General features: G+C 36.0%; 6 protein-coding genes across 19 annotated transcripts; 5 read left to right on the forward strand and 1 right to left on the reverse strand.

Annotated features, from left to right (window-relative positions):
- The first annotated feature begins 9,122 nt into the window (after window positions 1-9,122).
- On the forward strand, window positions 9,123-16,977 carry LOC142643622 (uncharacterized). 6 transcript variants are annotated; one of them, XM_075818325.1, is made up of 10 exons: window positions 9,123-9,234; window positions 9,401-9,498; window positions 10,647-10,675; window positions 10,848-11,097; window positions 13,375-13,446; window positions 13,574-13,638; window positions 13,765-13,915; window positions 14,742-14,822; window positions 14,917-15,006; window positions 16,488-16,977. In XM_075818325.1, exons 4-10 carry the CDS (start codon window positions 10,849-10,851, stop codon window positions 16,566-16,568), a joined length of 789 nt encoding a protein of 262 aa, XP_075674440.1. In that variant the 5' UTR covers window positions 9,123-9,234; window positions 9,401-9,498; window positions 10,647-10,675; window position 10,848; the 3' UTR covers window positions 16,569-16,977. The 6 variants fall into 6 exon arrangements, with proteins under 6 accessions (XP_075674440.1, XP_075674449.1, XP_075674461.1 ...); XM_075818334.1 differs by having other exon boundaries at window positions 9,133-9,234; window positions 9,428-9,498; XM_075818346.1 differs by lacking the exon at window positions 9,123-9,234 and adding an exon at window positions 10,155-10,254 and having other exon boundaries at window positions 9,293-9,498.
- A 1,900-nt stretch (window positions 16,978-18,877) lies between these two features.
- LOC142628098 (uncharacterized) lies at window positions 18,878-19,507 on the forward strand. The gene is made up of 2 exons (XM_075802077.1): window positions 18,878-18,955; window positions 19,055-19,507. The coding sequence occupies exons 1-2, from the start codon at window positions 18,878-18,880 to the stop codon at window positions 19,505-19,507; spliced, it is 531 nt and encodes a 176-aa protein (XP_075658192.1).
- A 6,174-nt stretch (window positions 19,508-25,681) lies between these two features.
- LOC142628109 (uncharacterized) lies at window positions 25,682-26,155 on the forward strand. Its single transcript, XM_075802104.1, has one exon. It carries the CDS (start codon window positions 25,682-25,684, stop codon window positions 26,153-26,155), a length of 474 nt encoding a protein of 157 aa, XP_075658219.1.
- A 99-nt stretch (window positions 26,156-26,254) lies between these two features.
- Window positions 26,255-26,750, forward strand: LOC142628116 (uncharacterized). Its single transcript, XM_075802116.1, has 2 exons — window positions 26,255-26,482; window positions 26,580-26,750. The coding sequence occupies exons 1-2, from the start codon at window positions 26,255-26,257 to the stop codon at window positions 26,748-26,750; spliced, it is 399 nt and encodes a 132-aa protein (XP_075658231.1).
- Window positions 26,751-37,504: 10,754 nt separating this feature from the next.
- LOC142640197 (eukaryotic translation initiation factor 5-like) lies at window positions 37,505-41,922 on the reverse strand. 2 transcript variants are annotated; one of them, XM_075814289.1, is made up of 3 exons: window positions 41,736-41,852; window positions 41,079-41,137; window positions 37,505-39,500 (listed from the first exon to the last, which is right to left on the reverse strand). In XM_075814289.1, the coding sequence occupies exon 3, from the start codon at window positions 39,124-39,126 to the stop codon at window positions 37,801-37,803; it is 1,326 nt and encodes a 441-aa protein (XP_075670404.1). In that variant the 5' UTR covers window positions 39,127-39,500; window positions 41,079-41,137; window positions 41,736-41,852; the 3' UTR covers window positions 37,505-37,800. The 2 variants fall into 2 exon arrangements, with proteins under 2 accessions (XP_075670404.1, XP_075670400.1); XM_075814285.1 differs by lacking the exon at window positions 41,079-41,137 and having other exon boundaries at window positions 41,736-41,922.
- Window positions 41,923-46,078: 4,156 nt separating this feature from the next.
- LOC142611293 (uncharacterized) lies at window positions 46,079-52,899 on the forward strand. Of its 8 annotated transcripts, none has more exons than XR_012840006.1 (8): window positions 46,079-46,226; window positions 48,057-48,177; window positions 48,324-48,386; window positions 48,491-48,538; window positions 48,639-48,692; window positions 52,151-52,220; window positions 52,320-52,426; window positions 52,657-52,899. XR_012840006.1 is itself a non-coding variant. In XM_075783401.1 (7 exons), exons 2-7 carry the CDS (start codon window positions 48,085-48,087, stop codon window positions 52,361-52,363), a joined length of 372 nt encoding a protein of 123 aa, XP_075639516.1. In that variant the 5' UTR covers window positions 46,079-46,226; window positions 48,057-48,084; the 3' UTR covers window positions 52,364-52,629. The 8 variants fall into 8 exon arrangements, 6 of the variants coding, with proteins under 6 accessions (XP_075639516.1, XP_075639539.1, XP_075639532.1 ...); XR_012840009.1 differs by having other exon boundaries at window positions 52,151-52,208; XM_075783401.1 differs by lacking the exon at window positions 52,657-52,899 and having other exon boundaries at window positions 52,320-52,629.
- Window positions 52,900-71,375: the final 18,476 nt, after the last annotated feature.

A 71,375-nucleotide genomic window follows, 5' to 3' on the forward strand; every position in this document is an offset into this window, starting at 1 on the left:
GCTAAGGATTTAGAATGAAAGGAAAATAGAAAACAAAGAAAAAAAAACCAAGGGTAGACTATATTAGAGAGGGTTAGAGCACAAAAAATCCCAATAAATATCAATCTATATGATGCATGTAATGAATGCACATATGATGCATGCTCTAATGCATTGCTCTAATGCATTGAAATTTGTTCAATTTTACTTTAGAAACCATCAATTGACTTAAACGTAGAGTTTTAGTCCAAAAACCTTAAATTTGAAAAACCCAATTTCAAAAAATTGAACCAAATTGATCAATAACCACTATAGTAGTTAAAAAACATCATATAATGAGTTAATCTATCATTTACACAAGTCAATTTCACAAATTTAAGCCCAATTGAACAAAATCCTCAATTTCACAAAGTTTCAAGCCCTAGAATTTCAAATTTTTCTTGAAACACAATTGATCAAATTAATGCATGAGAATCATGTTTATATCATCTAAGAACAAAAACCCATTGATTAAAAATGATTAAAAACAAATGATATAAACAAAAATCCCTAAAATGCTTGGTTTGAAATTTTCAAAAAAAAAGCATGAAAATGCATCATTCATGTGATTTAATTGAAAAAGAAAGGGTAAAAGAGACTTACTAGTGCTTGAGGACAAAAACCTTGGAGAAATTTGTGGAAGAAAACGACAAAAAATGCCTAGATTGGATCGGTCGAAGAAAAGGAGTGAGAAAACTTTTGAAAAAGGTTTGAAAAGTATGAAGAAAACGTTTGAAAGATCTTTTTAAAATACTCACTGTTCAAATTTCAATTGATCGAAATTGAGCTTTGATCGATCGAAAAATAGATTCGATCGATCGAGCATCAATCGAGCACCAATCAAGCCAGGTAGATACAAACCAAATTTTTTATCGCAATTTCGATCGGTCAAGCAATTGCTTTAATCGATCAAAAATTTGGAATTTTGAAAATTTTTAAAAACTAAGAAAGTTTTATCTAGAAAACACTCAAACCACTTTTTTTCATGAATGAAATGCATGAGTATGAGTTAGTTTTTCAAAAACACTTGAATTCAACCCAAATCTTCCTAAAACAAGATTTTCACACTTTTGTCCCCAAAACACAAAAAAATTAAACATATTTTGCATCAAAATCAAAGAGCATATAATCTTGGATGGCCAAAACAAATTCACACAGAATCATGTACTAAGTTTAGCAAATAATAACTTGTGTAGTGTGTGCAACTAGTCATAGCTTGAGATACATGTGAGGTGATATGTAAATAGTAATTAATCACAATTTCCACAATGTTCATCATATAAGTTTGAAAGAGACTATCACCTAAAGAGTTACATCATATAACTCTCATATCTCCTAGAAAACAAGCTTGCAATCATGTAAGTTTCTTTTTATTTTGCCTCATAATGTACATACCAATTTTATTTCATTTTTAAATTGATATTTAAGCCAGATAATGTACACATCAATTTTATTATTAATCCGAGGTTACACCTTATTTCTTTTTGTACATGTACTACACTTTCTCGAGTACAAAATCTTAAAATATGCACTAAGGTGTTCATGATTGGCTAGTAAACAGTGGTGAGATGGTTATTTATGCCTTTTTCATTAAGTTTTAGTCCTAACAATCAAAAGCATGTGACTTCAAAATCAAGATCATGTGATCAAAAACTATAAACAACTCCTACACAACATGCACTACATAGCTAAAACTAGAAAAGTGCAGTAAAATAAGCTCATCCAAGCTAAACAAGGTACACAAGCAAGTTCTGTACGGATAATAGGCCAACCTTGATTACAAATCCAAAATATATGATACAAAATACATTTTTCTTTCCCTTTTTTTTAAACAAAAACAAAAGCAACCTATCATGAAATGCATGAATGTAATGCAATGCAATCCAAAAAAAAAAAAAAAAAAAATAAAAGAAAAATGGTCAAAAAAAGTATTGAGATGAAGCACAAGGATCATGTTAGAAAAACTCAATTAGATTGAGCATTTTGCATCCACAACTTCTTTGATGCAACTTTGGATCTAGAGTTATTATTCACATTAGAATGATGAGCAACTCCAAAATTGGTATAAAGGTTTAAAGCCTTTACCAATTCACCAATAAGTACCATAGAATCTTGTGCTTGAGGCACAAGTACTTTTGGCTTATTTGCTCTCTTTGCAACTTGCAATTTGAAACAGTTTGGGCGAGTATGCCCAGCCTTTCTACAAAAATGACAAACCCACAAAGGTCTATCATGCTTCTTATCCTTAGGGAGGTTAGGATTCTTAGACTTAAACTCTTTAAGATCAACCCTAATCTTCCTAGGAGGTGAAGTAACTTCTACTGGTTTGACAATCTTACTCTTGGGAGGCTTAGAAGAAGGAACAAAGTTTATGGAATGGGTTTCAAACACCAAGATGCTATCTACAAAACCTAGACCAGTTTTGTCTAAGGGAGACTTTTGAATACTCAACATGTGATCAAGTTTAGAACTAGCAAACCTATTTGTTTGTTCTCTAGCAACAGATAATTCTAGTTCCAAGTTCTTAATCTTATCAAGCAATAACATGTTTTCAATTTTCACCTTATCAATCAAAGTATTAGCATCAAGAAATTTCAACAATAAATCTTTCTTATCAAGTTCAAGGGAGGTAATTTTCTTTAAACCTAAGTCAACATTCATTGCATCCTTTATAGCAACCTTGCATAGCTTATTGAAAACTTCTTGCAAATCAGCACATTTAGAGAGTTCCCCATCAGAAGTGTTCTCTTCAACCATCATCAATAAGGTTAAGGTTACAACCATAGCTTTACCCTTCGAGCCTTTTTCCTTCCACACCTTGGAAGAATCTTACCTTTGTGCGAACCCTTGAACCGGCGGCGAGGGGGAAGAATTGCAACCGTTCAAGTTCGAAAGGAATATAAGGGCTTTGAGAAGATCTCCAAGAGGAGCAAGAGAGGATGGAAACTGATTCTAGTTTCTTGATGAGATCATACTGTTGGTCTATTGAGTGGCTAGCCACTTATAGCAATTTGGTTAAGTATGTCCAGTTGCTCCACAGTGATGGCAAAGATGCTGCTTCTTCTGTTTACACTTTTGGATATTACCCTTCTTAGCCCTAAGGTTTTTAGTGTTTTTCTTAACAAGCTTAGGGGGTGTTCCTAAGATAGATTTACCATTGTTTATGTTCTCACTAGTTAAAACAGTTTTCACATCATTATTCACAGATTCTATATTATTAGTAGGAGAAACAAAAACAGTAGTACTAGAGGAAGCAATATTAGGAGAAGAGAAATCATATCCTAAACCGGTTCGATCAGAAGTAGATTTATGAAGGCTGAGCATCTCATTAAGCTTTGCACTTGAGGTCCTCTCCAGCTGAGCTCTAACTTGGAACAGCTCTGCCTCAAGCTTCTTGGTCTTCTCAGCTAAGAAATTATTCTCAAATCTTAGTGCTCCAATAGTCTGATTAGCTTCATCAAACTTTGTGGAGATTTCTTCTCATTCAAGCTCCACATCACTGAGCTTCTTAGTGACCAACCAATACAACTTCTCACGCTTTTCCTAGACCTTGTATAATTTTGCATAGGCTGTATGGATGTCGTCTTACTCATCCATCTTTTTAAACTTAGACTCCACCAAGTCCTCTTCTTCATCCACATCTTCAACAATCCCCTCAGTAAGATTTTAGTGGCAGTGAAGGCATTCAAGATTCCATCATCCTCATTTTTCGAATCATCCTTAGGTTCAGTGTCGCTCAATGTAGCAGCGAGTGCCTTTCTTTTTCCAATGGTCTTGTTTCATGTGTCTAAAGCCTTGACACCCGAAACACTTGGGTCCTGAGGGAACAATGTATTGACCACCATCCCTAACATCTTTCTTCCCTTTGTCTTGGCTCTTAAACTGAGAAGAACTAGATTGCCTACGGTCCTTGTCGAAACCCTTTTCATTGGCATTCTTCGTGAACTTTTTGAATTGACTTGTGATGTAGGACTTCATTTTAGAATCTTCATCATCTGAAGACTCATCCGTGTCACTGCTTTTGGGCATCAGTGCCATGCTCTGGCCCTTACTTGATTTCCCAATCCTTGTCAAACCCAACTCATAGGTTTGCAGATTACCAACCAGCTCCGTCAAAGGAATTTTTTCAATGTCCTTTGATTCCTCAATTGTGGTGATCTTGGCATGAAATTTCTCGGGTAAAGATTTGAGCACCTTTTTAACAATCTTGGGTTTGGGAATGGTTTCCCCAAGATTAAAGGTTGAGTTCACTATGTCCTTAAGCTTAGCATAGAACTCATCAAACGACTCATCCTCCACCATCTTGATTTCTTCGAAGCTTGTAGTGAGCCCCTGAACCTTCGAATCATTGATAGCCTTGGTTCCCTCATAAGTTGTCTAGAGAATGGTCCATGCTTCCTTGGCAATTTCAGTAGAGGATATCTTCTTAAACTCCTCATTCATGATCGCGCTGAATAAAGCATTCAATGTCATGCTGTTGAAGTTAGCCGCCTTGATCTTAGCATCATCCCAATCAGCTGGCACTTCAATGGCTTGGTCCAACCTATCTCCACAGTTTGCCACACTTTCTCATCTAATAACTGCAAGAGAACCCTCATGCGTACTTTCCAATATGCATAGTTAGTGCCATCAAATAAAAGAGGTATAATAAGAGACTGTCAAATCCATGATAAACAAGGGTCAATGGATCTTACAGCAAAGATTAACCCTAATTAGAGTGTTCCTACTCTGATAACACTTGATAGACCAAGAATGTATTAACCCCTTGTGATAAATTAATTGATTAATTAGCTAAGTTAATTAATTAATCCAATTAACATGCAAAACGTATGGTAGCATAAAAAATCACCAACTAAGTAATATGCAACTAAAAATAAAGTTGACATGGTGATTTGTTTCTAAATTGGGAAAACCACCAAGGCAAAACCCCACTGGGTAAATTTAAGGTCACCACTCACGAGAATTCACTATTATCACAACAAGCGGTTACAAGTAAAGGAATCTTAATACCTTATACCAACCTACAGTTGAACCCTTACCCCAATACACAATTGGACTTGTTCTATAGTGACAATCTCTCCTTTTCAATGCAATGCTCCAAGTACGTGACTAACCAATAAATGCGTAGATCCCATTATGCGACTTACTCACCAACTTAAAAAAGATGTTGGCTGCAAATTTCTTCAGTTCATCAACACGATGAAGATCTCGAAACTCTTTGGTCACAAAACCCAACGGCGTACAAATGCAGTAGCTTCTTCAAGAGAAAGATGAACTATGGCAAATTCTGTCTCCGGTCACAATTTGCATGGACAAAACTTTGCTCTACACTTGCGCAACCTTTGACGGCCCTTAAAATAATCCTTATATATGTTTAGGGTTGTGAGAAAAGAAAGCCTAAACATGTAAACATAGATTGGAGTGAAATTAGATTTGAAAAAATGATTTTCATAAATCTCAATAGATAGGTTATCTATCGAGTAACTGTCGAGCATCGGGCTAAACAAGCCTTTTAAACCTCAATAGATGCTATCTATCAAGTTAGTTGTCAAGTTTTAAAATCCAACACTTCTTCACTTATTTCTTGAATAGATTTGCATGGCTTCAATACTTGAACGTGAACTCTTATTCCTTGAAGTATTAAACACATCCTAGATTTACCCTATTATAAGTAAAGTGCATTTTGTCAAAAGATTAGCAAATTCTAAATAACATATGTTCCTAACATCATTCACGTATGTCCTAATAGGTTACAAGAGAGTGACTATGTTCCATGACAATAGGGGTCAAGGATCAACTCTTAGATCAAAAGATCTAAACACTAGAGCTAACCCGCTCTAATACCACTTGTAAAGTTTTAGACCCCGTAACACAATATGTTTAACCTAATATTAAGCCAAGTTGATTAATAAGTTTGTTAATTAAAACTAAGTTAAACAATTATGTGTAAATAAATATAATACGGAAAGTAAAGAACACAAAGATTTGATGACTTAGGAAAACCTAACCGATAAAAAACTTAGGGAGGATTTGACCTAGCTATCCTCAAGGTAAAAACAGATCCATTAAGAAAGAATTGAAGTTTGTACAATAAGACTTAGACCACTAACATTCTATTGCTACCTTGTGTAGAAAACTTACTACCATGACCACGTGATAGCTCCGAATCCATGAACTACTTCTTTCCTTGATCTACTACAACCACAAGTTCTTCTACTTGTGACTTTGAGACTCCACTCAAAGATTTCAGATCTTCTTTAAGTTCTTTAAGTAGCAACTGAAGCGATCATCAAGCTCTTGACATGAATCTTGATCTTGATAACCCTATGTGTATGTGTGAAGGTAAGCACCTCTAGATCTCACAAAAGATTCAACACACAACACTCAAAAGACTTCTAAAACATAACTAGGGTTTTTCCTTATATATGTGAAGTAAAACATAAAACCCTATATGTCAAACAGGCTTGGGCTAAATTGGAAAATCTGCAGAAAAATAAATCTTCACGAGATTCAATCGATCAAGTCTAGTTTTCAATCGATCGAGCCTTGCAGATTTTGTCCAATAATTTTTACAATCACTCGATTCCAATTTTACAATTAAACACACTTTGAGCCAGCCTAAACCTAGACTCTATGTTTTGATCGTGGTTTGCCAACACATTACATATTGAAGTTCTAATACATTAGTCCCTAAGGTCTAAGAACCTAACACTACCTAATGTGGTTCTCTGCCTTTATTTTGTTTTGTGTTATACTATGAGATTTTTTTTTTTTTTTATCTTGTTAAATGCTTTGATATATTATTCAATTTTTTTCAAAAAATTGGTTTGATTTGATGGAATAAATTTAATTGTGATTTCAATTATATTTTTATTAATAAAATAGGTTTCATTAAAAAAATTGTACTAGTTGTAGGTCAAATTAACAAAAAGTAGAGTTTTATGGGGTGGGGTGGGGCTTCGCGTGACACTAAGGGGTGGGGATGAAGTGAGAAAGTTTTCCCTGTCATGCGGGGCGAGGCGAGGATGGGGTAAGACAAAACCATGCAAGGCAGGGACGAAGACCCCATCCTTCGACCCTGCCCTGCCCCATTGCCATCCCTAGGTATAACAAATAGCTTTGTGGTTGAGTTATGGGGTCTCAGAGATGGGTTAATATTATGCTGCAATTTAAATATCTCCTCTCTTATTGTAGAACTTGATGCAAAAGCTTTTGTGGATGTCTTTCACTACTTAAATTATGAGAATAATGTAGTCTCTCTTATATTGGAGGATTGCAAGTAGCTGGTGTCCCAATTTCGCCGAATTTAGTTTAGGCATTGCTATCACCAAGCTAACCGTTGTGCAGATATGCTTGGTAGGATGGGTACTGATCAGGACTTTGATTTTATCTCTTTTAACTGTCTGCTTGTGGACATTATGAGTGTTTTTTTGAGGAAGACCTCATTGGCATGCACTCTAAGAGGCTTTGCCTTGGACTTGATGTAGTTCTTTAGTTTGTATAAATGAATAGCCTGTTTACCAAAAAAAAGAAAAAGAAAATTATGCTGCCAAGATCTACACTTCTTGCAGTACAATAGTGAAATCATAAAAGCCTTGGTTTTAAGGTTTTTACTAATAGCTATGCAGTAATATTCCCAAATATTTGCTGCAATGGAAAGTCCTTCCAAAGCAAATATGAATGTGGGCATACATCTCATGCACTCAGATATAGTACATTGAGATTTCAAAACCCCACATCCATATCCATACCCCCCCCCCCCCGCCCCCCCAAAACAAAAACAAAAAAAAACCACAACCATTTCTGCTTTGCAAGACCCCACTCAAATGCTGACTGTGAAACAAAAACAAAAACAAAAACAAAAAAGGAGTAAAACCTAATACAGCCAATTAAGTCAAACAAAGAAGAAAGACGTAAAACCTTATATTGACATAAAAGATAAGATTAATTTTATCTTTTTCAAAAACTATAAAATTAAAAAATGGCTAATAAAAATAAGAATAATTATATTTTTTAAAAATAATTAAATTTAAAAGTGAAAATATTCAAGTTTTTAAATTTTATTGAAGATTGTAAAGTATTGTATTTGAGTTTTACTCGATAATAAAAAAGATGCTACGTCCACAACATTTTTACAATATTTCTACAACAAATCAAAGGTGGTTAGTTGATATTAGTTCAAATTTGAATATAATACTAAGATTACTGTTTTGTCTCAACAATAACAATCAATAACAACATGTTATTTAAGATTTGTTATAAAAATGTTATGAACATATCATTTCTCAAGGATGAGGCTTAGGTCTAGTGTATGTCGTGCATTGGACCTTTTTCTTTTTTTTTGAAAATGTGAACCTATTAAGACAGTGACATGTGTTAAAAAATAAACACATATTATAATCTCAACGTGTGCAATGCAACTAAAGATTGGTCCAAACCTCGCCCATTTCTCAATTACCAAATAATCATCCAAAAAGGCAAAACATACAACTCATTAGGGGTGTGCAGAAAACCCACCAACCCGCCAAACCCGACCCATCCCGCCGAGTTGGGTCGGTTTTTAGGGCTTGGTGGGTTGGGTTGGGTTATAAAAAAAAAATTTTGTAGCGGGTCGGGTTGGGTTTGGGTCATAAAATTACAAACCCGACCCGACCCGACCCACCCATATTTTAATATATATTTAAAATATATTATATATTTAATAAACTTTTTTAAAGTTAAAACCCAGCTGTAGAGCACTTCATCAATTCCTACAAACATATATAATATAAAACCATATTACTTTCTTTAATATATATTTAAATATTTTATATAATTAATAAAAAAAATATGGGTTCAATTTAATAATAATAATAAAAAAAAATGTCCAACTCATGAGTTTAACCCGACCCACGTGGGTTGGGTTGAACACATGTGATGGGTTGGGTTGGATCAAATTTTTTTGACCCACCATGATGAGTTGGGTCAAAAAATTCTCTCAACCTGACACATGCAAACCCCTCCAACTCATCATATAAAATCAAAGTATCGCGATATAATACGATAAATTGGGAGCGGGAAAAGTGGTAAAAGTGAGAGTAATCGTGGCGGTCGTGGTGGTAATGGTCTTGGCCTTTTGGCCGTTAATAGTGAACCTCTCTCTCTCTCTCTCTCTCTCTTTCTTTCTCTCTCACACACAGAGCCGTGCTAAGAGAAAGAGAAAGAGGGAAAAAAAAAGTAAAGTTGTGTTGTTGTTGTTAATCTTTAGAAGTGTTTGTTTTTTGTTTTGAGAAGTAGTAATACTAATATTATTATTATTATTATTATTATAAGTATTCGGGTTTACTTTGGTGGGTTGGTTTCATTGTTTGTGATTGTTGTTGTTGTTGATGTTATAAACTAGGACACTCTATCTCTTGCTTCGTTTCAGCAAATAGAAGAAGGGAAGCAAGGAAAAGATTGCTGCTTTCTTCTCTTGCAGAAGATCCTATTTCCATTCTTGTAAGCCTCTCTCTTTTTTCTCTTTCTCTTTCATGTAATCTCTCTCACATGGCTGTCATATACTTATTGTTGTTTAATGCTTCTTCTTTTGTTCATTCTAGATGACACCTTTTACAACTACTCCCTCTCTCTCTCTCTCTCTCTCTCTCTCTCTCTCTCTCTGCATTTTGAAATTCTTGGGGTTTTGTGTCTGATCTGGGTTTTGCTGCCACCTTGGTCCTCTCCTTTTTTTGGAATAGAGATATATACACACACACACACACACACACACACAAACACACTCTCTCTCTCTGGGTTGCTTTCAGTTTTTATGGTCTTTCTGGTTTTACACAATTTCATCGTGGTCCATAGTCTGTGTAACTTCTCAGAAGTTGCATTTCTAATTTGGGTGTGCTCTCACTTTCGTCTCTCTCTTTTTTTCTCAAATCTTTGTCTCTTACTCCAAAAAAAAAAAAAATTGTAGCTTTTTGCTTCCTGGATTTTTTTTTTTTTAATATTTTTTTTGGCTTTCAAGTGCTATCTACTAGAGCTTCCCATTTTAGATTAAAGGCACCTCCACTTCTTAAATCATTGTTTTCCCTCTGTTTTGTTGTTTTTAAACTTTAAATTCCTATTTTTCTTTTGTGCTTAATGGTCCATTATTTACTTTGATGCAGCTTTGGTAGTACTCTTTTGACTGGTGACCATGGCTCCTTTATTGGGTTTCTTCTAAGTTTTAATTACTCTTTCCGTACTATATGCGTTCTACTCACATGTGTTAGTATTTTCTGCCAGTGCTAGTTGGGTTCTAAATGTTCTGATATATGCTTGTATATTTTTTTCGTATTATTTGGTAATTCATTTTTTTGTCTATCTTTTGGTTGCTGAAAAATACAGGAAATATAAAGAAAATCTTTAGAATCCGTATGTTTCTAGTTGTTTCAGTTCTAAAACAGAGGAGAAATCATTTATTAAACCTGTTGCGTGCAAAATAATGGAAAATGTAGGATTTATGATTTTTTTTTTTCCTTATATTCTCCTACATTTCTTTCAGCACCTAGAGGAATATCATCCGGTTTACTAGTTTGCCTTTTTTGGGTATTTTTTTCCCCTCAGTTGAATCCTTTTTTTTTCTTTCCATTTGACAATAAGGGTTTTATTTATTGCAGATTCCTATCATGATTTGACTGCAATAGAGGTATTTTCATAATTGTTTCTCTGGTTTTTGTAATTATTTCTATAATGTTATGCAGTGCAATTGATGGAACTAAATTTCTTAGACTTTGGTGAAGGATAATGAGACTGAACCCATGGTTGATTGGGATTTTAACTTATATTTCTTTTTAATAATTTTTTTTGGTGATTTGAAGGATGGGGGATCACTTTGTATTATTGGTGGATCGGTTACTCACTGAATCTACTCTTGAAGCTGCTATTGAGAGAGAAAAACTGTTGCAGCAAGCCATGCCCTCAGCAAGCAAAGATTATTTGAGTTCTTCCCACAGGATTGATTTCAATACCAGTTTATCTCCAAGTAAATTGGTAGAGTGTAAGATTTGCCATGATGAGGATGAAGAGTCAAACATGGAGACACCCTGTTCTTGCTGTGGTAGCTTGAAGGTCAATTAGTAGCTTAATTTGGCAATTACTCCTTTAATTGGAAATTTGAGAATGGGCCATTGGGAATTATATTGGTTGCATTTATAAAGATCTTTATAATACCTCTGGTCATTTTTAAAAATTCCCAGATAATTAAAACCTAATTAGTCTTATTTGTACTTATGTTTGTGACTATCTTATTAGCTAGTTTTTTGCTTTTTAGCTTTTATGTTCAGTTTTTTAAAACTTCACTTTTATTACTTTTTCTCATTTTTTTCAAAGTAAAAGTATACTTTAGCTCACTTTCAGCAAAAAGCTAAATATGTTGTGCATGATGACAAAAATGCTTTTTTATATTGATGCGAACGACTTCAATTTATTAAGAAGAAGAAGAAAACAGTACATCATGAGACACTAACTGCTCTAGGGAAGGAGGAATATCTCCTATCCAAGTACAAGAGCCTGATAAGTTCTTAGCATGTTGGGCTAACCTATGGGCTACTTTGTTACCACTTTGTGGCACAACAGAAAACATGCACTTGCTAAACCTTGTTGCTTGTAGTAAGGACCCTGAAATCAAGTTGCAGATACTAGAAGGTGGGGTGACTGAGCCCGTGAGGGAATGATAGACCACCATGGAGTCTCCTTCAAAGATTGCAGTACTAATACCCCGATCCCAAGCAAACCTCATTCCCTCCTCCATCGCCTTGGCTTCAATCTCAAGAGGTCCCAACAGAGCGTGGATCTTCATACTCAACGCAGCACGAACCAATCCGAGATGGTCCCTAATGACGACCCCAATTCCCACAGCCCACTGCCTTTCAAATACAGCACCATCAACGTTAATTTTGAGGCTTTGAGCCATGGAGGGTGAGGAAGAGCCCAGCCAACTTCAACTTCTGGATTCTTCGCCTGAATTCTATGATTCGCCAATTGAAACTCCGCCAAATAGTCCATAGTCCAGCTAGCAATAGCTGAGGCCGATTTACGAGTCCCACCTGTCCAAATTTCATTCCTATTGGACCAAATCCCCCATGCAATATTAAATAAATGAGCCAAAGCCTGAGCAGACCATTGCTTCACGTTCCGAGCATACCAGGCCAGATAGTGATTTTTTTTTTTTTCAAAAATGCTTATTTATACATTGATTTCCAACTGTTAAATACATTTTGGAATTTATTTTGTAGTTAACTCCTAATATTAACCTCCAAATTATGCACTCTGCATTCATGAGGAATTAGGATCATATTTGATTACGTGCTTCATGAAATGGGTTGCTAACCCTGTTTCAGACCTTCCAAGTGTATGGCATAATTATTAGGTTTTTTCCCTATTAGTTTGAAGATTTAGGTGATGTTCTAGGCAGAAGTCTCTTAGAGAAACTGGAAGCCAGACCAAAAATAGAAACATATGGCACCAATGAGAAACTTGGCTGGAATTTCTTTTATGCTGCATCATTTGCCATAGGATGATTGTAGATGATACTCAAACCAAAAAAAAAAGTTTTAAGTCTAATCTAAGGTTACGATTTTGACTAAAGATTTCTATTATTATGTTCTTAAGTGTCTGACTTACTAACACATGTTACGATATATTAACATTTAAGAAATTAAATTGGACTTTAATTATACCAATTTGTGTGTATTTACTTCTGGAAAATGTGGCAGCTACCTCCAAAAGAGAAACCATATCATGCATTTTTCTCTTTTGGTTTCACTATATCATGGGATATGTTTGTGGTGATTTCTTACAAGGAGTTCTGCCCACTTCTTAACTTCTCCCATGAATCAAATGTGACTGCTTTTCCTATTAATGAACCTTCATCTTCAATAAAATGTGGTAGTAAGCCGGTTCCATGGTTGTTGGTGAATTGTCTGGCTGAACAATTGTAAATATCAAGACGAATTCTTTTCAATTGGGTTACACCATGCATGAAATTATCTTTGGTGATTTGGTATTTAATTGATCATCAAGCAACCAAACTCACTAAAGAGTTGATTGGGATGCCATACTCTAGAAAAGGATTTCTTGTAATAATCTTTGAGCTAACTATGCCTTGGTGCGAGCATTGGTACACTATTAATCCTTGAATTTTGGCATATAATAATGGATGATTATCCTGGATGATGCTGTGAATAGTCAGATGAGGTTATTTTGGTGTTTGAGGGAGATGCTGACCACTAGTGTCGCTAGATGGTCTTTATTCTCCCTTCTTTTCTGGCATTTAAGTGTTCCTGCTAATTTAAGGTGGTTTCAAATGAATGACTAGTTTCCTGCTAATTTTTCATAATTTTGTAGTATGCTCACCGTAAATGTGTACAAAGATGGTGCAATGAGAAGGGAGACACTACCTGTGAGATCTGCCACCAGGTTTGCCTTTTTTTTTTTTTATAAGCTTGTTTCTGATTGAAATTATGTGAACCCTTTTTATGTGACTGATTAAGTTAGAGGGAATGGTCACTACTTTTTTCTTGCTTGAACTTGTCCGATTCTGCAGCAATTTAAGCCGGGTTATACAGCACCTCCTCTGTTTCACTATGCTGGTAGTCCAATCAACTTCAGGTATCTTTCACCTGTATGAACATATTTTTTAGCTGATATTCTCAATTTTGTGTTGGGTAACATAACTTGGATTTTTTGCTTTTACCATAATAATAATAATATAATCTTTTGTGGTACTTATCTCAGGGGAAATTGGGAGATTTCCAGAAGGGACCTGAACAACCCTCAATTTATAGCTATGGTTGCTACTGATCGTGAATTTCTGGACAATGACTTTGATGAGTATTCAGCTCCCACTTCAAGGAGCCTAATATGCTGCCGTTTAGTTGCTATAATTGTAATCTCTCTCTCTCTCTCTCTCTCTCTCTCTCTCTCTCGTGCAGGTGTGGTTTAAAAGTTAGCTGGTTGTTTTTTTGTTATTCGTGTAGTGATAAAACATTGGAAAGACTTCAGATCTATGGTCGGTTCTCTTTGTTCCAACAAAAATTAGACATCCACATCCTTCCATTTGTTATTTCTCATTGGAACACATTGGGGTACATATTATTTTGTGTGTAGAATGTTCCTGGAAAAAAGTTTTTCCAGCAAATATCTTGTATCAAAGCAACTGGAGAATTGTGAAATATATGATACCAACAACATTGAACTTGAACAACTTTAATAACCATAACAAAATTATGGATAAAGTACAAGATGAACTCTGTCACATGAAGGATGGTTTATAGTCACTAGCCACTTTAAACTGAGGTGATTAAACAGATTACTCTTTTGGATAGTCAACCTCAGCTGCTAAATAAACAGATGCTTTGTTGGTATGATTTATCCACAGGCTTATTGATCAAGCTTTGTAACCTTGTACAGACAAGTTATAGTCTTCTGACTTTCAGTTTCATATTATATTAATTTATTGATGTTAAATAATTCTCTTTCAAGTAAATTCCAATAATTGGTCATGTTTGATACTTTTAATATGTTACAAAACTTCTTCTCAAAAAGAAGAATTATATATATACACACACTATGAATTTTACTTTCCATTATACCAATCAAAGTTTTGGGACCAAGGCTTGGTTGTTGTTTTTCTTGTATTATTATGATAGTTTTAGGCTGACAAAGATCTTTCCATTCTTAATAACCAGGTTGGTTTTATCTTTTATTTGCAGTTTTTGGTTCTTCTGGTTTTACGTCATAGTCTGCCAATCATAATCAGTGGAGCTGGAGAATACTCATTAACATTGTTCACGGTATAGCTGGTTAAGACTCTTTAGTTTTATGAGAAAAGATGCAATTAGTAATGGTGAATAATAAATATCTAAAGTAGTTTTCTTTGTATTGCAGTTACTCATGTTGAGGACCATTGGGATTCTTTTGCCAATCTACATCATGGTTAGAGCATTCACTGCCATCCAGCGTCAAAGAAACCTTCAGGTTAGTGCTGTATCTGTTTTACTAAAGTATACTTTTAACCTTTAAAGTTTGGGATTGATTTCATTTTGGCTCTTTACATTTCAAAATTTTCATCTTTGCCATTTATGTTTGATTTAGTTTTCTGTTTGGCCTTCATAAAAACGAAAATGTTGAAAGTTAAATGACCAGATAGAAAAATAAATCAAAGGCCAAAGAAAGCAATCCGAAACTTTAAGGGTCAAAAATGTACTTTAGTCCTATTTTTTAATGCTTTGACTACATCTGGTTAAGCAGCGGGGACTGACTTTTACTTTCACAATTTTAACCATATCTTGAGGGGTGCACTTCTATCACTTTTATGAAGCACAAACTTCAAGCATTCATGGTTTTCAAATTCACAAACCTTTGAGTCCTAGATCTTCAACAAAATATATAATGCTCTATCATAAAAATTCATGCTGCTCTTTTAAATTTAGAAACTCTATTGTCATTAGCACTACTTTTTAAAAGTCTTTTAAAAAGCAATTGACCTCTGCAAAATAGAAAAATGTGGCTTTAAAGTTCAAATCACATCTAATGACTATGGACTTGTGACAACCATCACATGTGAAATTCAGCCAACTGATGCCCAAACACCCGTGCACCCATGCCGGGCCCACCCCCTGCCCCTGCATTTGGGGCAGGCATGGTGGGTTGAAAAAGTATAAATAAACAAAATAGAGAGGACAATAACCCAGAAGTTGCATCCAACATTATATGTTCTGACATATTGTCCTTATCAGTAGTTTGATTTAAGGACAATAATCTTTGAGCATTCAAAGACTTCGTTAGTGATAAGCAAACTATTTCTATTTACTTCAGCGATCATCGTGGAGAGTTAAAGCTAATATCAATTTTTACTCTATGAAAAAAATATTTATCCAAAATTGCTATTGGATAAAAGCTAATTGAGCATATTCTTACCAATATTAAAACTAGCCGATAAGTAGTTCAGAATATATTTTTTGTTGGAATTACGCTTTATTATTATTATTTTATTATAAATAGAAAACAGTACGTTTGGGAATGGTAGTTGAGTAGGTCTTACAACAACCCAAATACGGCTTATGGATGATAGATTGCTTCTAAAGTTAATTTAGTTGCATCATTGGCCTTGAGGCATGTGTCTACTATATCCTTTCTTTGGCATTCCCTTTTTGTCACACTTCTGGCATTTCTTACCTATATAGGCATACTGAAAGCCTATAAAGACTTTTTTTTTTTTTTTGCACTTTGGAAAACTTATAATTGCAAGAACTTGTAAAGAAAAAGTTTAGCATAATTATATTATTAAGTTCTAGGAAATGTTTCTTTTGCAAGCCTCAAGAAGCCCTTTAGAACTTCTTTGCATCTTGCATATTACACCATGTATATGATCCTTGTATTTAGTTAGCAAGCAGTTCACATATATTCCTTTCAAAATTAAAATTTTGATTAATTGTTTTCATTTAACCATGCACCAGGATCCTCCTTTCTCCCTTGCCACATCAGACGAGGAAAACAACTTACCACAGCATCAATCACGTGTTATTCATGTTCTGTAACTGCTGCAGCTACATATATCTTGCCTGAAAAATTCCAGAAGCACTCGTGAGTACGGATACATTTGCTTTGTGGGGTGTACCAAAAAGGATATCCACATTCAGATTTATAAAGCCAGGCTGAAGATAGTTGTAACCGCAGAAAGCTCTAATCCTTGGTGCAATAGTGCCACCTTTACCTAATATTCAAGACGCATCCTTAGATCCTAGATCAAAATATAAAAGAAAAATCCATCTTATAGCAATGTATATATTATACAGTATAGTTAGCAGGAAAGCCAACTGTATATGATAGTGCTGCTTGCAGAAAATGAGAAGCCAAAATTAACATTGAGTATAATGTTCAAAAACAGATGGTAAAATTATTAAATGATTAATACTAGCATGTGGGATTGCTAGTAAACTTCACACAGATGCACAATCGTCTGTCATCCCTTCCCTTTATTCGGCTCTCTCTCTCTCTCTCTCTCTCTCATTTTGTTATTGTTTCTACCGGTAGAATTTTTTTTTTTTTTTTTTGGGGATCAAAAGATAGAAATATTTATTGATTTAAAAGCAGAGTACATCGTTTGATAAGGTAGAAAAACAGACAGATCTTCAAGCCAAACAACATATCAACACATTCCATCACATAAACAGCAATAGCAAATGCAACTTCATTCTTTTCCGTAGCAACATAGAGGAGAGAAACCAGGAGAATAGACCCCGCAAAATCTAAAACAATTCTTGAAGTTTAAAGTGGTGATGCTAGGAATAGGAGAGCCAAGCGACCGCCAAGAATTGTGCATCTTTATGGTTAGAGTAACCAGGAGATCTCTAACAATCCAAGGGTTCCCAAGCCCTCAAGCAATCCAGCAAATAATGATTATTAAAGAAAAAAGACACAGCTGCTTAGTGGAAGAAGAGGTAGAAGGCTGAAGGGGTGAATGGGTGAGGGTGGTTTTGAACGTTTACTAACAAGGGAATTGGCAAGGTCACTGAATAAAGCTTTTTCATTTCGGTGATGAAAGTAGTTTAGAGGAATGAGATTTGTGATGTCTTGGATAATGATAAATATTAGCTATGATAAAGCATAGGCTTACGTGGTTCAGCCTTGCGGCCTATGTCTACGTAAAAAACCCTTAAGGGCTACATCTTTATTATATAAAAGTGTAGTTCAAAACATGTGTTACAATGAACCATAACATGAGTATATATAGTAGACTAAACTCTAAACTAATAGACTTTTAATACAAGTAAGAGACTTGACTTGCACACAAAATAGAATTAGGCTTGGGTCTATGTTAATGGGCTAATATATCTCTAACACTCTTTCTCAAAATCAAGATAGAAGCTCGATGAAACCTTGAGATTTGATAAGAGTGAGAAGATCACTTGAATGAATTTTGGCTTTGTGACAGTGGTTTAAGAAAGATAATGGTCTTGTAATGTTGATGCGACTTCTAATGGTGGCATGACTATACTGAAGAGTTTTGAAGGCAATAGTGGGAAGCCAAAGAAGATGAACGCAGCCAAGAAAACAGAGATTGTTCTTAAACACATCGTAAGGACTAAAAACTATTCCAAAGGAAGGTAGCTCTGATACCATGATAAATATTAGCTATGATATATTACATGTTGAATATGGTTGAATATATGCGGAAGTGAGGAACATAAAATAGGAATACAAGAACACAAGGCTTACAACCTTACGGCCTATATCCACGGAGGAAACCTTTAAAGGTTACATTTTTATTATATAAGAGTATAGTACAAAACCTGTGTTACAATGAATCCCATAGAATAATCACTAGCCTCATTGGCTTCTATTTTTTTTAAATGTCAAAACTTTCCATTCATGTTAAATTGGGTTTATGTATTTGTCAATGAGGTTTATGCATTTGCTAAACCCCAAAATAGATAAGAGTGATGCATTGCTGGTGAGGATTGTTATCCACTTAATGTGTGAAAAACATTTATTGCTTTTAAAGTGGGGTAAGGCTTCTGTCTAGTGGAAAATGTCCAGTGGAAATTTTCATTGGACACGTTCGGATTCGGACACGTGTCCAAGAGTGGACACGTGTCCACCATCCAACGTGTCCAGTGGAAACTTCCACTGGACACAAGCCACACCCTTTAAAGTGTGAAAAAGTTTTTTTTTTTTTTTTTTTTTTTTTTTGGAATGTTACATATTCAATAGATTGCCATAAATAAAAATCAAACTACCCAAAAAAAAAATTTCCTCGTTGGGCTTTCAACGAAATCACCAATTCTTGGACGAGCTTCTATCTTGTATAATTCAACAACACAACAATCCGGAATTCTTCTCAATGATGGCCTGGTCTGTTTGGACGCAGAGAAATCAAGTCAGACTCGATCAGCCCAACTGCATGCTCTCGGAAATTGCTCAGGTCTCAACAATCAGGTACAATGAGTACCGTGCAGCCCAGCCGTGTGTGAACTTACCACAATAACGTTCCCAACAGCAATGTTCTCTTGTATCCTGGCAGCCTCCCCCTATTGATTTGTATAAAATCAACTACGATGGTGCCACTTACGATTCAGAGAATAAGTCGGGCATTGGTGTTGTTATTCGAGACTCACATGGTTCAGCTATTGCATCGCTTTCTCAGCAGCTACCACGTCTGTGTCAAGCAACAGAAATTGAAATTCTGGTAGCAACCAGGGCACTAGAATATGCTACAAAGATTGGGATTACCGATGCAGTGTTGGAAGGGGACTCTCTGTTGGTTGTTCAAGCTATATCTGCTGCTACACAGTCCTTGTCTCCTCTTGGTTTTTTGATAGATGATGCTACGTCTTTTAATAGTTTTTTTAATGAATTACATTACTCTCGTACAAAGGTTGCCTATAACCTAGCTTGGCACGCTAGAAATCTCTCAAACTATGTTGTGTGGATAGAGTTTGTTCCTCCACCTTCTTTATTCTTCTTTTCAGGCTGATTTAGCCTTCTTTTCTTAATACAAAAGCCTCATAGGCCTTTATTGAGGTCTAAAAAATCACAATGTTGCACCAAGACCCAAAATAACACAAAGGGTTGAAATCTAGGCAAATAAAATATTTAGGCCTTCAATAAAGAAAAGAAAGGAGTGGCCCATACCCATCAAGGGTCATAAGAGGGAACTCAAATCCATGAATGGGTGAGCTTCGAAACTCATGAAACAAAAGTGCAGGAAGAAGCCTAGCCCTTAAAGGTAAAAAAAAAAAAATCAATGGGAGCCCAGGAAAAGGACTGGGCCAGGATACTTGGGGATTCCCAAGGGCCCGGGATCCTCGGGACATGTAGCAAGGCTAGAATGGGATTAAGACAGGTCAATGGGGTATGCCAAGAAGCACAAAGAACAAGAATAAATATGTCCTTATTAGCCGCCTAATCATGCAAAAAATGGATCAGAAGGCTTGGGGAACCAACAACTCATAAGCAAGGGTCAGTACCTCGGGGAACCTAGGAAGAAGAACCATGAAGGAAGGTTGCTAAGGATCTTTTAGCCTGGCAGGAAAGAATCAGCCCACTTAGGAAAAATAACAAAGGGGAAAGCAGCCAAAAGATAAGTCTGAAAAGTGGAGTTTAGAAGCCTTGGAAAAAAGAAAGACCAAAGATCAGCCCTTTAGGACCCCCCCAGAACGAGAAAGTCAGTTAGGGTCTTTGGAAGGGAAAGCTTCAAAAGATGAAAATAATGAAAGATGAGGAAGGAACCAGCTATCAATGTTGCTAACACAACATTAGTTCTGGTACCCAGAGGGACAAATAGAGGGAATCTGTGGTACACCAGAAACTCTAGGATAACACTATAAAAGGAGGGCAGCCAACAGTGAAAGGCATTCAGCAACAGTGAATTGGAGTAAGAAATCATTGAGAAAAGCCCTGTGAGAGTTCAAAAAGAAAGAAAAGTATGGAAAATACCGTCTAGGATCCTCATAACAGCCACTAGAGAACACACACTGGATTCAAAGGGATTCAAATTTTGCAAGTCTTAGAGGCCTAAAGAGCCATCTAAGTCTGCAATTTTTGAACTTATTTGGACCTTGTAACATGTCCTAATGAGCATTATGAACTACATAATTAAGAAAATAATGGAGCATTTTACTTTGTTTTAAAGGATCCCTAACATCTTATTTTATCTCTTCTTTTTTATTATTTCGTTCTTTGCTATTCTCTACTATTCAACACATATATTCTTTGTATGTTAGCAATGTATATGTTGTAGGATTCATGCCCAGTGCACCACTTAGTTCGAAATCAGCCTCATTTAGCTGCGGTGAACCAAGTCTAATCCCTTAAAATATAAAACACCAAGCCCAGGATCCCCATTTTTTTACTTGGGCTTGTGTGCTGCTTTCTTTTAAAAAAAAGAACCCACACATTAAGGCGACTCCACTAGGGACTGGGCAAAGGTGAGGGAAGAAACAGTCCCTTCACAGAGCATGGCTCCAAGACCAAGGAACAGCAAAGGTGCCAATGCGCCACCTGCGGCATCTGAGCCCACGAGAAGGTAGCTTCTAGGCAAAGGAATGAAGTACCTCTAGTGGAGCAAGAGGTCGGCTCAGGACAAAGGCATGGGGTGAAGGATCTAGACCCCATGGCTCGGATGGCAGAAATGATGAAAGATTTGCAACAGGAGATTCGCCTCCTCAAAGAAGGAAGGATCCAAGAAATCAAGGATAATGCCCCTCTGTGGTCAACTAAGAGAGAGCCCAACCAAAGGGAGGGTCAACAGTAGGAGGGGGAGCTAATCCTCAGTATCTCACATTGGTAGATGTCAATGCCCTTTTGGAACAAAAAAGGGAAAAGCTCTTGGGGATTCCCAAGCAATTTTCTCAAGATCCCTCATTCCCACCAAAACTCCTTGGCAGGCCTTACCCCAAGGGATACAAACCCCCAAATTTCCACCCTTTTGATGGAAGGAACGGAAGTGCTGTGGAACACGTGGGTATGTTTATTCACACCATGGGTCTTTACGTAGGAGACAAAGAGCTATGTCTAAGAGAGTTTGCTAAGTCCCTAATGGATAGAGTGTACACATGGTAAACCACCTTGAGACCTGGGACCATCAAGACCTCGGATGAAATGATGGAGAGGTTTTATACAAAGTACTATCCAGGTGAAGACAAGGTCACCTTTCAAAGCCTTCAAATGGTAAGGCAGAGGCCTGGAGAGGATCCTATCCAGTTCATCAAAAGATTTGAAGACGTTTCTCTGGACAGTTATGGAGATCACGAAGAAAATGAGTTCGTGGAAACTTGCATATCCAACATGTTTTTCGACTACAGGCTTAATCTCAAAAATTTGTGCATAACCCAGTTTGCTGACTTACTACAGAGAATCAGGAGGACAGCGTTAACCATGAAAACCAAGAGAGTACTCGTATCTTAGGCCATGACAGCTTCAGTAGAAGAAAAGAGGAAAAGACCTGAAGGAAGAATGACCAAGGAACCACCCATGATCCCGTGTACTGTAGAAGAATTGAATCATGTCTTGGATAAATGGATTGGAGACGGGTTTGTTAGGCCATTCACCGTATCCAGGCCACCAACTAAAGAAGAAAGAAAGAATCCCTTATTTTGTAGGATTCATAATTATGTCAAGCACTCTACTAAGGATTGTTGGACCCTCCATAGGCTTTTCGAACCCTGGAGCTTACTCAACGAGAACCTGAGGTGCAAAGGAACCATTTACCCAATCACAAAGGGAAAGGAGTGGTGACTATGGTGATCCACGGGAACCCAGCCAAAGCAAAGGAGTCTAAAGGATCCTTCCATCCAAGTACGGTCAAGACCCTTCAAAAAAGCCTCAAGTTTAGATCATTATTCAATCAGCTAGGGTTTAGGCCAAAAGCAAGAAGGATCGCTACAGAGTCCCTCATGAGTATAGCCGCAGACTCAGGGGTAGAATGTTTCACAGCGGAATCTTATGCTAGTCAGGCTTACTTGGAAATAACTAATGCAATAACCTTCACAGATGAGCACATGGAAGTTGAACATCCAGACCATCGCAGACCCCTTTATTTAATGGCTACCATAAATGGTGTCCAAATCAAAAGAACACTGGTGGACACAGGGGCATCACTCAACCTTATAGCCCTACACTGGAAGCTGTGGGTCTAATTGGCAGGAGGATCCTGGGGGCTCCTGTGGAGATAACAGGATTTAGAGGAGTGGCAGAATCAACTGAAGGGTATATACAACTGGCCTTAAGGGTAGGCCCAATAGTAGCCCTAACCAGATTCCATGTGATTAACTTAGAAGTTTCTTACCATGTTTTGTTAGGATGCCTTTGGCTCCATAAGCATCGCCTCATCCCCTCCACGTACTATCAATATGTTAAAGGAAGATTAAATGGGAGGCCCATAAGAATCCCTGCCAATCCAAACCCTTTCAGCCAAGGGGAAGTGAACTTTGTAGAAACAATGTTTTATGACGAAGTTGAACCAGATGATGAGAGTCCCACACCAGAAACTTCGGGGGCACCTGTTTTAGAAGAAGAAGAAGGAGGGGGTACCCATGACCTAAGGAACCTCCTGGACAGAAAGAGGCAAAAGAAGGAGACTAGCTCCTCAGGATCCCGGGAATACGTAGTAGTACGGGAGTTTGGAAGGTAGTTGATATATCATTTATGAAGGTACGCGGGGCCTGAATGTGTTGTGCAGGAGGGTCTTGAACCGCCAGAATGTATGATGGCTCAAGAAGAAATCCTAGAGGACCCATAAAAGGAAGCACAAATCATCTCGAAGAAGAATTGGAAGAAATAAACTTGGGGGCTGCTTTAGGATCCTCGAAGCCTGTAGTCCATTCCCTCAATGCAGTCCTAAGAGTCAAGCCAGTAGTTCAACCAGCCAGGGTCTTTCACACTAACATAGAGACTCAAATAACTCAAGAAGTCAAGAAGCTACTAGCAACTGGGTTCATCAAGCCAATCCAGCATCCCAAATGGCTCTCCAACATAGTACCCGTGAAGAAAAAGAATGGTCAAATCCGATGTTGTGTGAATTTTCGCAATTTGAACAAGGCATGTCCAAAAGATGAGTTCCCCCTGCCTAATATTGACCTCCTTGTAGATTCAGCTGTAGGAAGCTCCATGTTTTCATTTGTGGATGGATATAATGGGTATAACCAAATTCAGATGGCTGCCAAAGTCGCAGAGAAGACAACATTCAAGACGCCAATTGGAAATTTTTATTACACTGTAATGCCCTTTAGCCTTAAAAATGCAAGTGCCACGTACCAGTGAACCATGACAGCCATCTTTCATGACATAATGCATAGGGAAATGGAAGATTATGTGGATGACATCGTAGTAAAGTCAAAGACCAGAACAGGACACTTCCAGGTACTTGAACGAGTTTTTAAAAGGTGTAAGAAGTACCGATTGCGCATGAACCCCATGAAATGTACCTTTGGAGTGTCTGCTGGAAAATTTCTTGGGTTCCTAGTACATCAAAAGGGTATAAGTGTGGATCCAGCTAAGGCCACGGCCATCGCAACAATGAAAAGGCCCATAACAGTTAAAGAGGTTAAAAGTTTCTTGGGAAGGGTCTCCTATATTAGGAGGTTTGTGCCTGGATTGGCTTCGGTCACAAGTGGATTATCCAAACTATTGAAAAAGGGAGCTGAATTCACTTGGGGAACTAAGCAGCAAGAAGCCTTTCAGAAGATCCAGCAGATCATGAATCATCTACCAACCCTGCAAGCACTAGTATGTGGGCGACCTCTATTGCTATATTTAGCATTAAATTCCCAGGCGATAATAGCCCTGTTAGCACAGGAAGATGGCAAAGGGAATGAGCAACCCATTTATTATGTGAGCAGGACACTAAAGGATACAGAAACCCGAAACCCTAAGATAGAAAGAACATGTCTAGTAGTCATTTACTCATCCCAAAGGCTAAAGCGGTACTCATCAAATCCTTCTAGTGACCAAGTCTCACCCTATAAAAGCAATTCTCCACCAGCCTCAGCTAACGGGAAGAATAGCACAATGGCTGGTCTTGCTCTCGCAATATGACATCAGTCTGAGGACCCCCAAGGTTGTCAAAAGCCAAGCCATAGCAAATCTGTTGGCTCAGTTCCCAGGGAAAGAAGAATGTTCACTAAGCGAGGAGTTCCCAGGAGAAGTGGCAGTGGCAAAGCTCCCAGGAAAGAAGTGGACCATGAAGATGGGTCAATGACAACTTCAAATGGCTTAGGAATTGTGCTAAGTTGCGAGGATGAGGATACCATGCCATTATCCTTCAAGTTCGAGTTTCCCTTCTCAATATGACATCGGTCTGAGGACCCAAGGTTGTCAAAAGCCAAGCCATAGCAAATCTGCTGGCTCAGTTCTCAGGGAAAGAAGAATGTTCACTAAGCGAGGAGTTCCCAGGAGAAGGGGCAGTGGCAAAGCTCCCAGGAAAGAAGTGGACCATGAAGATGGGTCAATAACAACTTCAAATGGCTTAGGAATTGTGCTAAGTTGCGAGGATGGGGATACCATGCCATTATCCTTCAAGTTCAAGTTTTCCTTTTCAAATAATGCTGCTGAGTATGAGGCATACCTGACTAGATTGACCATAGCACTCAGCATAGGAGTAAAACACATAAGGGTTTTGGGAGACTCCAACCTTGTAATCTCCGAAGTAAAGGGTGACTTCACACTAAAAGAATAGAGCTTGGCAGCTTATGAAACTTGGGCATAGAAGGTGGAGTAAAAATTCCAGACCTTTAGTGCGGAGTACGCCCAAAGGAGTGAAAATAGGTTCGCCGACGCGTTAGCCACTCTGGGATCCCATATACCATTTGAAGGAAAAAGTACTTTGATAAGGGTAAGCAAGCAGGAAAGTTCCGTCATATAGATCCTCAAAAAGATGTTCCCTAAAGTATCAGAACAGAAAGATTGGAGAGATGAAGTAAAAAGGAAGATAGGAAAGTTGGGACATGAAGGAAGCATCAAAGAATTGAAAGATTACACCTTGATAGAAGGAGAGCTGTACAAGAGGCTGCCCGGAGGGATCCTGTCTAGATGTATCAATGAGAAATAAAGGAAGCTGAGATTAAGAGAATTGCACAGCTAAGTCTGTGGAATCGTAGAGAAAATCAACCTATACAGAAGAATGCAGTGCATGGGGTACTATTGGCCAAATATGAATAAGGATGCTGCAACTATATGGGGGGAATGTCAAAAGTGTCAGCTTTCGTTGGACAAGGAAGAAATTTATGTTGTGTTTGTAACAGAAGATTGGAGGACCCCATTCATGGAATACTTGACTCAAGGGATCCTGCCAACTAACAAGACACTAGACAACCGGCTCAAGAAACTCGTTGTTAGATACTTCTTGCATAATGTAATCTTGTTCAAAAGAGGGTACAATGGGGATCCCCTAAGATGCCTAGGGCCTAAGGAAGCTAGAGAAGCAGTCAGGGAAGTCCACTCCGGTAACTGTGGAAGTCACCCGGGAAAGAGAAGGCTCTACATGCAGTTGTTGCAGTTGGGGTTCTACTGGCCTACAATGAAGAAAGACTTCGAGGAGCTGGTTAAAACGTGCCACGCATGCCAAGTACTTGGAGATGCAATCCATACTCATCCAAATGTTCTGCAAGATATGACCACACCATAGCCTTTCCATACTTGGGGGCTTGATGTTATAGGACCCCTAAATCCTCCCTCTAATGGCCATATATGGATCCTCACAACCACCAAGTATTTTACAAAATGGATGGAGGCCATCCCTTTAAAGAAGGCCACTGGAGCAGCCGTGGCAAATTTCATTCGAGAACACATCATTACACGCTTTGGGATCCTTAGTAGACTGATTAGTGACAATGGTACACCATTCATAAATAAGGATATGAAGAATCTAACTGAGGTGTATCACATCAAGCACAGTAGATCTACGCCATACTATCCACAAGGAAATAGCCAAGCCAAAGCCATCAACAGAGTGGTACTAAAAATCCTCAAAAAAAGTGAAGCATGAGTATAGGGGGGAATAGAGTGCCCATTTAATAGATGTACTCTAGGTATGCTGGAGCTCCTTGAAGAAAGCCACAGGTTTTTCACCATTCTCCCTAGTTTATGGGATAGAGGCTATCAGCCCCGTGAAGCTAGTCATACCCACACTAAGGGTAGTACTTGAAGAAATCGAAGAAGGCACTGATGACACAAATAATGAAGGAAGGTTAGCAGATCTAAAGGGGCTGAAAGAAGAGTGAGAAGTGGCTAGAAGGAGAAGTCAAAGGTTCCATAAGAGGATGGCTAAGGCATATGGACAGACAGTACACCCAAGAGCCTTTATAGAGGAGCAACTGGTGCTAAGAGCAATAGAGCATGTGAGGAAGAATATCTCAAGACCCTCCAAATTTGCTCCAAAATGGTAGGGGCCCTACATCATTAGGGAAGCCCACAATAGCGGATATTACTACCTCACGAAGGAAGACGGGACTACCCTGATAGACCCTATAAACAGGAAATGGCTGAAGCAATACTACGCATAAAAAGGGGAGGCTTTGGTACACCAATAACCCTTTTTTGCCACCCTCCAACCTGCTAAGTGTTTCATCACCCTTTGTATTTTTCTTTTGCCATGAACTTTATTTGGTTTTGTTTTTTAGGAGCCCGTGGTAGAAGGACATTCTATGATCCTTACTATCTTTGTCAATCCTTCTATGTTCCTTAGTATGGTAACTATGTTGTATTTCAATGAATTCTTCTTTTTCTTTAAAAAAAAGGGGGTGGAGCTGCAACTAAAGTGTACAATTGCATAGTATTACATGGCCCAAATGTAGGCAAGTTTTGGTGGGGTACTTGGGCAAACGCTAAAAAAAATAAATAAAAAAGGTAAAACCTTGGCGCATGACCCAAGACTCACACCAGAGTTAGTTCAAGTGCATGGTCTAGGACCACAGTCAAGAATAAATGCCCGGGGTACCCAGCCCATTACTTGTCCCAAAACAGATCTGCCCGGTTCATGACCTGAGACTTGGAAAAAAAAAGGGGGAAAGAAAGAGATCCAATGTACCTAGTTCAGTACCTGCATAAGAAAACAATCACTGGGGTACCTGGTCTAGGACCTACTGCAAAAACTCATAAGGACCATGATCCAGGACCCAGTTAAAAAAAAAATTAAAAAAAAAAAAAAAAAAAAAAAACAACAACAACAACAAAGAGAGACAAAAGAAAAAAGAGAGCAGAATACACATTATGGGCAAATCCACATAGAAAGTAGTCAAAAGGAGTTTTCAAAATAAAAGTAAACTTATACATCCTCAATTTTCCAAAAGGAAAAGGAGAAAAATAAACTTATACATTTGGAATCACTTAAAAGAGAGAGAGAGAGAGAGAGAGAGAGAGAGAGAGAGAGAGAGAAAGGAATTAAGGTATAAGACCAATCAACAAAGAGCCTCCCGGGGGAATTGCAGGAGCAATTGGTGAAGAAAGAACTAGTTGCTTCTTAACTTTCAGATCTTGCAATGCCTTGTAGGCACGAGTTAAGGCCTCTTCAGCAGTAGCAATCTCAGCATCAAGGTCCCTAGAAGCTTTCCTCTAGAACAGCATGTGGGCTAGAGACCGCAGGTACTACAACAAAAAAGATAGATTAAACCTAGCCTCCACGAGATCCTACACCACTCCTTTCCATTCCAAAAGCCTCTCCTAGGACAAGGAATCAAGAGAGGAGTCCCTCAGAGAAATCAGCATATAGCACACAGGAGTTCCATCAGGATGTTGCCCAAGAATGCACCTCCCCTAAACCCACTGGTGAAGTCCCCATAGGCTTTGAATAGTCCCTCCAAGAGTGGCAGACCCTCAGCAAGCATAGAAAAGCTCAAGAAGTTACTGAAGGGAGGTCTAAAATGATGAAAATGGCTCACAGGAAGACTGTTGAACTCCAGGGAATCAAAGCGGGCCCGAAAAGCAGAGAGCCCCAAGCCAGGATTTGAGACAGCCATCTTAGGGGCTTCCTCCATTGTTGTGTCTCCGCCTTCATGAGCTAGAGGACTTCCAACCCCTTAAATGGTCTGCGGGATCCCTATCTGAACTTCGACAACCTAGACATTGGGGACAAGAGTCTCAACTTCTTCAATAACTGCAGGCTCAGGACCCTTGGCACCTATGACAACACTTGCAAGAGCAGACAGAGTAAAGAGAGAGAGAGAGAGAGAGAGAGAGAGAGAGAGAACGGAAGAAATAAAGATAGAAGGGAAAAAGGAAAGGTAAAGAACCAATACTAGCCCCCTGTGGTAGGGCTTCCTTCTAAACTTGGGCAACCACTTCAACCAACATGGGAGGCTCTTCCTCCTGTCTCTTTGACCTCTCAGAAGACTCTATAAAAAGGAATAAAGCGCATTGAAAAAAGGGTGAAGAAACCTTGGTGAAATTGCTAAAGGAAGGAAGGGATGCCGAGGGCTTCGCCATATGAAAAAATTTATTAAAAAAAAAGACAAGAAAGAGGTATGGAAAGAAAGAAAGTAAAAGATGTGAGCAAAAAGGGGGAAGTGTAACGAGGGTAAGTAGTACACACCTTCAAAACCCTTTGACTCCAAGGAAGAAGCTGCTTCGGGAACAGATTGGGTACTGGTTTGACCTAAAAGAAGCAAAGGGGAAAAGGAACAAGAACCCTTAAGAAGAAAGGATAAGGGAGATAAGAATGGGCATTAATAAAGGATGGATGATGCTTACCTACTTATGTAGAAGAAGACACACCTCCCAAGGACTCTTTGTCCAACACAAGCTTTGTTGTGGGGTCAAGCGCTGCAGTTTTAGTTGGACCAGAAGTCTGCATGGGTTTAGGATCCTAGGGAACAGAGGATGAAGGGCTGCAAGATCTTGAGCCGCCAAAGGAGAAGAACTGCCACCACTTCTTTTATCAAGGCACAAGAGGCTGAAGGGCTGCAAGATGCTGAACTGCCACCACTTCTTTTATCAAGGCACCATTAGCCACAGGAGGAGGCACCTCAACCTGCAAAAAAAAGAGGAGCAAGAAGGGGCAAGTGGCAGAACATGAAGAAACAGAATATATACACAATAGCAAAAAAAAATAATAATAATAAGGCAAAAAAATGATAAGTAAATAAAGACCTTACCACATCATCACCAAAGGATTGGCTTTTAGTTCCTTTGCAGTCTGACTAGCGCTTAAACTGTAAAAGAGAGAATGACCATTCATCAGTCAAAAGAGAAGAAGGAAGACACAATAGAACAATAAACCAAGAAGGGGAGATGTAAAAAAAAAAAAAGGAAAGAGGCCTTGCCCATCTCTCTCTCTCTCTCTCTCTCTCTCTCTCTCTCTCTCTCTCTCTACATATCATTCAACAGTCTTTTGCCTACTTCGGGTAAGCCAGAGGGTCCTAGGGGAGACTAGAGTGTGATATCAAGGGACCCCGAAGAACCATGGGCTGAGGAACTCACAGGAACCTGAAGGATAGAAGACTTTATCTTAGTCTTCACTTTGATCTTTGGGATTAAAGGATGACCGACTTCCTTTCCAACTGTAGAGGGGTCCACTCTCTCAGGCTCCTTAGAGACAACTAGCTACTTACGAGACTTAGCAGTTTTCCTCTTCTTAGTCTCAAGGCCAGCATCAGTACCCTCAACGCTTCCTTCAATATTAGCTTTTTTGAAAGCTTCCTCCTTGATCTTTTTCTCCTTACCCTTGCCCACAAGAGTTGCAGCACCAATTGCCTCTACTGCCCCTCTCTTGATCGGCACACCAGAAGAAGCGCCCACAATAAGATTGTTGAGGACCAAAATTTCACAAGAAAACTCATTCCATGAAAAGTAAGGAAAGACCATGGGCCTTAACAAAAGAAAGCCCAATTCATGAAGCTAAGAAGGACCATGAAAGCTTAAAATCCCAAAAAGAAGAAAAAAGAAAGAAATAATAATAATAATAATAAAAAAGAAAAAAGAAAAAAAAGAGGATATCAGACAAGGATCTCGGCCAGGCTAGAGGACATGCAGCAAGGATCTTTGTAACCCACGGTCCAAGCCCGTGGGATCCCGAGTGGATAGTAAGAGAGGAATGGTTTGGTCGGTAGGGGAGTAATTTCTGGTGAAAGGAGGATCCCGAAGCTTTCCCTTGGTTCATATATTTGCTTGCAATGCATGAACCAATGGAAAGCTCAGTTCCCCCATGTGCATGACACCTCCCCACATTTTCCTCTCAACTGTCACTTTTAACCAAAGTTGTCATCCATTGTATTGAGCAACCTACCCCCTCTTTTGACTTTCCAAGAAGGAATCTTCCATTTGTAACTAAAGACAAATGCCCCTTTTGAGTTATAATTGCCTAAATAAGCTAAACTTCTGCCCAATGCACCTTTTCAGGTCACAAAGGACATAGTTTTACCCAGCAGACCTGGGGCATCCTTGCCCAGGGTACCAGACTAGGTTTGCTATAAAAAGAACACAAGGCATAGCAGAACAGGGGGATTGGGATGGGAGAAAAATGGGGATTCAGGGGAAAATTTCAGAGGTTCAAAACACATATTCTTAGAGCTTTAAAAGCCCAGCAAGGAAGAGAAAGAAAGAAACAAAATAAGAAAGCCAAGGTGGAGGAATTTGTCCCATATCCTTGAGATCATTCAAAATATCACTTAGCCTCAAAAGAAACATATGCCAAAACATGCACACATCAGATATTACTCTCTCCCACAAAAATTCTCCTCACCTATCTATCTTGAAAGGAAATGCCCAAGCAAAGCCACTTGGACTTGAGTTCCAAATCCCACAAGTCTTGTGCAAAAGCACTAAGTCTGTGAGAATTGGGTCCAGGATCCTCGTGGCTGAATCATTCTCATGAAATTTATTTATATATATGTATATGTATTAAAATGCATATCCTAATCTAAGAAACTAACAATTATTTGAAGATATGTGTATTGTGTAGTGTATTCTTATGCAAGACCTATAAAGGTAAAGGGAAAAGACAAAACTTCATTGCATAATAAGCATGGAGAAAGACCGTATAGATCAGAGAATTAGCGTTCTGGGATTACAGGCCTTATACGTCAAGGGTACCACGACAATACGTCCGGGGTACCATGACAGTACGTCCGAGGTACTGGGTGAAGAAACTCTTTTAAGTGTTCACATAGTAAAAGGCATGGAGAAAGATCGTATTGCATAATAAGCATGGAGAAAGATCATATAGTTCAGAGAATCAATATTCTGGGTTTTTACAGGCCTAGTACCCCTAGGAACCACAACTTCACCCCCGGGGTACCACGATATTACGTCCGAGGTTTCAAGTGAAGGAGTTCTTTTAAATGATCACACAATAAAAGATAAGCCTCAAATACTTTATTTCAATCTCCTTCTCATTGTGGATATTATGAATACTTATTTTACTTATTTTGTAAGAGTAAAAGGTCATTTTATGACACTAAAACACTTATAATGGTATTTTATTGTTTAGGAGGAATCGCCTTTTTGCCTTGAGGAAATTCATGTGACTTGCGCACAACTTGGTTCGTAATCAGCCCCCCCATTTAGCTGCGGTGAACCAAGCCCAATCCACCAAACAACAAGTAAAGGGCCCGGGATCCTTATTTTACTTGGGCCTAGGTACTATCCAAAAAAGGACCCTCACAAAGATCACACCTTAACCAAGCATCAAGGAAATCGTTTTCATAGCACACCCAACCACCCCTAGAGGCATGCCACTCCGCAAATCCTGTTTTGCTGCTTAATGCAACAGACACAATGCCAACAGTAGGGAGGGCCATACGCTTGTTGAAGGTAGGAGTAGAAAAAAGGCTAGGATCAGGAACCCTGCCAATCCTGCCAGAACCTACAAAGTCCAAGAAGGACTTCTAAACTCTTCTCCAATAGCCAGCAAAGCCACTAGAAGCAAAAACCCCCTGCTGGGAGTTCAGCACCAGAAATTGGGGGCTCCTCCATGACCAGTGAGAAAAGGCTTAGAGCCTCAGAAATAGGTCCAAGGAAGGGAGAGAAGGCACTGCCTCCTTAATACTGGTATGATATCCTGATCGAAACCAAATTGCCTAAAAACTCGGTGTGCGGAGTAGTAAGTGTACCTTGGACCACTTGAGGAAGCTATTGGAAGCGACAAGGGGCTGGTACAAGCCAAGTATGCCAAACTGCCTTTATCTCCCCTACGCAGGTCAAAGGTATTCCTTGGGGAGCTAAGGAAAAAGGCCAACACAGAATCGTAAATAAACCCAGGACTGAACTTTCAAGGAGAACGACAACTTAGGTGCCCTGCCTAATCAAACAATTCCACCAGATTAAGGCTGCCTCCCTTCAAGTTAGACCAATGGAAGATGATGGGGTGGTTGTCAGTGGAGCTACCACACAAGCCCTCAATCACGTCCGGGGATCCCTGGCACTTATCTTTCACATACTTCAATTTCCTACACTTTGCTAAGGTGACAAAGGAACGGTCCCACATGAACACCTGAAGAATGGCATAGTGGAGGGACAACATGATGGAGTAGCAAGAATTGCCTTCAACCTCACCTCCATGAAGCAAGTCTAGTTGGGAGTAAACATGTTCAAAAAACATGAAGGCTAAAGGATACTGAGCACCCCGAGCCAGTCTAATTGCAAGCGGAAAGAAAGTGGATTTGATTCCATACCTAAGAAACTCACTAAATAGAAACTTGTTGAGCCAGAATGGTAGGAACCCAACTTGCCTGACTGCCTTATCCTTCTTTTGGGAAAGAGCCATCACCCACTTACCCATCCTGGCCAGTTTCCCCCCAGAGGAAGCAGTATGCCCACCAAAATGACTAAAAAGCTTGTTCTCAATCTCGAGATCCTCATCGGAAAGGCTAATGTCAAAAGGGTTCTCATCGCCAAACACTAGGAGGAGGAATTTATTGACCACATTCTCCAAAGTGATGGTGAGCTCACCCACAGAAAATAAGAATGCGTAGAGAGAAGGGCATCAACGGCGCACCAAGTGTCTGAGGCCCTTGGCATCCATAAAACCTTCAAGATTCCTAGAAATTGCACCGATTTTAGGATCCCAGCACGCTCCAAACTACTGACGAACTCGCTGTCAGAAAGCTCCTTGTCTATCCAACTGGACCAGCCAATAATCTTCCCTGGGACAAAGTCAAAAAAGATGGGAACCGCCTCGCAAGATCCTCGCCTGATCTGCAGATCCAAAATTTCCCTAGGATCTGAAACCTAGGCAGAACTGGCAAACCCATACTGACCAAAGATCACCGAGGTATGAGGGGAAGGAAGGGCTTCATCGTGGGACACCTTAGGGAAGAATAGACTAGGGGTGTACCAGGGATCCCATAAAGGAAGGCTAGGCACTCCACCACCTCTTGCACCTTACCCTGTGTTGACCCAGAAGAGCTTTCACCTTCAGAAGGACTGGGAGTACACTCCCTCCTTTTTCGTGAAGAAGAAGATGCCATGGAATAGTAGTGTAGCAAAAGAAAAAAACGAGAGAGAAGCTGAGAGGATGGAGGACAAAGAAGAAAGGACAAAGAAAGAAACGGAGGACAAGCTCGAGAAGAAAGAATCTCTAGAAGTGAAGAGGTGGTTTGAGGTGACAACAATAATGGCACAGAAGGCAATTAGAGAAGACGATGTATGGAAAGACGCGCCAATTGCCAATATTAATTCTATAGGAAAAGGTTATTGGCAGTTATTAATGGGAGTTACAGGAAACGTAAAAACTGGAAGGGAAGCTCACTCAAACATTTAACTGCCACGTTCCGTGGAAAGAGGGGAGGTTACAAAAGAAGTGTAATACGTGGGAGCCAGGATGCCAGAGGGTAACGCGGGGAAGCGGGATACCAAGGAAAGGAGAAAGGGGATACCGAAGCCGATTGAAACAACATGGAAGAAATTATAAAGCCTTGTCTACTCACGCGTGGGCTGCAGGCGACCCACGAGCTCGGGGGGCTAAATGTTGAGGTCTAAAAATCACAATGTTGTATCAAGACCCAAAATAACACAAAGGGTTGAAATCTAGAAAAATAAAATATTTAGGCCTTCAATAAAGAAAAGAAAGGAGAGGCCCATACCCATCAAGGGTCATAAGGGGGAACCCAAATCCATGAATGGGCAAGCTTTGAACCTTATGAAACAAAGGGAAGGAAGAAGCCCAACCCTCAAAGGTAAATATATATATATATATATATATATATATATATATATATATATATATATATATCATTAGCTGCCTAGGAAGAGGACCAGGCCAAGATACCTGGGGATTCCTAGGGGTCCAGGATCCTCGAGACATACAGCAAGACCAGAATGGGATTAAGACAAGTCAAGAGGGTATGCCAAGAAACACAAAGAACAAGAACATATATGTCCTTATCAGCTGCCCAATGATGCAAAAAAGGGATCAGAAGGCTTGGGGAACCAATAGCTCATAAGCAAGGGTCTAGTACCTCAGGGAACCCAAGAAGAAGAGCCATGAAGGAAGGTTGCTGGGATCTTTCAGCCAGGCAAGAAGGAATCAGCCCACTTAGGAAAAATGACAAAGGGGAAAGCAGCCAAAAGATGAGTTTGAAAAGTGGAGTCTAAAAGCCTTGAAAAAAAGAAAGACCAAAGGTCAGCCTTTTAGGACCCCCCAGAACGGGAAAGTCAACTGGGGTCTTTTGAAATGAAAGCCTTAAAAGATGAAAATAATGAAGGATGAGGAAGGAACCAGCTACCAATGTTGCTAACACAACATTGGTTCTGGTACCTAGAGGGACAAATAAAGGGAATATGTGGTACACCGAAAACCCTAGGATGACACTATAAAAGGAGGGGCAGCCAATAGTGAAAGGCATTCATCAACAATGACTTGGAGCAAGTCTTAGAGGCCTGAAGAGCCATCTAAGTCTGCGATTTTTGAACTTATTTGGACCTTGTAACACGTCCTAGTGAGCATTATGTTCTACATAATTAAGAAAACAATGGAGCATTTTACTTTGTTTTGAAGGATCCTTAACATCTATTTTATCTCTTCTTTCTTATTATTTCGTTCTTTGTTGTTCTCTGTTATTCAATACATATATTCTCTATATGTTAGCAATGTATGTGTTGTAGGATTCATACCCTGTGCATCACTTGGTTCAAAATCAGCCTCATTTAGATGTTGTGAACCAAGCCCAGTCCCTTAAAATATAAAGCATCAGGCCCGAGATCCCCATTTTTTTACTTGGACTTGTGTGCTGCTTTCTTTTTAAAAAAAAGAACCCACATAGCCTTCTTCTCAAAAAAAAAAAAAAAAAAAAAAAAAGAACTCACCTTTTTTCCTCGAAAAATTCTTAGGTACCCCCTGAGTTAAGCCCTCTTCTCACATTCAAGATAGACCTCACCATGAATTTAATGAATGAACTCCATTATGAATGTGAAATGAAAGAGCATCATTCTACCTAAGAATTACTCTTTTTCTCTATGCAAACCAACCTTTGACTTTTTTTCTAGAATGGTTTTTTTTTTCCAAAGTAATTGTCTTCGCACTAAATGTTTGTGTAGATTCCGAATTCCGAGGTGTTTGTCTAATTTGAAGCTTCCATCATAAGAATAAAAAAAATTTTATCGCACATTTATTTGGAATTTCAAAAAATATTAATAACATTTTGTGAAACAACAAAGAAAAAAAATCCTAGTTCATTTTCAAGGCCACCTAAGCACAAAAATGTAGGGAATATACACAAAATTCTCAAATATGTGAGATGAAAGATAGAAAAATTATGCGTCAAAGAAAAAAACAATATTTACGTGGTTCTGCAATTTTCATACATCCACAGAGTTGGAGTGATTTTACTATTCACAATAAAAACTATGAGATGCAGCATTACAATTTTTTCTTTCAAAACAACCCACCAAACCCTAATCTCTAAACAACGATTTTTCTATCCTACACACAAGATTCACCAATAGGCTAAAACCGTAGCGCTTTTATATCAAATCAGGTCATAATCTAGATCAAACACAACTGAGCTCCATAAGTGTATAATAAGCTACTAATTAACTTTAAGTAATGTTACACCACTCAATATTCTTTAATTAGATGTGAATTTTGACAAATCCATTGTTGGAATACGTTATCTCTGTATTCTTGCAAAGTTTCAAAGTAATTAAAGATCAATAATCATGTCATCAGTCAATTGTTTAAATTCAAGTTTTTATAGTTTAAAATAACTCATAAAAGACGAGCTCATATATTGAATAGTAAATAACATCTAATTAGCATGCATGTTAAGAACATATAGAATATATAATCTAACGATAGGATTTCAAAATATGAGTTTAATAACAAGTTATTGGATGGTAACTTGAAACAAACTTATATAGATAACATAACTAAGTGGTATAACAATGTTTAGAGATACACATATAACTTGAAACAAACTTAAATTAGATAACAATCTTCAAAAAAAAAAAAAAAAAAACTTATATAGATAACATAACATTAGGTATAGTGAGTCTCATCATGTTATCCAGTTGCTATTTAATAACCTAGTATCAGAGTTTTACGTTTATCAAAAATAGTATCAGAGTTTTACTAGGTTGCAGCTTTAGTTCATATTTGGATCAAAGCTGAACTTTGGTTGCGAACGGCAAAGACCTAATTGAGAATAAATTAGATCTTGAGCAATTGTTTTCCCAAATAGTAGACCCTTGTGCTACCTCAACCGGTAATTTTGAATGTTTCGAACCTGTTTTTTTTTTTTAATAACTCATAACTCATAAGATTTCGTAATTGGAAAGGATGTATCCACACATTAGAAGACCGTTTCACTAAAGTTCTGCCCCAATGCACAAATCATGAATTGTTGAAGGGCCTTAGACTAGTGGAATAATTGGTAGCTGCTTATCCTAAATGGTAAAATACTAAAACTTATACATCTTTCCCACCAAAGATCTATGGACCTAAGTAAGCTGTCAAAGCACTCAGTAGGCACCCAAAAGATGCTATCAGAAGCATGCATGACACCATTCTATGGAGCCAAATAGTAGATTTCAGAGACAAAAGAGAGACGTCAACATGAATTCATAAATCATAACCAACATACATTCACCTTTTTAACAGAGAATGAAGTTTAGCGACATAAACAAACTGCTTTGAATGTTCTTACATCAAACCAGACAAAGCACAACACTAGGTAACACATCGCAGAAGATAACAATAATAGTTCTGGTACAGGACACCAAATTGTAGTCCACAACACTACCAGATTAATAAAAAAGAACAGAGACCAGAAGACACCCATTTATTCGTAGTAACAGACATGGAAATAAACGTGCAAGCAAATTAAGTGAAATGAGAACACATCATTCCTCCTCAGTTTCTGACTCTGCACTCTGGAGCCAATCAATGAAAGGCCGAGCATTCTTCCATATCTGCGAGTCCTTGTTGCCTCCCTTCAGCCCTTCTTGATACCACTGTACAGTATACTCTTCCTCCAAGACATCAGCATCATAAAGTGCTTTCAATACCAGAGCCACTTCTTTCAGTGCATTTGTCTTTGACTTCCCCCAGAACTTCTCAAGGGCACGAAGCAAGAGCAATTGTGACTCCTCATCCTGAGTTGAGGAAGCAGCAAGGAGGCTCTTCTTCTTGACCACTTCCTTATCAAACCCTTTCTCAACACCAACAAAGATTGCCTCAATCAGAGCATTCATCTTTTCCTGCGCAGACCCAGAAAGTGATCTGAGAAGAGACTGCAATTCCTTTGCGGAAACACCTCTCTTCAGAATTTCTCTCACCTCATCAGCAAGTGTTTTGTGTGCGACTGAGTTTCCATTTTCAGCACTTTCACTTGCTCTGTTTGCTGCTTTCGGCTTCTTCTCCGTCTCTTCTGTAGAGAGCATGACCATATCAGCCGTCACAGCACTCAGTTGCTCTTGGATTCGTTGCTTAGCCGCCTCAAGGGATGTATCAGTTTGCCACTGAATGTCATCATCCTCATCCTCATCGGCTTCTTCCTTCTCATCAATTTGACTGTGAGTAGGTGATGTGCGATCCTCATCAGATCCGCTAGCTTTTTTCTTTGAAGAGCTGGCCTTTGTCGTGCCATCCTTAGAAGAGGTGGTACCCTTCTTCTTGGACTCTTTCTTAATTTTCTTCATCTCCTCATCAGCAGCTTCACCTTCCTTCAGACGCTCTTTCTCAGCCCTCCTCATAGCTTTCTTGTCCTTGGATCCCTTCTTTTGTTCAGGTGGGTTCTTCAAAATAAAAGTAGTGAGCTTGTCCCTCATATCCACATCAGACACAAAACCACAAGCAGCACATTTAAGTTGGAGCATCTGAGTTTTAGTAATCAAAATCTCAGTCTCCGGGTTTCCACAACCATAACACTGGACATATTTCTTGATGAAGTTCTCAAGAAGGCCAGCAAGTTTAGGAGTGTCATGGGCCCCATTAACAAGAGAAGTCCCAGTTTTCTCGTCAAATTTAGATTGGGCTCCAAGCTCACACCCAAAGTACTTAGTGGTGTAAGAGGCTGGTCTTGCCAAAGCCTTTGCAATATCAACCATGTTGACTACATTTGTCTTGATGCCATTTCCTCGGCCCTCAATTTTGGTAATCATTTTGGGCATCTTATACCTGTAGAAGGCATCATCACTATTTCCAGCACCTATGTTCTGTAAAGCCATCTTGACTACAGTGCAAAATTTGAAGAACAAATAAACTGGATGTCACAGGGAGAAAACGCAGAGATTCGAACTATGGGCAATGGCAAAATTGTCTTCCAAAGTTTCCAGGACAAGAGAAGACTGGTCTTCGGCGGTTAAAAAAGGTTGCACCCGATTGCAACCATCAAACTCAGGGTGTTCCAGAAATGGCCCGAGATGCATACAGCCAGTCCTTTGAAAAATGGATCTGTTCTTTTTTCTTAATGAAGGACAGTACTCTCCTAGCAACCCAATCGATCCCAAATCGAAGGTGGCCTGTTCGGACATAAAAGAAACTTCAATGTTGACACCTTCACCTTGAAAAGATGCAAACAGCAGCTAACCCCACAAGCTCCCTGTGTCAACAATGTCCAGAATTAGAAGTAAGAAACATATAGCGATAGATATGCTGTTAATAACACAAGAAAATTATTCATATGTCAGGTTCCATTAATTTAGATAGTCAGTACAAGCAACAAGAAACAAGAATAGCAATACAACGGTTCAGAACATGTCATGAATAAAAGAAAGATTGTGAGTACGTATTTGTACAACTATCTACATAGCAATACACAAAGATTGCCAGCAAAACCCAAAACATAATAAAAATGAATGCAAATGCAATTAACCATCGTGCTCAAATTTTTCAGAAGTTTCCTTGTTGACAGAAGTGTTAAATACATAAAAATAAACCTCCTTAAACAGCTAAGCAATCAGCTTGCCTTCTCATGAAGATAAAAAAAGTTCAATTAAACATAGCACAATTCAAGTTTTATGTGACATTTTAAGTTAAAGGTCATTCAAGACCAAATCCGGAAAATAAGAAGAAAAAAAAACCCCAGAGAAAGGGGACACTGAAACAGAAAAGGCCATGCAAAAACACATTTAAAGCAAAAAAAAAAACACAATGATTTAGGAGGTGTTTGGGAGAGTAGTTTAAGTTATGTTGTTTGGGTGTTTTTGATATACGTGTAGGTGAAAATGTGTGTAATGTTGTTTAAAATGTGTGAAAATATGTTTAAACATGCTTGCCAAACACCCCCTTACTTTCTTCCAATTAAAAAAAAAAGAAACTCGAAATAAACCAGTATAGCCATTAAAAATAACTAGTGTTTAAATACATATAGAACTTAAATCATACAAGTCTAATATACTGAAATGTTATCAAGTGTTTTTTACAAGTGATGCATGAAGACATTAGGTCTATTATTGATTTCAAAACAAGGTTTAGGCTCTATTAATTATTCTAACAATATGCAGTATGTTTTACAACAAGCTTCTATAAACAAATTAATCTAACAATAGATTTCACAACAAGCTTTTTAAATGAAAATTAGAAATAATAAAGAAACTTAAAATTAATAGAATAAATAAATAAACAACTGAGGCTCTCGCCTTAGCACCATTTTCATGGTTTAAAGCACTCACCTCACTTGCCAAAGCTCTAAAGGTGAGCAACTAAGTAAAAGTGCCTAGGCGAGCACCCGGCTCGCCTATGACTTCCATTAATACAACAAGGTGAATCACAGACATGCTATATAAGAACATCTAGGAACCAGAACAGAAACATTAGAACCCTTCAAGCAAAATATATTTTCAGATCCTCACTTCCCATTTAGCATTTACGGTAAAGAATGATGGTCAACATTTCATCCCATTGCAAAAACATGCATTATGAACTCAAGCTAGATATTGTAGCATCATATCCAAACTACAATAAACCTAAATATGTACACTTTTACATGAACATTTAAGCCCAGGCCTAGACAAACATAACACACCTCGTAACAATTAGAACATAACACCACCTGTCTTATCAATCCCACATTGTTCATACTTCCTTTCAAACCCATACAACCTTACACATAGCACCGTAATAATTATATAAGCTAAGACTAAATGACATAGCAGTTTCAAATCAAACTAATGAATACCCATCAACATTTACAGCTGTCCATTGCTCTCTCTCTCTCTCTCTCTCCCTCACAAAAACCTGTTCACACAAATCATACATATATTTAAATCCTTTAAAACTCAGAAATAATATCAGTAGTACAAACATTTCAGGTTTGGTGTTTCCTTACAATTTTTTTTTTTTTTTGGTTCAGTTAGCAAAACAAGAACATTGAAAACATCTTTAATTGTGATTTTCCTTACTGTTTTATACAAAGCAGTTTCTGAAAATCAAAACCAAAAAGGTCCTCAACAGTTTCACATTAATTAATTAAAATTTTATAATCAAAATTATCATTAAGTAAATCTATAAAAATCAGAATTAAATTTTTTTTTTTTAAATCATTCAAAAAATAAAAACATCCAAATTCTGAAACTTGCAAGTATAATTACCATTGTGAAACAACTACGAAAGAAGAATACAGATTTATACAAAAATCCCGTTCAATCAGCTACATCACAAAATTATTTGGTTGTTATTTACAATATATTCAAAATCTAAAGCGATTTAAGCCGAGATAGAATAAGATCTTGAAACTGAACCAACATAATATATAAAAAAAAAAAATTAAATAAATAATCGACAAATATCGAAGAAAAATAATCAAACTGAACAAAGAAACCCTAGGGCTCAATACCTGCAATCAACGAAAATCTAAATTGAACACGAAACCAGGAGCGAGTGCGAGAAGGAAAAAGCGAAAGCGATGGTGAAAGAATTAGGGTTTAGAGGACTCTGTGGCTGAAGAGAGAGACAAGGAATCAGAGGCGGCCAAGCGATTTCTTATATAGGGTTGGAGAGGAGGTGGGGAAATCATCACCCGGTACAAGGGCTTTTCTGTTTTTAGTGGTACTGGATTTTTTTAACGTTCAATTGAGAGAGTTGGGGCCTGATGTTGATCTTCACCGTTGATTTTGTGGACTGCTTTTTCTGATCTGGAAGAATTACAGATCAGCACGCTTTGATAAGATTTTTAGGGGGCCATATGTCGTTTCCCTAAACTACCCTCCAACATTAATGTACTTCAAGGTGTTCCACCTTCCAATCTTCATGCCCTTTTGGAACTAAAGGTCCTTCCGTTTTGGCAGTGGAAAATAGAGAAGATAGAAAATAAAGTGGAAAATACTGTTTTTCACTGTTTGTTTGGGGAAGAAAAATAGGAATAAGAGAAAACTGGGGAGAAAGTTTTCTCTCCAGGCCCACATTTTTTTTCCTTCAAAATCGGAAGGAAAATTTAGAGAGAAAAGTGTTATGGTAACACTTTTACAAAAATACACTCTTTCTACCTATTTTTTTTCAACGTTCTTATCTCTCTCTTCTTCTTCTTTTTTTCCCAACGTGACCTGATCCTCAACTTTTTTTTTTTTCAACGTTACCTAAATGTTCTCTTCTCTCTTTTTTTTTTTTTTTTCAACGTGACCTTATCTAATTTTTACATTATAATAATAATAATAATAATAATAATAATAATTTATATATATGATGTGATAAATTTTATATTATATAATGAATACAAATAAATCTATTTCTTACATATTATGTAACAAGGTATAATAGTCAATTTATATAAATTACATTTTCCATCCTTCCATTTTTCTCTCCAATCGAACAAAAGAGTTTTCCACTCTCACACTTTTCCACCCCTCCAACCGAACACACAAGAGTGGAAACTAAATATTTTCCATCCTCCCACTTTTCCACTCCTCCAACCGAACGGACCCTAAAATATTTTTGGCTTTTGTTAATGGATCGCACCTGCAAACCAATCCCGCATATTGGGAAGTAACTAAAACTAAGAAATATAAGTATTTAATTAGCTGAAAGATGTGAACACCCTAAAAAAAGCAAGTTGATTCCAACCCAACAAAAAAATCGATTTTAACTAATGTACTTCAGCACTAGTTACATTCACAATAATTAGATTATATTTTAAATGTGGTTTTAATATTATAATTTTAAAAAAATTTAACTTAAATATTAAATTTTAAACTATATTATATTTTAAATTTGGTTTTTACACTATAACTTCAAAATTTTTAACTTAAATATTTAATTTTAACAACTAGGTATTATGATTTTGTTATTTTTGAATCAAATCATGAAATTCTAAAATTGTACTAACTTAAACTTCGAAATATTTGAATTTTATTTGGGAGTTTAGTTTTGAAAGTGAAAGTTTTGATTTGACACTATAAGTTTAATTTGTAAGAATATTAACTCTATGCTTTACATCGAAACTATAGGGCATTAGGGTTTAGTTTAAAACCACCCCTAAAGTATAGGATTACAAAAGGTTAATTTCACTGCTTCTTTTCCCCCTAAATTTGGTCCAAACAAATGAAATACTTCTATAATTATACAATAATCTTCAACATTTTCCATAGATCTTCTATTCTCATTGTATGCAGATAATAAAAAGATTGTTCTCATGAAATTGTACCATCAAAGAAGTAAATGAAACTCAATTATAGGAAAAATAAAAGGCTTTTTATTTTAATTGTGCTGGCAAGATGTGTAATATAACCAATGTTTTTACTTGTTATTGGAGAAAAATATTTTATAAAGTAAAATAGATGTAATAAATGATAATATTGTAACTTTTTTTTAGACAGTTACAATATGTTACAAATCTCGCAGCATGAATCATTTCCCCTTATATTTTAACTTGTAAATGTTTTTAACAAACAAATATGTTATAATTTTCAATTTCATTAATTTTCAATAAATTAGGGTTTGTAATTAGACATATTTTTCCTCCAAATTGGATTTAAGGAATATCTTCTAACCTATAGTATTTTAATCAAATGACTCACTAAATCATCTAAATAAATAAATAAATCACATGATTGTTAAGTAGATTATGTAAATAAAAGCAAACATGAATGCTCATTTGAATCGTCACTTAGTGCTTTTCAAGAAAGTTTGTATTTTACAACTTGTGAAAATCATTTTTATTAGCATATGAAATCCTAGATGAATAATATGGCAAATAAATAATTTTGACAATGCAGTGGATTTATGAATATAGTAGTTATTTATATAGAATAAATTAATAATTATACTAAGTATGCTTGTGAGTGTTACTTGGTTAGTTGATGAATGATTAAAATATGCAATTCCTTCTCAAAAATAAATAAATAAATAAATGTAATTCAATAAATAAATAAATGCAATTCAAGTAGGCAAAATTTAAAGACTACGAATGGATCTAAATATGTTTATGAATGGTTACTCATTTATGCATAGAACAATAGGGACTTTGATGAGTTCGTTTATGTGAAGTCAAAAGGCTTTGTTTTTTATAAGGACAAAATTTAGGTATAGTATCTTAGGTGCTGTTCTTTAGGTTCTCATCTTAAGATTTAACCATGTGGCTACTTAACTAAAAAATCCACTTTTATCCTATGAGAAAAAATCCACATAGTAATATCTTAAGAGGAAAACCTAAGGAACAATACCTAAATATTGTATCTAAGTCTTACCCTTTCTATAATATTGTTCAACTTCACCTATAGGATTATTTGAGAGTTTTATATTTTCCACCGTAAAAAAGATGACTTTACAATTAAGCATCATTATTGATTAGGTATTTTTGTTTGCATTGCTATAAATTCTCAATTAAAAAGTTTAAATCATTATATTATTGAACATATAGAAGATTTATTTGTTCTCAACTCATCTCTAAATCTTCAAGAAACTCGTGAATCCTTTAAGAATTGGTGATATTTATTTTTTAGTAAGCAAGTATGCAAGAACAAATCATTAAAAAAAACTAAAAATGAAATTTCACAATTACTATCACTATATAGTTCAACATTTGGGTTTCAAAATTTTGTTAAATATTTTTGAATTGTACCAATGGCTAGCAAGGGCTAGAATTTAATAGCCTACTAATTTGTTTATTTAGTGGTTCTATATGTACTTATTCACTTATTTTTCTCATTTCTATTGCAACTATGGAACACATTTTTAATTATGAACATTATCAAACATAGGTTTCACAACAAAATGAGAGATGATATTTTAGGGAAATTTTTTATTTTGTACATCAAAAGGGAGATTGGTATGAAATTCAATTCATAATTAATATTTTAAAAGAACATCGAGTTCCATTTTGATATATCATAAATGATTGAGTTGAATATATATATATATATATATATATATATATATATATATATCATTTGTGTCTTTTATTTTGGTAATACTAAATGGATACTAGTTTTATTTTTCATATATTTATTTAGTTTTGAATTTTTAGTCTTACTTTAAAATGATCAAAATTTTGGTTCATGTCTTGGCATCTAAAGACAAATTTCTAGTTTTATCCTTAATCATCTACTATTCATAATTTGACACATTAACTGTTATTAAATATTTTATGAGAATTAGTGTGACTCGCTTATTGTGTGTATATATATATAATAATTTTTTTGATAATTCAATAGTTACAATAAAAAAAAAAAAAAAGATATGAACGATAGACATTTTCAAAAATACTAAAATGTGACACACAATTAAGCTCAAATATCTAGACTTATTGTAATTATAATATATATATATATATATATATATATATATATCACTTTATTATATTTTTCTTTCTGCCTCTTTTTAATTTATCTATATCTTAGCTGTTTTGTAATAAAAGAATCTGTTTCTGTCCAGTCAAACCGCGTGGCTTTGAACCCAGCAGTGGTTTATAGGTTTTTACAATTGGATTTTGTTAATGTGTGTCTTAAGGGCACATAATAATTATTTATTTTTAAAAAAATAAAATTTTCGAGAATTAAAAAGTATTGACAACTTTATTAATTTTCAAAAAATTTTTACCATAAATAAATGATTTAATATGTGCCCTTAGGGCACACATTAACCGATCCCTTTAATTATAGTAATCAAAATGGTAAAGAATAAAAAAAAGAAAAAAAGGAATACACAGTGGTCTGTTAAAAATAAAAATAACATCCAGACCACAGCAAGATATCCCGACCACGTCATCGCCCGTCTGAGGGACGCACCTCTTTGATTGGATCTTCCATTCTCTCTCTCTCTCCCTCTCTCTGCATTCGCATCCAAAGCCAGAGCTTACCGTCCATCTCTCTCTCTCTCTCTCTCTCTCTAGTCGGTAATTCATTTCTCTCTCTGAGATTTACATCCCGTGCTTTTTTGTACGTTCTAGTTCGTTTCTTCTGCTGAATCTCTGTCTCTGTGTCTTATAAATAGATCGCTTGCTTTGCAATTTGCATATCCACCTGAATCTTAATAATATTTACTTCTTTTGTTTCAATTCATTATTACTTCTTTTGCATATCTCTCATTTCTTGTTATCTATTTATTTGTGCTGCTTAATCATGATTGTTAAAAGAAAAATCATTCATCGATTTTCCATTTTTAGGAATATATTTTTGAATTATAAACTCTACGAAGCTAGTGCTGGTCTTTTTTTTTTTTTTTTTAATTTAAAATTTCAGCTCCCTTATAAGCTTGAAACTGAGGCAATTCAATTAAAAATATATATATACAGAAGAAGAAGTTAATTAAGATGTATTAATGTCATTTAATTGCTGAGTTTTCGTATAGGATTTTCGTTTGCCAATAAGTAGGTCAAAAGATTTTGATATTTCAAAATTCTTATAATAATAATAAGGGAGACGAATATCTGATTAAGTGAGGTTTAGTAACTACAGGATCTATGAATTGTGTCCTTGTTTGATGGTGCTATGTGAAGTACACATTTCGTTGTTGTTGTTTTTTTTTTTTTTTTTTTAATAATTTTACGCGTGGATTTTTTTAGATTTGTTGTTATGAAGTTTATAATATTTTGAGTTACATAATTAGGATATGTTATTTTTCGTAAAATTGATTTAAGTGCTTCTTATTGTCAAACTTTCCTGTTTTTAGAATTTAAAGGGATTTCCGAAAATTGATAGCATATTGTGAATGCTAGGATATATTATTGGCTGTTGGGTTAAAGTTTTGATTGCCATCAACAAATAGACTATGGGGGGTGGGGTTAATGTGTTGTAGCATTCGTTAAAATTATGGATCCATTGATTTGTATTCTTCTTCTTTCTCAAGATGGTACTGCATTTTTATAATGTTGATGTCATCATAACCCCAAGGAACCAATCATCAAAAAAAAAATCATAACCCCAGAATTGACCTGGGAACAACCTCATGAAATTCTCCTTCCCCCTCCCTTTTGGAGCCAAAACTCATATATTAAAAGAAAAAAAGAAAAAGAAAATGTAGATGCTTACGTAGTTTCATTTTGTTTCTCAGGGTTATGTGGCTTTTGTGGCCCTCACAGCTCTTTTATATTTATTTTTTTCTAAATTTTCTTACTGCTTTATTTCAATTCGGAGGAACCATCGTACTTTCAAAATCATGTACTGAAGGACATGAAGACTGAGACAATATAGTTTTTTCTGTTGATGACCTCTGTTTTGGCTAACATCAAGCCCAAAAGAAGCCTTTGTTTAAGACTGTGTCTCTATTTTGGCCAACATCATAAAGGTAAGACCTTGGTGTGATGGCAAGTACCTTTTTCCCAAGGGATGTGTCGTGGGTTTGATTTGCCGACCAACCACCTCTCCCAGTCCCACATAAGTAGAATTATTGTGCATTAGGTATGACCTGATTTAAGAATGTGTCTTTCCCCTCTTTTGATTTTTATTTCATTTCTCCTTTTGGAATAGATATGCAATGTCACTGCCATATGCCATGGAAGTGGGTTGACCCCAAAGGAGCCTAGCATATGTGGCAACTCTTATTTATGCCTTTTAATTACCTCCCAAGATTTAAGATTCTATCTCTTCTTTATACCTTGTGAATCACCTCAATTGGTTTAATATCAGAAAATTTTCTTTGTGTCCTTTAGCATCTGTCAGACAGGATGTCACAATTTAATAATTCTACCAAAATGTTCATGAGTACAACTGGTTTGCTGATGCAGCTGTTTGGTTAAGTGGTGCAAGGTCATTATGTCAGGCGTGGAGGATCTCAAGGAGAAAGAACGAGTGGGTGGAGATATCCCCATTGAGTCTGAAAAATCTATGCCGTCATCTCAAGAGGAGGTTGTGTTCAGATTCTAAATTTTTTTACACACTTGATCTATAATTGACCGAATATTGCATTCATGGAAAGCCTTTAATTCCATTGTATTTTGTAATTGAGACAATTTCTCAAAGCTTATGGTTGACTCAGATTATGATTTTTGTAGGAGGCAGCAGTAAAGAAGAAATACGGTGGAATAGTGCCCAAGAAACCGCCACTCATTTCTAAGGTGATTTTTGATTTTGAAATTACTTATGGCTTTTGTCAATTGGAATTTGGAAGAGTTATCCGTTTGAGTTGGTTTTCCTCTAAAAGTTTTGGCTGTGATGTCAGGACCATGAACGTGCTTACTTTGATTCTGCTGATTGGGCTTTGGGAAAGGTAGGCATATTATCTTAATCATTTTTCTTGTCCTTGACAAAAGTGAAAAACATGCATTAAGTTGACTTACTAATATCTTTTATGCTTTGGATGATAACAGCAAGGTGTCGAGAAGCCCAAAGGACCACTTGAAGCCCTTCGGCCCAAATTGCAGGTATTAGTTTAATTTGACTTTTTTTCTTATTTAGGTTGTGCTTAGTTTGCAAGGATTTCTGTTCCTTTTGCATTGCAATGGTCAATAATTTGTAGATACTGCTGCTATTACTTGCTAAATTGCATGATAGGCGTATACCTTTTTGAGTGAGATTGTTGTAGAGCTCTGATTGATATATTTCCTGAGTTTCTGCATTTAAAGTTGAATTCTGTGATTTTTGCTGCTTTTAAAAGACCGTGTAAGGTACCATACTGAAATTGTCAATTGTTATCTAGTGGTGCAAGATGGAAGTTATATTGAAATAAGAACCACTCACCAAGCTCCTCTAACCAATTAGGAGGGTTTATCAAGTCATGGGTCAGAATTTTTGGTCGGATTTAGGATGGGCGTGTGGTGTTTATTTATTACCAACAGGCTCACAAACTTGGCTCCCACATATAATATTTTTCTTGAATGTTAGTGAATCTGGAAAGCATTTTTCTCTTTAGGATGTAGATGGTAATCCAAATTTGGAGTATTTAATATAGAAATAAAAACCAAACTATATGTTGGAATTGTGTGTCAGCATGCTAGTGCCCAGCCAGTTGCATGTGCAGTATAGGGTTAGGTAGCAAGATGGGAAAACAGATTTGATGGGAGATAGAAGTGGCCAAATTCCACATTATTAACCTAGACCTTATGTGGCCTATGTAACTTCAAACTGCTCAAGAAGGTATGAAAGGCATTTCATTTCCAGACTCTTGGATGCAGAATGGATAATTCAATAGCATACTTTAAGTGGAAGAGGAAAGAGACCATTAAAAGGAGAATTCACTAATTGTAAAATAATTAGTGTTGACGTCTTATTACCACTGAACGTCATACTGGTAGCTACAGAAGGTATTTCACTTCCAGACTCTTGGATGCAAAACAGTTAAATTAAAAGCATACTTTAATTGGTAGGAGGTAGGGGTCAAAAGGAGGAGAATTCACTAATTATAAAATATTTTGATTTGAAGAAAGGAAAGTTGATAAAGAAACTATAGTTTTCTATTTTTATTTTTATTTTTTATTTTTTGGATAAGGGTGCGTGTAGTGTTGTCAAAGGTGAGCGCTCACATTATTCCAGTGCCTTGGCTAGGCACCACTAAGGCACCTCTGAAGCCTCAAGGTGAGGTTCCTTTATTGAGGTGCTTGCCTTTGGTGGTTATGAGTTTGTTACATAAAGTCTCAGGTGCTTGAGCTGAGTGCCTCAGTAAAATTCCCTATATTTTATGGGTGGACAAAGTACACCCTTTAAAAAACATTTCAAAGAAGATGATTAAGTCTGCTTGGCCAATTTATTTAGTTTATCATAAAATGAAGGTGTGGGGCACCCAAATTTGTTTTGTCTTGATTTCTCATCTCTCTCCCTCTAGGTTCCTCAAGTGGGGCCAAAAAAAAAAAAAAAAATCCCTTTTGGTGATATGCATTATTGTCTATGGAGCTTTTGCCTTGAGGTATGAGGAAATGTTAGAAACTTCCCCTCTTATTTTCATAAATGACACTCCACCCCTTGAGGTTGTGGTTTGTATAACAAATAATTCTTTATGACCATTACAAATTGAGTCAAAATATACAATTTTCAAATTAAATTTTCTTCTAGAATAACCTCAAAAAAAAAAAACATATACAGCTTTTGCCTTGAGGTTTGAGGAAATGTTAGAAACTTCCCCTCTTATTTTCATAAATGACACTCCACCCCTTGAGGTTGTGGTTTGTATAACAAATAATTCCTTATGACCATTACAAATTGAGTCAAAATATACAATTTTCAAATTAAATTCTCTTCTAGAATAACCTCAAAAAAAAAAACATATATATATATATATATATATATATCTTTGATAAGTAAGAAAATTTTATTCAAAGTCATAAGAAGAAGTCACCCAAATATATAGGAAGTATACTGCAAGAGACCAAAACAATCAAATACACAAATTGCAAGCATCCATCAAATCATAAACCTAAAGATAGAATGACTTCCTATGATAGATATCCAATCTAATAGTGTTTTAAAGAAGAAAAGTTATTAGTTGGCTATTGTCTTTTCAGAGTCTTCAAAACACCGGTTGTTACTCTCCTACTAAATACACCACATCAAATGGTGACCTCTAAAAGATTGTTTAGTAACTGGATTGGTTATATGATAAGAAAATTTAGAAAAAATAATAATAACCACAAGGGAATAAGTGTCATTTTTAAAAAATAGGAGAGTTTTTGACATTTTCCAAAACCTCAAGGGAGGTTATTGTAATTTATCATTTTGCTTTTCTTTGTCCAATTCTACTTTTACTTGATCTCCATGGCAATTGCTCTTAGCCATTTTCTTTTACATTTTCTGTTAAATGGTTTTTTTTTTTCCCCAACATGCATTTTATACCCCAAATTTTATTCATTTTACTCTATAAAGCGTAAAGAAATTATAAAATGGCTCCATTTTTGTAATTTTTTTATTGAATTGAAATTGTTAAAATTATGGTTAAATAATTAAATTCACTATTTCTTAATAGCTTATGCTTTTAGAACAATCGGTAACTTATCATAGCATTAGAGCAGGAGATCCTAAGTTTGATCCCTGTCTCTACCTCCCGTTTAAAATGTTAAAAATCTCATATGTTAGGCCTTACTTATTAAGGGAGAGTTTAGGCCAAGGGGAAGTGTTAGAATTATGGTTAAATAATTAAATTCGCAATTTCCTAATAATTTAAACTTTTAGGACAATTGATAACTTACTAGAAATTATTATCATTCTATTTAGCTTTGTTTTGGTTTTTTGTTTTATTTTGAAAACTCCCCTTTATTTTAGTAAAAATCTCTTAACACATAAATGTTTCCTCTCTCTCTCCCTTCCTTTTAACAAAATGCCAAGTTGTAAATGAATACATTACATTTCTGGAAAACAATTCATTAAGATTCCAGTTTATTACTTTAGGTTATAATTTGAATTTATAATATTTGCACATGTTTAGACATTGTTGTCTTCACTTGGGCAGGCACCCATTTAGTACCTTGTGGGCCATATACAGACTTGGCACCCTGAGGCCAATTTTCACTTTTAACAACACACACACACATGCACATGCAAGCTTGTATGATTTGTATCTGTTCGCATGATTCTTGCACGCGAGTCAGTACAAAATTGTATGCACAAGGTGCATCTTGCATGCAAGAAAGGTATGATTATATGATTCGGGATTGAGGCAAAGTGGTAAGTCCAACATGAATGATTGAAATGCCAAAATGGGTTGAGTAGGCTACTGTCAGCATGCCTATCTAATGGTTAGCATTATGGATCAGCTTAAAAAGAACTAGTTGGACATGTTTACCTATTATATCAACATACAAGAATTAACATTTAAAATGAGTGTACTTTTATTTCTATTCTGAAATCTCTATGATGCTTAAGAAAATTTATTCTTGGTGCTTTATTTTTTTAGCCCACACAACAGCAAACAAGATACCGGAAGTCTCCCTATGCTCCAGCAGGTGGTGAAGGTGTGCCTAACTGTAAACATTAATTGCTGAATACTTGCTTACAACTATTCTTTACCATATTATATTTTCTCACAAGTGAACAAAAATTAATTCCTGTTCTCTTTTTTGTAGATGGAGGAAGTGCTGCATCTGAGGATGGGACTACCAATGTATGAGACGCTGCTGTTGGCTCTTTACTCTTGTGAGAACTTCTGATTGTTATTCCGATACCTACATAGGTAATGAGTACTTTTCTGTTGTTTTCCAGAATAAAGTCTGGTGAAAATGTTTTGTTGTTAGCTAAAGGAACTGACTATAATTATAATGCAATTGAGATTTATGAAGCTTCAGTTTCTGCTGTTCCATATGTTTTTCTGTGTGGGACATCGCTGCTCATTTTATGATAAATGAAAATAAAAAGGCTTATGTATGACTAGCAAAATAATTTTTCTGTTGTTTATTATTATAGGTATCTGGTTGTACTGTTGACACTATACATGTCCTTTGTATTTTACTTGGGAAATGACAATTGCCTCCAATTAACTCTAGCTCAAATGGTATAACAAGGTGAAGGTTGAGATTGTGAGTTCAAGACTCATGGGTGCACGACTAAGTGACTAATTAAAAAAAGGAATTGACAATTGTCTCTTTTAAATTTAATAACAAAAATATTTACATATTGTTTCCATGTAGACAAAATTGTTAAAGATCATTGATGTGTTTGTCATTGGCGTGAAAAGTTTCAAGCTTTGGTGCCTTTTTCTCGACCTTGTTTGTAAGTCAGATTGTTTAACTCTCACTCTCAGTTTGGTTTCATAAGTGAGCCAAGTCTTCTTTTGAATGTGGCCGATCCTAGGTACAAATGGCTACATTTTAACTTTGTTTGAGTATGTAATATGCTTATATGCTATGCACATTTAATATAATATCCGTAATTCATTTTTCACTCAAAACACTATGTTACTCCAACACCCATGAATAAAATCTCTCATCTCCACCTTTTGAAAGTGAGACCAAAAGTATTGGACAAGCTTAAATCTGAAGTTTCTTTTCGCTTCTTTTCTCAAGGTAATTTCTTTTGTTGCCTAAACAAGAGTTGGGCTGCTTGAAATGGTTGGAATTCTAAATGATTACAACAACAACAACCAAGCCCTAATCCTAAATTTTTTGGGATTCACTTTAGATCTGTAACAGTTTGTTAGAATCTGTCACAACTCACAAGTATTCTTTTCCACCATTCTATTCTATCTATAAATTGAAACCACACTTCTTATTATTTTCTTAATTGACATGTTCTTTTTTACTACTTCTACTAATGCTATTTTTGGTATTCTTTTACCTTTTTTTGCCAGCACATTAATTGCTCTATATAGAACATGATCAAACCATGTCAAGTGACTTTCCCTTATCTTTTCATTTATAAGGCCCCTCATCTTTAGGCGGATTTTCTCATTATGAATCCTATCTTTCCATGTATTTTCATTTATCCATTTTAGAATTCTCATTTTAGCTTTTCACTCATTTTATGAACGCGTTACTTCCTAAGAGCCCAACATTTAGTACCAAAAAACATGGCTAGCTTTTTATGGAAGTTTTATAAAATCTTCCCTTTAACCTAGTATTTTACAATCATACAATAATCCTTACACTTCTCCATTTCATCCACCTTGCTCCTAAACCTATGATTCACACCCTCTTCGATTTCCTGATTTTTATGAATTATTAATCCAAGATAATCAAAAGCTCTTTCGCTTTATAATTTCTTGACCATTGAGTCTTATTGCTTGTTCATCTATGTTTCTACATTTATTAAACTTACACTCCATTTATTGTGTTTTAGTCATACTCAATTAAAAGTCTTTACATTCTAGAGCGTCTTGTCAATTTTTATTTGGCCTTAACTCTACATTTAATTTTATTCACTAAAGCTATATCATCTACAAAAGGCATACATCAAATGACAAATGTTATGTTTATTCTCCTCTTGGTCATTGTATCTACTATTTTCATTTGTTTTTCTGTTAAAGACCTCATATTTCAAGTACTTATACAAGTCATATTCTCTTGAACTAACTTCTTTACCAACATATTTCAAGTACTTATACAAATCATATTCTCTTGAACTAACTTCTTTACCAACACGACCATCAAAGTGTTGGAACTTTTGTCCATTTTTCACTAGACCTAAACATCGATGTAGCGCATTTTTTACAAGGAACACTGTAGCTCGCCCTAGCTCACTTTTTATTACATTTGAAGTTCGATGCAACATGTTGCTAGTAGGAGACGCCCCCAACAAGTCTTTGAAGTGGATCTGTTTATAATAGTGGGACTAAATTTTATGTTGTCCATTAATATTTCACAACCTTCCTCTTTTAACAAGGCTTAGAAATTACTATAAACAAAAGACAAAATTTGGTTACAAACTTGGTTGTAGCAATTAGTTACCACAACCTTTAAAAAAATCAACATGTCTATATATTTTGAAAATTTAACTATTGGATTACATATATTTTATGTTCTTAACATGCATGTCAAATTTCGTGCTAATAAAATACTATTTAATATATAAAGTTATTTTTTATCTAATTTATGACTACAAAAATTTGAAAATTTGAAATTTAAACATTTGTTTGATGACATAGTTATTGATTTTTGTACTCTGAAAAAATTTTAAGCATGAAGGATATAAGAAGAAAATGTAATTTAATGGTGGATTTATCAAAATTTATATTCAATAAAAAGATATTGAGTGGAGTTGTAGTCATTGGTTACAACTAAATTTGTAACCAAACATTATCCATAGAGAAAGTAATTGACACTAACTATAGACACAAGCAAAATTAAAAGTGATTTTAAAAATGATTGATGCAAATAAATACTAGGTAAGTGGAAATGCCTTGAACAAAACCAAGGAGATATTATTTTGGGAGAAAACCATAGACTCTAATTTGAGATTAATGATTTTGAAATGATAGGCCAAAAACGCATTGACCTCTTGTAATGGATTAATTGATTAATTAGCTAAGTTTAATTGTACGTGGCAGCACAAACAAATCACTAAATAACTAAATATGCAGCGAAAATTAAATGACATGGTGATTTGTTTACGAATGAGGAAAACTTACACGACAAAAACTCCACCGAGTGATTTTAAGGTTGCCACTTTCGAGAATTCACTATTATCACAACAAGCAGTTACAAGTAAAGGAATCTCAGCACCTTATACCAACGTACAGTTGAACTCTTACCCCAATACCCAATTGGACTTGTTCTATAGTAACAATCTCTCATTTTATTGCATGGCTCTCAGTACGTGACTAACCAAAAGATGCGTGGATTCTAGTACGCGACTTGATCACCAACTTGAGAAGGATATTGGCTGCAAAGTTCTTCTATTCACCACACGATGAAGGTCACGAAATTGTTTGGTTACAAAACCCTATGGTGTACAAATACAACAATTTTTTCAAGATGAATTATGGCAAACTCTGTCTCCGACCACAATTTGCATAAATAAAACTTTGCTTTACACTCGTGCAATTTGTGTTACCTTTGACGGCCCTTAAAATAATCTTTATATATGTTTAGGGTTGTGAGAAAAGAAAGCCTAAACACATACTCATGGATTGGATGAAAAATAGCTTTGAAAAACTGAGTTTCATAAACTCGATAGATAACCACTTATCGAGATAACTGTCAAGCCACGGGCTTCAGCAGCTTTTAAACCTCGATAGATACTAGCTGTCGAGATTTAAAATCCAGTACTTTCTTACTTGATTTTTGGACAGACTTGCATGACTTTAACACTTGAATTTGAAACCTTGTTCCTTGAAGTATTAAATACATCCTAGATCTACTCAATTATAAGTAAAGTGCATTTTATCAAAGGATTAGCCAATTACATAAAATGTTGACATATGTTCATAACATGAATCACATATGTCCTAACAATTTCCCTTTTTGGAAATCCGTGACAAAACCACAATAAACAAATGAACATATGAGAGAAGTCATAAATCACTCAACTCATATTCACTTGTTGAATACAATAAAATCCATCCTAACACAAACTCTTGAAAAACTTTGTAAGAAGAAAGTTTATGGCAAGAAGACTTTGAGAACCTATATTTCTGAAACACTTTAAACAAAACTCATCAAGGCATCTTAGTGTGAAACAGAAATATAAGATTGCATACATTAAATAAGAAACATGTGTATAAAGAGAAAAGAAACAACACATGTAAAGATAGATGAAAAAACTGTAATAACAACCTTAAATGTATATATATCAACAAGTACAAGGTTTGCTATCATAACATGATCACAAGATCTAAGGTACATGAACAATGTATCTAAAATAGAGAGAGAAGAAAAAGATACAAAAGTCATCACTACATCCCTCAAAATACAAACACTCCCCCTATCAAAAAGATCCTATATTAACCCTCCCCCTATGAGTATGATTACTCTCATATCCAAAATTACTCCCCCTTTTTGTCACTAGTAACAAAAGGTAAGTATATCAAGTAGACATCTCATCAGCACTAAAAGAGCTAGCACAATCATCCGAAGCATTAGCATCACTATCATCATTCTCATTCTCAAAAGCCTTTAGAGTAGGAGGAGGAGAAGCAACGAAGCCACCCATGACAGCTTGTCGTCGTGCAATATGACCAACACGGGTGTTCATGTTGAAAAAATACATGTTTGTATCGTATATAAAACATACACAGCGAAAAATTAAAGGATATACTTCATTTGCAATTGTTAACATGTACTATGCAAATTTCAGAATTCAAGAATATGAGAGCATACCTTGGTGTGGTAAATTTTAAAAACAAAGATCAGAAACACTTTTAATCTTCACTCCAATTCCGCTAACGTCCAAGAAGTAAGGTCTCTCAATCAGTTTTCTAATGGAGAATTAGAGAGAGTGGCTTACACTCACACATACACCATTTCACAAGCGTGTTGTTCCTTAATAATTGTTCTTTATTATGTTTTTCCCTTTGTATCTAACTGGTTATCTAATTGGGCTGGCCTTTTGGGCATTTCCAATTGGGCTTAAGTGTGTGGCTTGGAGTGGTCTAAAAGGGACCAATAAGACACTAGCTCCAATGGGTCTTGGGTTTTTCTGTAAACTCTTGACAAATCCAAAGTTATATTAACTATATTTAATACCACTATATAAATATAGTTGCATTCTAGGCCTTATTTATAAATTATATCCCAAAACTTTATTGTACATGCAACCCTTCATAAAATATTCATAGTAATACAAAGTCATGAATATAGACTACCACTTTGAAAATTACTACATCTTAATTTCTTGAGTACCCGGTTTAATCCTTTAAGTTATTCATCATATATTTATAAAATCTAATTTCATAAATATATACTTTAGTATATCCTTACTAAAATGGTTAGGCTTAACACTCTGAATAACCAAACTCATTAAACTTATCTCAAGAGAATATTTTATATCTCTGTTGAGAGATTATGAATTCCATCTTGAGAATATATGTTCCATCAACACTAAATGTGGCTGCCCAACATATTGAGGTTTTGATTGTAACTTTAGATCTTATTCTTGATATATCAAAGTAACCTACACTTCATGATCAAGTCTATTATTCTCTCAGGATTAAGAGTTCATGTAAATAGAAGTCGTGAGTTTAATAAATCTCACAGCGGTTCAGTTCAATATGTTTTAACTCTTAAAATATATCAACATACCAACTAGAAATCTCCATTTTCATGATTAAGACAAATCATCTTAGTTGATATGTTAGAGTCTTCGCAGATGAAATGCCCAATTTCATCACCGACTACGAACTAAAATTCTAAGTTTACAAAGAACTTGTGATTTATATCTTCTGTGACTAAATCACATAAGTCACATACTATGCATCTCATGGGCTATATGATAATGTCTCAATATTCATGTTACCATTATTTTTAGATAATAATAAAACAACTTTATTAATCATAACATTAAGTCATACATAGCATCATACAATAGGATTTAAGGGCATACATCCTAACAATCTCCCACTTGCCCTAAAGACTATTGTGCACTAATCTAACTTTTATTTCCTCTAAATGTGACTCGAAAGTTCTTTGAAGCAAGGCTTTGGTAAAAGGGATCCGCTAGATTCTTTATCAATCTTTGCTACTACTACATCTCCACGAGCAACAAAGTCTCGAATGATGTGGTATTTTCTTTCTATGTGCTTTCATTTCTTGTGATTCTTTGGATTCTTGGATTATGCAACCGCTCCATTATTGTCGTAAAACAATGTAATAGGAACTTGCTCGATTCCCACAACACCAAGATTGGAAAGGAATTTCTTGAGCCAAACAGCTTCCTTTGCTGCTTCACAAGCAGCAACATATTCAGCTTTCATGGTGGAGTCAGTAATACAAGATTGTTTAACACTACACCAAATTATGGCTCTACCTCCCAAGGTGAACACACAACCTGAAGTGGACTTTCTGAAATCAAGATCTGATTGAAAATCTGAATCTGTATAGCCAAAGGAAATCAAATCTTCACAATGGTAAACAAGCATGTGATCTCTCGTTCTCCTTAGATACTTAAGAATATGCGTTACAACTTGCCAATGTTTAAGTCTTGGCTTTGATTGATACCGGCTGACCATGCCTATTAAATAACAAATATCCGGTCTAGTACAAAGCATGGCATACATGAGACTTCCCACCGCAGAAGCATAGGGAACTTGTCTCATCATATCTACTTCCTCTTGAGTCTTAGGCCTTTGGTCATCAGACAGAGGAATTCCATGTCTGAAAGGAAGTATTCATTTCTTGGAGTTTTACATGCTAAACTGTACTAGAACCTTATCTATATATCCAGCTTGTGACAAGCCTAATATCCTATTCTTTTGATCTCGTCAAAGCTTGATCCCTAGAATATAGTTAGTTTCGCCAAAGTCCTTCATATTAAATTGGCTTGACAACCAAACTTTAACCGATGATATTACTGTTGGAAAAATACATGTTTGTATCGCATACAAAACATACACAATGGAAAATTAACAGATCTACTTCATTCGCAATTGATAACATGTACTATGTAAGTTTCAGAATTTAAGAACAAGAAAGCTTACCTTGGTGCGGTGAAATTCAAAACAATCTGAATAGAAGTGCGTGGGAATACTTTTAATCTTCACTCCAATTCCACTTGATGTCCAAGAAGCGTGGTCTCTCAATCAGTTTCCAAGGAGAAAATAAAAGAGTGTCCAACACTCACATACAAACCATTTCATTTCTTGTATGATCTTAATGAAAACACTTATGAAAAAGCTTTATTAAATTTTGTATGTTTCTCTCCTTATATATAATTGATTATCTAATTGGGCTAGCTTTTAAGTTATTCCAATTGGGCTCTAGTATGTGACTTGGAGTGGGATCAAAAGGGATCAATAACACACTAGCTCCAATGAGCCTTGGGCTTTTCTGTCAACTCTTGACAAGTCCAAAATTACCATTAACTATATTTAATACCACTATATAAATATAGTTGCACTCTAGGCCTTATCTATAAATTATATCCCAAGACTTTATTATACATGCAACCCCTTCATTAAAAATTCATAGGTATACAAAGACATTAAATGTTGACTGCCACTTTGGTAATTACTACATCTTAATTCTTGAGTACCTAGTTTAATCCTTCATGTTATTTATCATACATTTATGAAATCCAATTTCATAAATATATACTTTAGTAACTTCTTACTAAAGTGGTTGTACCCAACACTCTGAATAACCAAACCCATTAAACTTATTTCAAGTGAATATTTTATATTCTCGTTAAGAGATTATGAATTCCATCTTGAGAATATATGTTCCATCAACACTATTTGCGGCTGCCCAACATACTGAGGTTTTGACCGTGACTAATAGATCTCACTCCTGATATATTAAAACAACCTACATCTCATGATCAAGTCCATTATTCTCTCAGAATTTAGAGTTGATGTAAATAGAAGTCATGAGATTTATTATTCATTTGACAGTCGTTAGGAGAATAATAAATCTCACAGCGGTCCAGTTCAATACGTCTTAACTCTTAAAACATATCAACATACCAACTAGAAGTCTCCATTTTCATAATCAAGACGAATCATCTTAGTTGATATGTTATAATCTTAGTTGATATGTTATAGTCTTCGCAGAAGAAATGTTCAATTTCATCACCGACTACGAACTACATTTTAAATTTATAAGGAACTTGTGATTTACATCTTCTGTGACTAAATCACATAAATCACATACAATATATCTCATGGACAATAAATGAACTAATGTCCCATTAGTTCATTTATAGATAGTTTTATATAATTAAACAATTTAATTATCTATGACATGCCAATAAATTGGATTTTATGGCATAAACCCCAACATTCTCCCACTTGCCCTCAAAGACAATTTACAATATATTCGACACTTATCTCCCTTTAGAGTATTTCACAATCACTCTATGGCAAGACTTGGAAACAAGTTTCAGCCAGATTTATTGCATAAATTATCTTTTCTACTACTACTCAAGTACCCATATCTCTTTAATGAGATAATATTTACACTTAATGTGTATCTTCACCACTTAGGATGACTACATATCTTGAAATCCAACTTCATAAATCACAAACAAATTACAAGTCAGTATTTGTACATCCAGTATCTATCAAAACCTCACTTTTATGGACAAGCATATAATCCCTCATTCTCCTAAGATATTTGAGTTTATGCTTTACTCCCATTGAATTAAGTGATCTTTGATTCAATTGATATTTGCTTACCATACCCACCGCAAAATAAATATTTAGCCTAGTATTTAGCATAGCATAAAGACTTCCTATTAGTATAGTATTAGGAACCGTCTTAATATGCTCTTCCTTTTATATGTCTTAGGACTATAGTCCTATATAAAGGAACTTAAAAGGAAAGAATCCTTTCTTGAAATATTACATGCTATACTTGGCTAGAATCTAATCTATTTAAGCAGTTTGAGATAAACCCAACATCCTAATTTTTGAATTTTAACAAAGTAAAATTCTTAGTATAACTAGTCTTTCCCAAGTACTTTATATCAATCTGGACTAGACAATAAAAAACTCTATTGATGACAATAACTTTACATCATTTTGAATAATTAAAATGTCATCAACATACATTAAGAAGTTTATTATTCTATATAACTTTTACACATATAAGGCCTTTTAATACTTGATCAAAATCAAATAATTTGATTTCTTAATCAAAGATGATATTGTATGATTTAGATGTTTGCTTTAGCTCATAAATGGAATTTAAATAATTTGCATACTAAACACTACTGTTTCCTTTGCTATGTACAAGTCTAGTTACATCATATAGATGTCTTCCTCAAGATTGCTACTTAAAGAAGCTTGCTTGATATCCATTGCCATATTTCATCCAAATGAAATATAATGGATAAGAGAATCTAGATAGAGTCAAACTTGACTATTGGTGAAAAAATCTTTTCATAGTCGAACCATTCTTTTCTGAATAAATCTTTTCGCCACTAGTCTTGATTTTGAAGGTTTGCACTTTCAATTCTATCAATCTCATTTTTCTTGTAGACCTATTTGAGAACAATAGGCTTAATGCCATTAGGCGCCTCTACAAGTTTTAGACTTTAAATAGAATCTAATTTTATTTACATAACCTTGATCCAATAATCCATATTCATATCATCTATTGCCTCTACGTAGGACTGAGAATCAAATTCATATCCTTGTGGAATGACTTCAAAAGTTTATCCCAATAATATGAATTTATTTTGTAATTAATAATCCTCCCACTACGATATTATACAGATGTATTAGCTATATATACAGAATAATGTCTTGTGGTGTATCTAATACAACCATCTCATTTATAAATGTATTTAATAGTTGTCTTTCAACATATTCTGACATTTATCTTCTAGAACGATTCTACGTTTAGCTTTAAGATTATTCACATAGTCATCATCAAAAACTTTGTATTTGTACTTTACAAACATTTTGTTTTCTTTATGACTATCAAAACAATCTTTTGCAATTTCTTTTTGGATAACTATCATAAATACACATTTTTCTACCTTTTGATTTCAATTTGTTAGACTTCCTATCTAACACAAGTGCTGGACATTTCCAAAAGTGGAAGTATCAAATACTAAGTTTTCACCCAATCCACAATTTGACAAATGTCCTAGGAACAAACTTTTGAAATCAACTTTAGAAAATGTATAGTAATTATTAGAGTATATCTCCAAAAGAAATAAACAAATGGAAATACTTATCATGTACTTTACTATTTCTAAAAGAGTCTTATTTCTCCTTCATGTATGCATTGACTTAAAGAAGTCTTTGAAACTATATTCCTTTATAATAAAGGAACCCTAAATCATATTATCCTCTAAATAGAATTCATAGATTGGGAATTTAACAAAATAATGGTTCTAAAAACCCATCTTTCACCAATCTTGAATACCATTTAGATTAATAAAATCTAGATAAGTGCCAAAACATACAATACCAAAGGGTGAAAACTTTCTTTTTAAAAAGTAAAACATGTAAATTTCCATCTAGAAAACAATCATGGACAAAGCTTAGCATTACCAAACTAGAAACACTTTCCTTTGGTCATACTTTGAAGTCTAATTTCCTTTTGGCAACTACTAGGGCAACTATTTTGCCCAACTGTTTGGTATTTTAATTCCTCTTCTTACCACTTTTTCCTTTCGGTCTAGGCTAAGAATTTGAATTAAAGTCATATTGATCATAGCCTTAGCTTTTAGGATGTCTTCTTTTACTTAGAATTCACTCATCAATTCAGATAATATAAAAAGAATTTATTTTCAAAACAATCTGAATTGATCAAATGATTCTAACAAGAACTTATAAATCACATCCATATGAGATTAACATTTAATCTCTACATCCAAGAATTTCAATTCATTTTTAAAAATAAAATATTTTCATAAAATAATATAGAATTTGAACTCTTTAAGCTTTTCTTGGCACTCAATATGACTTCTATTGAATATCGTCTAGTAGCACGATATTTCATACCAAACATCTCATTTAGACTTAATACAAAGTCTAAGTCTAGTACTAACTCTTGCATCTTATGCTGTAGCACAATTGAGATAAAAGCCAATGTAACATATTAGCATTTCAATGGAGATTATGATCATACCATAAGCCATCTTCCATTAATGCATCATGCGTAGGAAATTATGACAATACTGAATCGAAACATAAATATGTACTTCAGCTTCATTAAGCACCATGTCCAAAATTATTTCTTAGTTAATGTGATTCAATAAAAATAGTAGCTAGAGAACAAAATTATGACAACTTTATTTTGAGACTATGAACATAATTACAGGGACATTATATTTTGTATCCATAACCATATAATATAGAACCCAAAACCATACTATATTAGGTGCAACAACAACCTAATCCCGCAATTAATATTCCTCGGAAGCGAGGTCATACCAATCACTATGATCAGGCGAGAATTATTCTGATTATTAATGCTATCATGGTAACTCTTACCAAACAAAAATAATTTGCCGCTTTTCCTTTAGCCTCTAAGTAATAATGACATAACTCCGAAGGGAAGTTAACATTACACTTAGTCTAGTGTACACCCATTGCCTAGAATCCATGTAAGTCACCAAGTAACTCCACGGTAGCGCGGTGGTTCTCAATGTAAAAACACACTTCATCCATCATTAAGAAGTTTAACCTGTAGTACCATGAATTAAACACCCTCCGAAGGGAACAAGGCATATACGCCAAGGCGAGGTGCCTAATCACACTTCTATAAACCGGCAATGAAGATCGTGAGAATCAACCTTTGAATCTCTCTCCTACTATAAATTTTAAAACAAGTGGATTGTTTTGAAAACATTGTGATCTAATCACAATTTTAACCCTACACATCAAATGTGTTTAATTGTTTAAATTCAATGTGATGTAACTAAGTCACGTCACAATAGCGTAACGAACATTTGCGCAATCACATAGAAGTTTAATCATGTAATCCGTGAAGTAAATACTCTCCGCATGGAATGCAAGACTCGAAGTCAAGACAAGGTATCTATTCACGTTACAATAAACTTAACAAAAGGGTTATTTCGGCACTCCCACTCGTTATTTGGCCCATCACAACTAGTAACCTTGCACTTGTTGAAGGCTCTAATCTTATTAGAATCACTAACTAAAATGGAAGTCCTAAACTATTTAGGATTCCTTAAACACTAATGAATCAAAAATGAGTTATATAGAACTCTATCCTTAACTTATTTGATTAAGAATTCTAATCTCATTAGAAACTATATACCTTTTAATTAAGTTTTGATCTTATTAAAATTTCTAATTAAAATAAATTAAGGACTTTCAATCATACAATAATTCTAATCTCATTAGAACGTTTCTTAAAAGACAAGTCCTGAACTATTTAGGACTAAGAGTTCCATTTAACTAATACCATTGATCTCATTAGGTCTTTTAGTTAGAAACATGTGTAATCTAATCACACAAAGCCTTGCTCTTTATACATTTGAAAACATTTAGAAAAATTTCAAAATTCCCTTCAATGGCAATTTCGCGAGTATCTCGCGACTAAGCTCTTTCCGCGAAAATGAGTTAAAGGAAATAGTGAAAACACAAAATTTAGACAGAAACTTTTGCAACTGTCTCGCGACTATTTTGTGAGTAAAGCTTATCCGCGAAAAATTTTGTGAAAACACAAAATTTAGATAGATTTTCTTTTTTATATTCTTAACATGATATCAAAGCCATTGCTCTGACTTTCTAGTATCTATGGTCATCTCCGGTGTTCTTTTGCTGCCCTCACCTTCATCCAATAACCACTGTCAAAATCGAGTCACCGTCGTCAAACCACTGCAATCCTTGGATCCAGAATGTTCTCCCATCAAATCCTTGAACCACTGCCACAAATTGATATATTAGACTATCCTGAGCAAAACCCAACCAAAAAAATCTTGATTCGAATTGTCACGCACCCACACGCGCTGCCAGAAATTTCTGCAAATCTAACACGTACCTCACGCGCCACCACACGTCGCAAGAACCTCTCACGCACCTTTATGCGTCACCATGCACTTCACACTCTGCCACGTGCCCCATGCACTAGATTCAGTCTGCGTGAAGCCACGTCAACCTTAGGGTGACGTCATCTTGCCCATGTCATTAGTGACGTCGTCTTGCCCACATTAGCATACATCATCCTTTGACTTCTGTTCATTGACCTGCACTATTGACTATTGACTTTTGACCATTGACAAGCTTGTTGACTGTTGACTTTTTGACCAAAAGTCAAAATTTTTCAATAGGGTCTGTCTTGCTCAATTTTTTGCATAGATTCCAATTTTGGGCTCTGCATTTAAGGTCTTTAACTCCCTCTTTGTGGCCATTTTCTTCATGATGGCTCAACAAAACGAAGGAGACATTATTCATCCTATCACCATTATTTTGGATGGTTCTACTAGCTATCATGCATGGTCTCAAAACATGACTGTCTTTATCAAGAGTCGCAAACTATGGAGATATGTAAATAGTCCAATTCCCGAGCCAATGCCACTATCTCAGTCCAAAGCCACTGCTAATGCTAATGCCTCTAAGACTACTATTGTAATAGAGGATGATTATGAAGCACGTCTAGAGGAATGAGAGGGTATTCAGAGTAAGATTTTATCTTGGTTTATCAATACCTTTGTACCTTCCATTCACAGTCCTCTTCCTCGTCTTGGTGCTGTTGTGGCTGCTTGGATATTTATGTCCAATCACTACAATTGCACTAATGATTCAAGTCTGGAGTTCCACATTGAATCAATGCTTTATTAGATGCACCATGAGACAGGTCAGTCTATTTATTATTATTATTCTCAGACTTCTTCTATGTGAGAACAACTCTTTGCTGCAAATCCCCACTAAACATCTTGAGGAAATTGAGCTCTTTGCCAACTATTGGGATCACCGTTGATTTATGCATTTCATGATAGGTTTACATGTGGATTTGAGCCCACTCAGGCTACTTTGCTTAGCCGGTCTCCTACTCCTTCTCTTGATACTGCAATTAAGGAGCTCATCTCCGAGGAGAATCGTCGATCTACTTATCACATGTCATCCTTTGACCATGTGTTGCCTACACCCTTTCCTCCCCCATAGCCTTCCATTTCTGCATTCATTGCTCCTCCACAAATAAACTTTGGGCGCCCCACCTCTTAGTCTACTAAAGGTACTCGATGTAAGTTTTGTTGTGCCAAAGGCCATGATCTCTCTGTTTGCTGCAAACTACAGAAATTCATGTAAGAACAGAACAAAGCTCCTCTTCCTCGAGCAGTTGCTAAGTGTCCATCAGATCTATCAGCTTCTACATGTCCATCTTCGGCTTCCTCACTTACTAAAGTTGATATTGAGGCAGTAGTTCAACAGATTTTATCCTGAACTTCCACTACCCTTTTATGTCACCTCAGGTAAACATATTTGGTTTTTGATACTGCATGTTGTAACAATATGACCCTTGATGAATCAAAATTCTCTAATAAGGCAGCCTTAGCTCATCCCATCTCTATTCACACTACTGATGGAACTCCTATGACTGTTAGTCATAAAAGAACAATCTATTTTCCTAATTTATCCCTTAGTGACACTTTTCATATTCCAAAGTTGTCCCTCAATTTGCTTTCTGTTGGTCAACTTTGTAAATTAGGAGTAGATCTTCTATATACTAATCATGGTGTGAAGCTGCAGGATCCTCGGACTGGTCAAGTGCTTGGGACAGGCCGTAAGGTTGGATGTATGTTTGAGGTTCACAACTTGAAGATTCCTTCACAAGTTGTTTCTATTGCTACTACTACTGCCACCTTCTCGCTTGATTTATGGCATGCTTGCCATGGTCATACAACTTTATCTCGTCTTCAGTAGTTAGCTTCTCAAGGTCATTTAGGTTTAGTTCAGAAATTTTATTGTACTTCCTGCCATTTTGGCAAACAAACAAAATTGCCCTTTAATAATCGTGATTCTTTTTCTTCTACATCTTTTGATCTTATACATACTGATATTTAGGGTCCTACACCAATTCCCATTGAGGGGGGTCTAGATATTTTGTTATATTTGTGGATGATTTTTCTCGATATACTTGGATTTATCTGCTTCACCATAGGTCTGAACTTGTGTCCATTTACCAAACATATCATAAAATGATTGAAACACTATTCAATCACACCATTAAGATCTTTCGGTCAGATAATGCTCAAGAATATAATAATAAATCTTTCCTATCCTTTTTAGATAGCCATGGTACCCTCCCTCACCGGTCTTGTCTTTACACCTCTCAACAAAATGGTTGTGTAGAACGAAAACATCGTCACATTCTTGATGTTATCTGCACCCTTCTCATTTCTGCCTCTATTCACGAGCACTTTTGGGGTGAGGCCGCACTCACTGCTGTTTACACCATTAGTTGTATTCCTTCACCAACCACACATAACAAATCACTATTCAAGCTCCTCTATGGTCAAATCCCTGACTACTCATCTCTTCAAGTTTTTGGTTGTGCTTGTTTTGTCTCTCTTCCTTCTCATGAACGAACAAAGCTCTAGCCTCGTGCTCGTCTTTATTGTTTCCTTGGCTATTGTGTATCCCAAAAGGGATTTTGTTGCTATGATCTCATAACTTATCGCCTTTGTGTCTCCCGTCATGTTTAGTTTTGGGAACATCATCCTTTCACGCAGTTTCCTGTGTCCTCTTCCTCAAAGTCTTTTTACTGATCTTTTCCTCCATCTTTATCCTGAACTTATGGAGGATTCTTAACATCGGCTACCTCTTGTTGACACCCCGTTTTGCAACCTGAATTTAACCTCACATGGAGGGTAAAGGGGCAATTTCACCTTGGAAATAGGCATCTTAATTGTGGCCACTAGATCCTTAATTTTGTTTCATCAAAATGATCTTAATGTTGTAACGATCAAATCGACTAGTCATGAGTCCTAATCGGACCATCAGATTAAAAGTTATTATCAAATCAAGTTTTAATGACCAAGATGCACTATCACAAATTGAGTCCAACCATATGTGATTATGAACAATTGATTCCAATTGGTTATAATGATAATCAATTTGAGATTAGTGATGTGTCATAATTTGATTGGCTAAGACTACATCTTATGGTAAGGTTGCACACACTTGATTAATTAAATAATCAAACATTAATTATTGAATGAATAATTTGTGTAATTATCTTTTTAATTTAGTTAAATTTGGAACTAATTAAGTTTGAAATGGGAGTGATTGGAGCCTATCAATGTTAATTGGGAACTAATTTGGGACCTATTAATGTTAATTGTGCTGAAATTATTTGCTAACAAATGACCTCTGTTCACCATTTCGTTGATATCTCTCAGAATATTTTGAATTTGTGAATGATGTCAATTTTCTAGAAACTAGACATCCAAGACTTCAATTTAAGCACAAGTATGAGACAATTCCGATCAGAATTGAGTAAGATGTGATTTTTTTTTTTTTTTTTGGCTCTACAAGCTATTACAGTAGCTATGAAAAAACTGAATTTTGTTTGCTCTTCACTCCCATCAATCTCTACATTTAATGCACCAGATTTTCCCAAAGTCTAAAATAAGGTCTAGGTTCATGATTCTTTTTTATCCATTGTCAACCCTCATTAAATGACATTTCATTCATATTTTCTACATCACTACTATATAAACCCCCTCATCTCCTCCATTTGAGGACACACAAAAAACACCCTCTCTTCTCCTCTCTTAAATTCTAGTGAAGTAAAGTAGTCTTGTCATATTTTAGTCTTCCTGAGACTCAAGGTATTGAGTGAAACTCACTCTCACTCTCCTAGCTCTTCTTTTCCTCCACCAAGAGTCTCCTCCTCCACCATATGGATCTTGCATGAAGGTGTAATCCCTTTCCCTACCTTGTTTTTTGTGTTGCCATGATAAGAATTTAAGATTAAAGCATGATAGTAATTATTTAAATTCCCTTGAATATATTTGAATGTTCTTAAATGTTCTTATGTTTTCATCACATGTTCTTGGTTGTTCATCACATGTTCTTGCATAATACTAGTTTTGATCTTAAACCCATATCAAAAATATTAAAAAGATGATTGTTTTATAATTCTTTCAAATATTTGAATCTAGGATATCAACATCCGCACACATTCCTTAGAATTTATTTTTCAAATCCAAATGCAATACTTAATAAATTAAATTAGGGTTTATCCACATGCACACACATTAAATTCAACATACAAATTGATTGACATATTGGATGATATGATATGAATGTTGGCCACCATAGTCTAGAAGACCGGTTTCACCGAGTAAGGTGGGTGCCTAACACATTCCCACCTTGTAACATAGCCTCCGAGTTTAGATCAAAGGTTGATAGATCAATGCGTATCCTTGTAATTTTCAATTTCTAGATTGTAACTAGGAAACAAAGTCATGTACTTTATTTTAGATTGTATCTAGGACCAAAGTCATGTAATTTCCTATGATCAATTTAAATTCAATTTCAAATTAATAAAATGAGGAATTTTTCAATTTTGATTTTCTTATTTATTCCAACAATTAAATAAGTGGTGACTCCATTGTAAAACCCTTAATCTAAAGGGGAAAATATAAGCAATCGAACCTCCATTTTGAGAGGCAATAACACGACTCTACTCATTCACGTGGGTTTGGCCCAACAACACCTAAAAAAAGGGCCGGGGGGTGTGGTCTCTCACACCTCTCTTGACGACTCATCTTTGGTTTTGTTCCCGACACATGACCTACCTGTCTTGGATCTTGTGGCACCACCGTCTCCTGAGCAACCTGTTAATCTTAACCTTCATCGTTCTATTGGGGTAAGCGTTCCTCCTCCTTATCTCACTGATTATCATTGCTCTTTTGTTTTTGCCACCCTTTACGAGCCTCACACCAATCATGAGGCTTATATTGACCCTCTTTGGCACCGAAGAACTAGATGTCCTTCACAAAAATCACACTTGGTATATGGTTAATTTGCCTCCTGGTCAGTCTATAGTAGGTTGTAGGTGAGTTTACAAGATAAAGAACAAAGCTTATGGATCTGTTGAATGATACAAGGCTCGCCTAGTTGCTAAGGGCTTTACTCAGGAATATGGCATTGACAATGAAGAAAAATTTGCTCCGGTTGCTCGCCTTACATTTGTTAGATGTCTCATTGTTGTGGCTGCCATTTGCCGTTGGCCTCTTTATAATATGGATGCGAAAAATGCTTTCCTCAATCGAGACCTCCAACAAGAAGTGTACATGCAACCACCCCTAGCTTTACTCACTCAGCCCGTCAAGTTTGTCGCCTTCACCGTGCTCTTTTTGGCCTCAAATGGGCACCTCAGGCTTGGTTTGAAAAGTTTAGCCCCATTGTTACTTAGCAAGGTTTCACTTTGAGTCCTCGTAACACTGCTCTCTTTGTCCAAAGATCCTCTGTTGGTATCACTCTTATTCTTTTTAATGTTGATGACATGATTATTACTAAAGATGACTCTGTAGGTATCTGCTCTCTTTAGCACTTTCTTAGTCAGCATTTTGAGATGAAAGATCTGGGCACTCTCAGCTATTTTCTTGGGCTTGAGGTTACCCTATCCTCTGATGGATACTATATTTCTCAAACTAAATATACTTCTGATCTTCTCTCCAAAGTCGGTATCACAAACAATAAAATTGTTTTCACTCCCTTGGAATTCAATGTCAAGCTCACACCCTTGGATGGTGAACCCATATCAGATGTTACTCGTTATAGTCAGTTGGTTAGCAGTCTTATCTATCTCACTGTCACTCGCCCTGATATTTCACATGTTGTGAATATAATTAGTAAATTCATGGATGCCCTTCGTTCTGTCCATTATGTTGCTATTCCTCAGATTTTCCGATACGTCAAGGGTACACTTAATATGGCCTTCACTTACTCCTCTCAATCTTCTTTTGAGCTCCATGCTTATTCAGATGCGGATTGGGCTGATGATCTGATTGATCGATCCTCCATCACAGGTTTTTGTTTCTTGTTGGGTACTTCTCTTGTCGTATGGCATAGCAAGAAGCAGGATATAATTTCCCATTCC

The sequence above is a fragment of the Castanea sativa genome, chromosome 1, assembly GCF_040712315.1.
Source record: "Castanea sativa cultivar Marrone di Chiusa Pesio chromosome 1, ASM4071231v1".
NCBI lineage: Eukaryota > Viridiplantae > Streptophyta > Magnoliopsida > Fagales > Fagaceae > Castanea > Castanea sativa.

What these genes read in the sequence shown, in the direction of transcription:
- LOC142640197 (XM_075814285.1), bottom strand. Translation starts at nt 39,126, where the DNA reads ATGGCTTTACAGAACATAGGTGCTGGAAATAGTGATGATGCCTTCTAC.
- LOC142628098 (XM_075802077.1), top strand. Translation starts at nt 18,878, where the DNA reads ATGGCCTGGTCTGTTTGGACGCAGAGAAATCAAGTCAGACTCGATCAG. An exon ending in TGCTCTCGGAAATTGCTCAG is followed by an intron (nt 18,956 to 19,054) that starts GTCTCAACAATC and finishes GTATCCTGGCAG; the next exon opens with CCTCCCCCTATTGATTTGTA.
- LOC142628116 (XM_075802116.1), top strand. Translation starts at nt 26,255, where the DNA reads ATGGAGGCCATCCCTTTAAAGAAGGCCACTGGAGCAGCCGTGGCAAAT. An exon ending in CCAAAGCCATCAACAGAGTG is followed by an intron (nt 26,483 to 26,579) that starts GTACTAAAAATC and finishes AGCTCCTTGAAG; the next exon opens with AAAGCCACAGGTTTTTCACC.
- LOC142611293 (XM_075783401.1), top strand. Translation starts at nt 48,085, where the DNA reads ATGTCAGGCGTGGAGGATCTCAAGGAGAAAGAACGAGTGGGTGGAGAT. An exon ending in TGCCGTCATCTCAAGAGGAG is followed by an intron (nt 48,178 to 48,323) that starts GTTGTGTTCAGA and finishes TGATTTTTGTAG; the next exon opens with GAGGCAGCAGTAAAGAAGAA. An exon ending in AACCGCCACTCATTTCTAAG is followed by an intron (nt 48,387 to 48,490) that starts GTGATTTTTGAT and finishes CTGTGATGTCAG; the next exon opens with GACCATGAACGTGCTTACTT.
- LOC142628109 (XM_075802104.1), top strand. Translation starts at nt 25,682, where the DNA reads ATGAATAAGGATGCTGCAACTATATGGGGGGAATGTCAAAAGTGTCAG.
- LOC142643622 (XM_075818325.1), top strand. Translation starts at nt 10,849, where the DNA reads ATGGGGGATCACTTTGTATTATTGGTGGATCGGTTACTCACTGAATCT. An exon ending in CCTGTGAGATCTGCCACCAG is followed by an intron (nt 13,447 to 13,573) that starts GTTTGCCTTTTT and finishes CCGATTCTGCAG; the next exon opens with CAATTTAAGCCGGGTTATAC. An exon ending in ACTCATTAACATTGTTCACG is followed by an intron (nt 14,823 to 14,916) that starts GTATAGCTGGTT and finishes TTTGTATTGCAG; the next exon opens with TTACTCATGTTGAGGACCAT.